Genomic DNA, 72,089 nt, shown 5'->3' with positions numbered 1-72,089 from the left:
AATTTAGAAACAGCTTTAAATCATACAGATTCTGTTGTATGATGTTAAATGCTCTGGGCATTTTCAAAAGCTAAAGATAAACTATTACCACTTGAATAAATAACAGTATCATCTGCATAAAAATGAACATCTGCTGTTTCAATAAGATCCCCAATGTTGTTGTTATACAAAATGAACAACAGTGGACCCAAAATAGAACCCTGCACCTCTATGGACTCAGATTTACATCCATTCGCCATTACACATTGTGTACGATTTTATAAGTAATTTATAAACCAATCTAGAGCATGACCAGTAATTCCACAACATTTAAACCTTTGTACTAATACAGCATGGTCCACGGTGTCAACAGCCTTCGACAAATCAATAAAGACATTATCAAGAGCACAGTGGATGTAATTTAAAACCTTCAATGTTGCTGAAAAAGTGCTGTGTCCAGACCTAAAACCTGATTGCATTCCATTTAAGATGTTGTTTTCTTGGAAGTAGGCCTTTAGCTGCCTACTAACTAAGAACTCCAGCACCTTTGACAGTACTGACAATTTTTATATGGGTCGATAGTTGTCAAGTAGCGAAGGATCTCTACCTTTCAGGAGTGGCAGTACAAAAGCAGATTTCCATAACTTGGGAATTTCCTTAACATCAAGCGTGAGGTTAAAAATACATGTTAATGAGGGAGCAATGATGTCTGCAGCTAGGTGTAGGAAGCAGGGGTCTAGTTCATCAGGGCCAGGGGATTTTTTTCCCATCAATTTCTTTCAGGGCTTTACACATTTCCGAAACAGAGAATGATGAAAAGGAGAACCTGGTGAAGGAGTGCACAGGGGTATCAGGTAAATTCATAAGGGGCTCAATTATACCTTTGATCTTTTCAAATAAACTGCCTGCATCTAAAAATATGCTGATTCAAAGCTTTCAGAATGGAGGTTCTCTCAGTTACAGTATGTGTGTCTACCAATTGTTTGGGAAGCTGTGTATCTTTTTTGCACTCCAAACCTTTCACTACTTGTTAAAATTTGGATGGATTATTTAAATTATATGAAGTAGATTTCAGGTAGTGTGATCACTTATGTCATTTGCAAAAATACCAGAAGCATTAAAACAATGAGTATTGGTTAAGATCTAATCAATCATAGAGGATTTCAGAGGATATTTTATATTCGACCTAGTTACACTGTTGACAATCTGAGTGAGATTATAGGTATTGCATAGAATTTTGAGTTGATCAGAGCTAGATGTTAACCAGTCCTGATTCAGAAGGTTGATATAGGTCTTGCCCATCAGGACAAACTCAGAATTGACATTCTGTGATAACAATTCGAAAATACAATCCAGAGAGCCAACAGTAGCAGATGGAGGTCTATAACAACAAGATACAACAATATTTAAAGATGAGCCAAGGTTTAGGTTCAGACAGATATTCAAATTGCTTAGGTTTAGTAACAGAAGTCAGAACGACCACCGAGAACTTTTCTTTCACGTATACAGCAACCCCACCACCCTTAGATTTATGATCTGTATGAAAAACATTGTAACCATTTATGCCAATATTTCTGTCTGTAATAGATTTTTTTGAGACAGGTTTCAGAAAGCATAAATACATCAGGGTCGGCAGTTTTTATATTTTTATTCACAAATCAAGACTTCTTACATTCATATGCAAAAACTTCAGGCCATTCTGACTACTTAATTTGGCAGGGGTAAGAATGTCAGGACCTGGGTTAGACTGCACATTTCCAGACAAAAGAAGCAGCAAGATAATGGCAAGTCTAGATCGAGGGTTACAACATTTGGAGTTACAGACAGCACTTGAATGAGAATCCATAGTCAACAGAGTCTTTAACGCCACATATTTCAGGAGATATGTAAAGTCCAGAGACATAGTTAAATACCAAGAGAACAGTCCTGACATGAAAGCACAGGAGTCCAATTTCTCCCATATTGTTTGGGAGAAATGTGCATAGTTCTCATCTGCATTTCCGGAGCAAGCGAGGGGTTTCTCACAATACTCGAAGGAGAAACAATAATACATATTTCCTCATTCACAGTGCATCGGGCTCTAAAAGTATCGCCAACATTGTAAAAGCCCAGGGTAGACACCAGCAAAAGGAACAACAGCATCATGTTTGTTTATTGCCCTAAAAGTCACTATTCAAATAGTCCAACCAGAAGCACCGATGTATGCTAGGATGTAGGCGAGCAAAGCTCCAGGGAGAGAGAGAGTGGTGAGGGCACCTGTCCAGAATGGGAGAGATAGACCAGGGTAGGCGAGGAGCAAGCAGGCAGGGAGGCAGACAGGCAGAGAGATCAGTTCTCTGGCCAACAGCGCACATGGATCGGACAGTATAGACGTGAAATGGAACCGGTCCAGCAAGGACAAGTAGATAGATAAATCTAAGTCCTCGCACAAGTGAAAGGTATAGCATTATCCATTTTGAGGAAGTAACATTCATTATCTGGGCTTGGGAACTGAGAGATAATTTGTTGATATATTTCACTTATGGTAATCAAAGTACTCCTCAGTAGATATACTGAAAAAAAAGAGGTCTTGCCCATTTAATATACTGAATTATTTGATAAATTAATCTCTGTGCTCTTGGACACATCAGCAGTGATGTTTCCTAGGATCATGTTTTGGGTCTTTCAACATTATACAGCTTCACCCATCGATTAGCTTGTGTCATAAGTGACATTATGCTAGTTCCCATGGATTTGCTGATTCCCCACCATTCCAAGGCGTGACTAACCGGCCAACTCCCTATCACAAAAATAATGATATGCACTTGTTTCTATCTTTCGGCACAATCGTGGAAAGATGGGGCCAATGTGGAGAAGGCAGGGTTGTGTGTTTGGGATGATGAGGGTCAAACAACAGACGGCACCCAGTTAAAATGGTGGAAACCGTTCACAGGAAGCCTTAATCCCCATCATCAGACGACATGTGCGACGAAGTTACACCATTCTGAGTGACTGCTGGAGAGCGTAATACAGGTCTCTGAATAGGCTGGGTTACAATCTCCAGACAGTCAACCACAAACAACTTTGTGGAGCCTCACACAGGATGTCACAAATTGAAAGACCGTGGCAGACAAAAAAGGGGCAGGTCTGGAAGCTAAGGAGCAATCGGAAAATTTTAAAGAAGCATTTAATTTAATTGAGTGGATGTACTGGTTTGGGTAAAGAAAATAATAAAGAAGTACTCTTAGCATGCACCCTGTAGAGGAAATGGAACCGGGAGTACCCGGTGCTGGGTGCTTTGCCACATCAATTTAAAAAGGTCAATACTGACCCTTTAAATGCAAGCAACCCCTGCAAGCTCTATTTTGCTGAAAACAACAGAATCTCAACTTTTCATTTATATCAACCAATACGATACCTTTGGAACTACGATCCTACAGCAAAGGAATGTGTTTCATTCTTTTGACAGGGTTTCACATGAAACGGAAGACTCTGGATTCCATTGCTTCCAAACATATCACTGTCCAATCAACAGACTATAAACCACACCCTCAAGAAACTTCAACTACTACTATCAAAAATAGGTTGTAACACAGTAACTACATATTAATTGCATTAGTAAATAAAATGTTTCACTTTACATTAAGTTGCTTGTTCATGCGTAGAAACATTGTATTTACAATACTTTTCTTTATAACGACATTGTAAAAACAAAACGTTTGATATACCCTGCAAAATATTTAATAATATTGAAGGTACATAGTAATTACGATTAAATGTGCTGTAACAGTTTTTCCTCGATTGAGATGGATTCCCATTGATCACAATTACAAGCACTGTATTGGGTGTCTGCCATCATTGTAACATAGTAACTACATTAGTAATTAATGATGTGTTTCACTTTACATTAAGTTGCTTGTTCCTGTGTAGAAACATTTCAGTTACAATACTTTTCTTTATAACGACATTTTGATACATCCTGTGAAGTAGCATTGAAAGTTCATTGTAATTACACTTATAGGTGCTATAACATCAGCTAATCTACATTGAAGTGTATTTCCCCCAATGATTGCAATAAAAAAGTTTACCCTAATGTGTTTCACTTTACTTGAAGCTGCTTGCTCATTAACATTATACATTATATGATATTCTTTTTAATAACATTTCACACACCTTTGAAGCCATGTACATTATAGTTACATGCATATCCATTGTTTATTTTATTTTATTTTTTTATTTAACTTTATTTAACCAGGCAAGTCAGTTAAGAACAAATTCTTATTTTCAATGAACTGAACAGATTTGTCAGCTCGGGGGTTTGAACTCGCAACCTTCCGGTTATTAGTCCAACGCTCTAACCACTAGGCCACCCTGCCGCCCCGCCGCCCCATTGTAAATACATTGCTCTTACATTTAATTCAATACATCCTTCAAGCCAAATAATAATGAAATAAGATAACTGAGGCTGTAGTTAATTATAGGGTATGTATTGTTACAAAAGCTGACGGAGTCCTAGCCTAGCTTATTTTGGTGGTAGTGACTTATGTAGTTACATGTTACATAATAGGTTACATAATAGGACAAGGTTACATAATAGGATGCATTGTTAATATGGGGCTATACAGTGGACTGCAAAAGAGTAATTATAGAACATGTTAGTTACATTTGGAACAAGACATCTTGTAATTATATATCCTTGTTCCACTTATGTAACAACCTAAAGCGCTAAACCCTTATTAAAGTGTAACTATATGGTATTTACATATTAACTAAATGTAACTTATGTTGTAAATACATGCATTAATATTTAGTTAGATATTTATATACACTTAAGGTAAAGCACTACCTGCTCCCATAACATATATGTTAAACAACTTCTTTGGGACTGGGGGGCAGTATTGAGTAGCTTAGATAATAAGGTGCCCAGAGTAAACTGCCTGCTACTCAGGCCCAAAAGCTAGAATATGCATATATGTAGATTTGGATAGAAAACATTCTGAAGTTTCTAAAACGGTTTGAATAATGTCTGTGAGTATAACAGTCAAAAACAGGCAAAAACCCGAGAAAAGATCCAACCAGGAAGTGGGAAATCTCAGGTTTGTAGTTATTGCCTATCGACTGTACAGTGTCTGGGGTCATATTTGAGGCTTCTACTGTGAAGGAGGAGAGAATGAGAGCTGTTTACACCAGAAGTCTGACTGAGGCCATGAGCTGATCACGCATGCGCCTCTGAGAGGTAGCTGCGTTCCATTGCATTTTTCAAGACAAAGGAATTCTCCAGTTGGAACATTATTGAAGATTTATGATAAAAAAATCCTAAAGATTGATTCAATACATCATTTGACATGTTTATAAAGGACTGTAACGGAACTTGCGATAGGGGGCAGCATTTTCACTTTTGGATGAATAGCGTGCCCAGAGTGCACTGCCTCCTACTCTGTCCCAGATGCTTACATATGCATATTATTATTAGTATTGGATAAAACAACACTCAAGTTTCTAAAACTGTTTGAATGATGTCTGTGAGTATAACAGAACTAATATGGCATGCGAAAACCTGAGAAACATCCAACCAGGAAGTGGAACATCTGAGGTTTGTAGTTGTTCAAAGCTTGGGCTACCGAATACACATTGAGATATGGATGAGGTTGCACTTCCTACGGCTTCCACTAGATGTCAACCGTCTTTTGAAACTTGAACGAGGATTCTACTATAAAGGACGGGCTCATGAGACCTCTTTGAGTCGGTGGTCTGGCAGAGAGCCTTGGTCTCATGATGCGCGCTCCCGACAGAGTTATCTCTCGTTCCAGTGCTTTTCTGAAGCAAAGGAATTCTCCGGTTGGAACATTTTTAATGTTTTATGTTAAACCTGTTGACGCCATGGATTCCCAAGCGGGAAATACACCCCCCCCCCCCCCCCCCCCCCCCGTTCAACTCAAACAGTGGCGCAGGGAATGCAAAAATATTCTTAGAAATATTTAACCTCCACACATTAACAAGTCCAATACCTCAAATGAAAGATAAACACCTTGTTCATCTACCCAGCGTGTCAGATTCTTTTAATGTTTTACAGCGAAAACACAGCATATATTTATGTTAGACCACCACCAAAACAAAGAAAAAACGTAGCCATTTTGTCCAACAAAAGATAAAATGACAAAAGCAGAATTAAAAGAAAAATCATTCACTAACCTTTTGAAAATCTTTATCAGATGACAGTAATATGACATGTTACACAGTACATTTATGTTTTGTTCGATAATATGCATTTTATATCCATAAATCTCGGTTTACATTGACGCCATGTTCAGAAAATTCTCCAAAATGTCCGGAGAAATTATAGAAAGCTACGCCAGATAACAGAAATACTCATCATAAACTTTGACTAAAGATACATATAGTTAGAAAGATGCACTTGTTCTTAATGCAACCGCTGTGTCACATTTTTTTACGTTACGGAATTAGTTTACTATGCAATAATCTGAGACGGCGCTCAGACGTAACAATATTTCTCCGCTATGTTGGAGTCAACAGAAATACAAAATTACAACATAAATATTCCCTTACCTTTGATGGTCTTCGATCAGAATGTAGTGGAAGGAGTCATACTTACCCAATACATTGTTTTGTTTCATAATGTTCAATTCTAGTGTCCATGTAGTAGCACATGCTACCACTTTCAGCTCAAATGCCCAAAAAATGACTTCTGGTCCAGAATAATATTACAGGTCGACGAAACTGGTCAAACTAAGTGCAGAATCAAGCTTCAGGATGTTATAAACGTACAAAACGAATGGCATTCCAACCGGACAATCGTAGTTCATCTGGGCTGACTGGAACAAAGGAAGCTCTCTGTCCAAAGCGCGCCTTCACGCACACGAAAATCCTCGCGACACCTACAGTTTTTCACCCCATTGGGTCAAAGTTCACAGCATTATGCACAATTAAACGCTCTACTGAATGAGGATATCTAGTGGAAGACATAGGAAGTGTTTCCAGATCCATAACTGGTTGGGAAGGGAGGGAGCGATGACATCAAAGTTGCCCCAACTTTCACAGGATTCCAAAACTAGTTTGGAAGATTGCCTGCCCTGTGAGTTCTGTTATACTCACACCTAATTCAAACGGTTTTAGAAGCTTCAGAGTGTTTTCTATCCAATAATAATAATAACATGCATATATTAGCAATTTAGGACAGATTTTTATGCAGTTTACTATGGGCACGCAATTCATCCAAAGGGGAAATACCGCCCCCTAACCTGAACACGTTAAAAACATCCTAACGATTGATTCCATACATCGTTTGACATGTTTGTAAAGGATTGTAAGGGAACTTTTTGAGTTTGTCTGGATGAAATGCTCACCCCTCATGAAGATGGATTACTGGGCTGACCACGCTAACAACAAGTGGGTTTTTGTACAAAAATGATGGAACTTTATGGAACAAATCAGTCATTTATTGTCGAACTGGGATTCCTGGGAGTGCCTTCTGATGAAGATCATCAAAGTTAAGTGAATATTTATGGTGTTGTTTCTAACTTTGTTGACTCCAAAATGGCGGACATTCCCCTGGCTGTTTTGGGCTCTGAGCGCCGTTCTCAGATTATGCTTTTTCCGTAAAGAATATTTTGAAATCTGACACAGCGGTTGCATTAAGGAGAAGTCTATCTTTAATTCTGTGAATAACACTAGTATCTTTTATCAATGTTTATTATGAGTATTTCTGCAAAATCACTGGATGTTTTGGAATCAAAACATTACTGCACGTAACACGCCAATGGAAACTGAGATTTTTGGATATAAATATGCACATTATCGAACAAAACATACATGTATTGTGTAACATGATGTCCTATGAGTGTCATCTGATGAAGATCATCAAAGGTTAGTGATTCGTTTTATATATATTTCCTCTTTTTGTGACTCCTATCTTTGGCTGGAGAAATGTGTTTTTTCGACTTGGCGGTGATCCAAAATAATCATATCATATGCATTTTTGAAATTGGACACGATGGGTAAATTAACAAGATGTTTATCTTTCATTTGCTATATTGGACTTGTTAATGTGTGAAAGTTCTATATTTCAAAAAATTATTTTTGAATATCGCTCGCTGCCTTTTCAGAGGAATGTTGTTGAGGGGTTCCGCTAGAAAGGATAACACTTGTATCTTTTATCAATGTTTATTATGAGTATTTCTGTCATTTGATGTGGCTCTCTGCACTTTCACCAGATGTTTGCATGAGACGATGCATTTCTGATCATAACACACCAATTTCAAATGAGGTTTTTGGACATATAGATTAACTTTATCGAACAAAACACACATTTATTGTGTAACATGATGTCCTGTGAGTGCCATCTGATGAAGATCAAAGGGTAGTGATTAATTTAATCGCTATATCTGATTTTTGTGAGCCCTCTCCTTGGCTGGAAAATGGCTGTATGGTTTTCTGTGACTAGGTGCTGACCTAACATAATCGTTGGGTGTGCTTTCGCCGTAAAGCCTATTTGAAATCGGACACTGTGGCTGGATTTACAAGAAGTGTATCTTTAAAATTGTGTAAAATACTTGTATGTTTGAGGAATTTTAATTATGGGATTTCTGTTTTGAATTTGGCGCCATGCAATTTCACTGGCTGTTGGCGAAGTGGGACGTTACCGTCCCACATATCCCAGAGAGGTTTTAACACATATTGTTATCATTTATTGTGTCATAAAGGACATACACACTACCAGTCAAAAGTCTGGACACACCTAATCATTCAAGGGTTTTTCTTTATTATACTATTTTCTACATTGTAAAATAATTGTGACTACATCAGAACTATGAAATAACACATATGGAATAATGTAGTAACCAGAAAAGTGTTACATCTAAATGTATTTTATATTCTTCAAAGTAGCCACCATTTGCCTTGACAACAGCTTTGCACACTCTTGGCATTTTCTAAACCAGCTTCATGTGGTAGTCACCAAGAATGCATTTCAATGTGTGCATTGTTAACTGTGAACTTATGGAATTTCTTTCCTTCTTAATGCATTTTAGTCAATCAGTTGTGTTGTGACAAAGTAGGGGTGGTATACAGAAGATAGCCCTATTTGGTAAAAGGCGAAGTTCATATTATAGCAAGAACAACTCAAATAAGCAAAGAGAAATGAGAAACCTCGGGCGGTGCTCGGCGGTCGACGTCACCGGTCTTCTAGCCATCATTGATCCATTTTTAATTTTCCATTGGTTTTGTCTTGTCTTCCTACACACCTGGTTTCAAATCCCATTCATCACCTGTTGTGTATTTAACCCTCTGTTTCCCCTCATGTCTTTGTCAGAGATTGTTTGTTATTCAGTGTTGTATTGTTTTGTATTGGTGCGCGACGTGTCCTCGTACCCACATTGTTTATTGTTACATTTAGTGTTTGGAGTATGTTTCGTTTATTGAAATTAAATAACTCCATTATACTCAGTTTGATTCTCCTGTGCCTGACTTCCCTGCCACCTATACAAACGACTGTAACAGAATCTCTGACCAAGAAATGAAGTCAGCAGGAGAAGGTACCCTGGCCATAGAGGTGGAGGAACACACGGAGATGATTGACAATCTGAGCGCCGCCATGGATCGCGTTGTCCAGAATATAGACCGCTGGAAGAGAAAGGGAGTTTTTCCAGCGCCTCCACCAGCACAACCGGGGGCTCATCTGAGCGCCTTTTCCCCAACTGAACCCAGCAGGATCCATTTATCCCTGCCTAAGGAGTACGACGGAAATACTGCCGGCTGCCAGGGTTTTCTCCTCAAACTAAGCTTGTATCTGGCCACGGTCCACCCAGCTCCATCAGACCGTGAGAAGAGTTACGTCCTCACCGGGAAAGCCCTGGAGTGGGACAGCGCTGTGTGTGGAGAAGACGATGCGGCGTTGGACCATTTTGAGGAGTTCCCCCACCATTTCAGGACAGTATTCGACCACCCACCCGAAGGCAGAGCGGCTGGTGAGCGCCTCTACCATCTGAGGCAGGAGATGAGGAGCACACAGGAGTTTGCTCTGGAGTTTAGAACCCTGGCTGCCAGCGCTGGATGGAGAGACAGGGCCCTGATCGACCATTACTGCTGTAGTCTACACGAGGACGTCTGTCGGGAGCTGGCCTGTAGAGACACCACCCTCACCTTCGACCAGCTGGTGGACATGTCCATCAGGCTGGACAACATGCTGGCTACTCTAGATCGGGGTCTGGTTGTTCCATCCTCCCGCACCCTCTCTCTGGTACCCATGGAGTTGGGAGGGATGGTGCGCAGGGAGACCGGAGGCGGTTCCCGCTCGAGCACCATATGTGGTCGCAGAGGTCACACTGCTGGTCGGTGCCAGGTTGGTTCCTCTCGGAATCAAGGCAGCAGGCAGGGCACTCTGGCATCACCCCAGGTGAGTAGGCACCATTATCATCCAGAGCCCTCTGAGCACATATGTTTGTCTCTGTTACTTTTCCTGAATATTCCCCGCGTTCCCAGTATAAAGCACTAGTAGATTCAGGCGCGGCTGGGAATTTCATTAATAAAAGTTTAGCTCATAGTTTAGGGATCCCCATTGTTCCTGTGGATATGTCTTTCCCCGTTCATGCCTTAGATAGATAGTCGACCATTAGGGTCAGGGTTTATCAGGGAGGCCACAGCTCTTTTGTGTATGGTAACGCAGGGGGGGTCACAAGGAAAATATTAGTATTTTCCTTATTGATTCTCCTGCGTATTCTGTGGTGCTAGGCCTACCCTGGTTAGCTTGTCATAACCCCACTGTTTCTTGACCACAGAGGGCTCTCACGGGGTGGTCGCTAGAGTGCTCAGGTAGTTTTTTAGGGGTTTCCGTTGGTGCTACTATGGTGGAAAGTCCAGACCAGGTCTCCACTGTGAGCATTCCCCCAGAATATGCCGATTTGGCTCTCGCCTCCTGTAAAAAGAAGGGACTCAATTACCATCCCATCGACGAGGAGATTGTGCGATAGATCTCCTGGTAGACGCTGCATTTCCCAGGAGTCACGTGTATCCCCTGTCGCAAGCGGAGACGGTAGCTATGGAGACATATGTCTCCGAATCCCTGCGTCAGGGGTACATTCAGCCCTCCATTTCACCCGTCTCCTCGAGTTTCGTTTTTGTGAAGAAGAAGGGTGGAGGTTTGCATCCGTGCATTGATTATCGAGGTCTCAATCAAATTACGGTGAGATACAGTGGGGCAAAAATGTATTTAGTCAGCCACCAATTGTGCACGTTCTCCCACTTAAAAAGATGAGAGAGGCCTGTACATTTTCATCATAGGTACACTTCAACTATGACAGACAAAATGAGAAACAAAAAAATCCAGAAAAACACATTGTAGCATTTTTAATGAATTTATTTGCAAATTATGGTGGAAAATAAGTATTTGGTCAATAACAAAAGTTTATCTCAATACTTTGTTATATACCCTTTGTTGGCAATGACAGAGGTCAAACGTTTTCACACACTGTTGCTGGTATTTTGACCCATTCCCCCATGCAGATCTCCTCTAGAGCAGTGATATTTTGGGGCTGTTGCTGGGCAACACAGAATTTCAACTCCCTCCAAAGATTTTCTATGGGGTTGAGATCTGGAGACTGGCTAGGCCACTCCAGGACCTTGAAATGCTTCTTACGAAGCCACTCCTTCGTTGCCCGGGCGGTGTGTTTGGGATCATTGTCATGCTGAAAGACCCAGCCACGTTTTATCTTCAATGCCCTTGCTGATGGAAGGAGGTTTTCACTCAAAATCTCACGATACATGGCCCCATTCATTCTTTCCTTTACACGGATCAGTCGTCCTGGTCCCTTTGCAGAAAAACAGCCCCAAAGCATGAGGTTTCCAACCCCATGCTTCACAGTAGGTATGGTTCTTTGGATGCAACTCAGCATTCTTTGTCCTCCAAACACGAGTTGAGTTTTTACCAAAAAGTACTATTTTGGTTTCATCTGACCATATGACATTCTCCCAATCTTCTTCTGGATCATCCAAATGCTCTCTAGCAAACTTCAGACGGGCCTGGACATGTACTGGCTTAAGCAGGGGGACACGTCTGGCACTGCAGGATTTGAGTCCCTGGCGACGTAGTGTGTTACTGATGGTAGGCTTTGTTACTTTGGTCCCAGCTCTCTGCAGGTCATTCACTAGGTCCCCCCGTGTGGTTCTGGGATTTTTGCTCACCGTCCTTGTGATCATTTTGACCCCACGGGGTGAGATCTTGCGTGGAGCCCCAGATCGAGGGAGATTATCAGTGGTCTTATGTCTTCCATTCCCTAATAATTGCTCCCACAGTTGATTTCTTCAAACCAAGCTGCTTACCTATTGCAGATTCAGTCTTCCCAGCCTGGTGCAGGTCTACAATTGTGTTTCTGGTGTCCTTGGACAGCTCTTTGGTCTTGGCCATAGTGGAGTTTGGAGTGTGAGTGTTTGAGGTTGTGGACAGGTGTCTTTTATACTGATAACAAGTTCAAAACAGTTGCCATTAATACAGGTAACGAGTGGAGGACAGAGGTGTCACGTTCTGACCTTTATTTCGTATTTATTTAGTATGGTCAGGGCGTGAGTTGGGTGGGCAGTCTATGTTTGTTTTTCTATGATTTGGGTATTTCTATGTTTCGGCCTAGTATGGTTCTCAATCAGAGGCAGGTGTCATTAGTTGTCTCTGATTGAGAATCATACTTAGGTAGCCTGGGTTTCACTGTGTGTTTGTGGGTGATTGTTCCTGTCTTTGTGTTTGCACCAGATAGGGCTGTTTTGAGTTCTCACGTTTCTTGTTTTCGTTAGTTTATTCATGTATAGTGTCTTCATTAAAATACAATGAATAACCACCACGCTGCGTTTTGGTCCGCCTCTACTTCACAACAAGAGAACCGTTACAAGAGGAGCCTCTTAAAGAAGAGGTTACAGGTCTGTCAGAGCCAGATATCTTGTTTGTTTTTAGGTGACCAAATACTTATTTTGCAAATAAATTAATAAAAAATCCTTCAATGTTATTTTCTGGATTTTTTTTCTCATTTTGTCTGTTGAAGTGTACCTATGATGAAAATTACAGGCCTCTCTCATCTTTTTAAGTGGGAGAACTTGCACAATTGGTGGCTGACTAAATACTTTTTTGCCCCACTGTATAGTTACCCGCTACCTCTTATCGCTACAGCGATTGAGTCAATGCACGGGGCGCGCTTCTTCACTAAACTGGATCTCAGTATTCGGAAGGGAGACGAGTGGAAGACGGCATTTAGCACTACCTCAGGTCATTATGAGTACCTCGTCATGCCATATGGGTTGTTGAATACTCCATCAGTCTTCCAAACATTTGTAGACAAGATTTTCAGAGACCTGCATGGGCAGGGTGTAGTGGTGTATATCGATGATATCCTGATATACTCCGCTACACGCGCCGAGCATGTGTCCCTGGTGCGCAAAGTGCTTGGTCGCCTGTTGGAGCATGATCTATATGTCATAGCTGAGAAATGCTTGTTCTTCCAACAATCCATCTCCTTCCTAGGGCATTTGATTTCCACGTCAGGAGTGGAGATGGAGAGCGACCATATTGCAGCCGTGTGTAATTGGCCGACTCCCACCAAGTTAATGGAGGTGCAGCGATTCTTAGGGTTTGCCAACTACTACCGGAGGTTTATCCGGGGTTTTGGTCAGGTTGCTGCTCCCATTACCTCACTGCTAAAGGGGGGCCAGGTGCGCTTGCAGTGTTCGGCTGAGGCGAACAGGGCTTTTAGGCACCTGAAGGCTCTGTTTACCTTGGTTCCTGTGTTGGCACATCCGGATCCCTCTTTTCCATTCATAGTGGAGGTGGACGCATCCAAAGCTGGGATAGGAGCAGTGCTCTCTCAGCGCTCGGGTACGCCACTGAGGCTCCGCCCCCTGTGCCTTCTTTTCGAAGAAGCTCAGCCCGGCGCAGCGAAACTATGATGTGGGAGACCGGGAGCTGTTGGCTGTCGTAAAAGCTTTGAAGGCATGGAGACATTGGCTTGAGGTGGCTAAACACCCTTTTCTCATCTGGACTGACCATCGCAATCTGGAGTACATCCGGGAGGCGAGGAGACTGAATCCTCGTCAGGCAAGTTGGGCCATGTTTTTCACTCGTTTTGTGTTTACCCTCTCTTACAGACCAGGCTCCCAGAACGTTAAGGCAGACTCACTGTCCCGGCTGTATGACACAGAGTGGTCCATGGATCCCACTCCCATACTCCCAGCTTCTTGCTTGGTGGTGCTGGTAGTGTGGGAGTTGGACGCGGACATTAAATAGGCGTCACGTACAGAGCCCTCTCCCCCTCAATGTCCAGCTGGGCGTCTGTTGTCCGCGACCGACTGATCTATTGGGCCCACACGTCACCCTCCTCTGGTCATCCTGGGATAGGTCGGACGGTGCGCTGTCTTGATGGGAGGTACTGGTGGCCCACTTTAGCTAAGGATGTGAGGATTTATGTTTCCTCCTGCTCAGTGTGCGCCCAGTGCAAGGCTCCTAGACACCTGCCCAGAGGTAAGTTACAACCCTTACTCGTTCCACAACGGCCCCGTCGGTGGATTTTTTAACTGATCTTCCACCTTCACAGGGTAACACCCCGATCCTGGTCGTTGTGGATAGTTTTTCTAAGTCCTGTCGTCTCCTCCCTTTGCCCGGTCTCCCCATGGCCTTACAAACTGCGGAGGCCCTGTTTACACACATTTTCCGGCATTATGGGGTGCCTGAGGATATAGTGTCTGATCGGGGTCCCCAGTTCACATCAAGGGTCTGGAAGGCGTTCATGGAACGTCTGGGGGTCTCGGTCAGCCTTACCTCAGGTTTTCACCCCGAGAGTTATGGGCAGGTGGAGAGGGTTAACCAGGATGTGGGTAGGTTTCTGCGATCTTATTGCCAGGACCGGCCGGAGGAGTGGGCTAAGTTCATGCCCTGGGCAGAGATGGCCCAGAACTCGCTACGCCACTCCTCCACTAACCTTTCTCCCTTTCAATGTGTATTAGGGTATCAGCCGGTTCTGGTGGACAATTGGTTCCGGTGCGCGGAGGAAACCTGGGAGGCTGTCCACGTCCACCTTCAGCGCGCCATACTGCGGCAGAAAGTTTGGCGCAGACCGTCACCGCAGAGAGGCCCCGGTGTTCGCACCAGGGGACAGGGCCTGACTCTCAACCCGAAACCTGACCATCCGCCTGCCCTGCCGGAAGCTGGGTCCACGGTTTGTGGGGCCGTTTAAAGTCCTGAGGAGAGTGAACGAGGCATGTTATAGGTTACAGCTACCCTACTGATTAACCCCTCGTTCCATGTGTCTCTCCTCATGCCGGTGGTGGCTGGCCCGCTCCAGGTGGCTGAAGTGCGGGATGTTACTCCGTTCGATCCATCTAAGATTCGAGACGTCGGGCGAGGGGCCTTCAGTACCTTGTGGACTGGGAGGGGTACGGTCGGGAGGAGAGATACTGGGTTCCGGTGGAGGACAGAACCCAGTTTTTTTTTCATTTTCCATTGGTTTCGTCTTGTCTTCCTACACACCTTGTTTCAATCCCATTCATTACCTGTTGTGCATTTAACCCTCTGTTTCCCCTCATGTCTTTGTCAGAGATTGCTTGTTATTCAGAGTTGTTTTGTAATGGTGCGCGACGTGTCCTCGTACCCACTTTGTTTATTGTTACATTTAGTGTTTGAAGTATGTTTCATTTATTGGTATTAAATAACACCATGATTCTCCTGTGCCTGACTTCCCTGCCACCTATACACACGACTCAGACATACATACACCACTGTTCAAAAGTTTGGGGTCACTAAGAAATGTTCTTGTTTTTGAAAGAAAAGCACATATTTTGTTAATTAAAATAACATCAAATTGATCAGAAATACAGTGTAGACATTGTTAATGTTGTAAATGACTATTGTAGCTAGGAACGGCTAATTTTTAATGGAATATCTACATGGGCAAACAGCCGATTATCAGCAACCATCACTCCTGTGTTTCAATGGCACATTGTGTTAGCTAATCCAAGTTTATCCTTTTAAAAGGCTAATTGATCATTAAAAAAACCTTTTACAATTATGTTAGCACAGCTGAAAACTGTTCTGATGATTAAAGAAGCAATAAAACTGGCCTTCTTTAGACTAGTTGAGTATCTGGAGCATCAGCATTTTGCTGGTTCGATTACAGGCCAAAAATTGGCAGAAACAAAGCATTTTCTTTTGAAACTCATCAGTCTATTCTTGTTCTGATAAATGAAGGCTATTCCATGCGAGAAATTGCCAAGAAGATCTCGTACAACGCTGTTTATTACTGCCTTCACAGAACAGCGCAAACTGGCTCTAACCAGAATAGAAAGAGGAGTGGGAGGCCCCGGTTTATCTCACTCGGGATCCCCTTAATGGTAGTGGCCAGATGGAAGCCACTCCTCAGGAAAAGGCACATGACAACCCTCTTGGAGTTTGCCAAAAAGCACCTAAAGAACTCTCAGACCAACTGAAACAATATTCTCTGGTCTGAGGAAACCAAGATTGAACTCTTTGGCCTGAATGCTAAGTGTCACATCTAGAGGAAAACTGGCACCATCCCTACGGTGAAGCATGGTGGTGGCAGCATCACACTGTGGTGATATTTTTTCAGAGGCATAAACTGAGACACTAGTAAGGGTCAATGGATAGATGAAAAAAGGGTCAATAAATAAATACAATTAAGACACCATAGCAACAAGTACACTTCCTCAAAATAGTCAGAATTAATCTAAGAGAACTCAAGAAATCAGTAATACATTCTGAAGTCGCTCAATTTTACATCTTACTAAGATGTTTGGTGTAGTATTTCTCAAATGAAAAACTCCATGAAAACTAGTCATCTGTAATTAAATAACAACAAACACTTAATTGAGGAAGCCCTATTGTTGACCAATCACCGATGTGTACACCTTGGCTACCAAACTTCGACAAGTCTCAAGAAAAAATGTTGTGTGGATAGTCTGGATAGTCCATCTGTAGATGCTCTACAAATGGTCATGCCAATAACAAACTATCTGCTGATAAGCGACTGCTTGTTGAGGTTAAGTTAGGGTTTGGGTTAGGTTTAGAATAAGGGTTAGGGTAATGGTTAGGGTAGGGTTAGTAAATAGTTGAAATGTTAATGATACTGTGTAGATAGTATGTAGAGCATCTATAGATGGACTATCCAAATAAAGTATTACTAAATATTTTTGTTTGAGGAAAATGCATCTTCTATATTTGTGTAGGCTATATCTATAGAGCAAAAGTTTTTCTGTCTGGTCTTTACTTACTACCACACACCACAAACACCACTTCCCCACCAGTGGCCCCCGTCCCTAGGGGTCGCTTTATGTTTATTTTTGAAATTGTGCAAAGGGGAGTGAGTTTTCTTATGGTCCGTACTGGACAACGAGTTGAGTTGAATGTTGACTAGACTACTCTCACCACCTCAACCTACAGAACCTCAAGCTGAGATTGTTGTCATCAGAGAGAAGAACTGCAGCTCATATTGGACAACTATATAACATTAGGAAAATAAATAAACTTCTCAGTGACGCTTTGAGCATTGCTAGGGATGGACAAACAAAAAGGTAAGCTGAAGGAACATCAGTGGGATAGCAAGGCAAGACTACTTTCAAGCAAAATAATGTTTCAGCAATATCTAGACATGGTCATTTGCTGCTCCGATTTTTTTGTAAGATCACTAGGCTCCAAGCCTAGTCTCACGTCATAATTAATTTTATGTGACTTAAACTTTCTAGTAAATTCTCTACAAGTTTTATCCATTTTTACTAACATCTAGCCTGCCTTACATGATGTTTAGGCTTTAAATAAATGTATAATATTTTGTGTTAATTAATCAATTAGGCTAACTAATTGGGATATAATGTATTAGCCTATTATGTATTATTGACATATCACTTATATCAGATATTAGATAAATGTTGAAATATTTTCCAGGTTGTGCATTTTCGGTTGTGCGCGAACGGTACAACTGCAAAGCTACAAAATGTTGCAAATAGTAATGTGATAGAGCTCCTTTCTTCTTGTTCAACATCAGTGCGCAGCACTGGGCCTGTTTTACTAGGCCATCAGTTAATAATCTATCAGTCCATCAATCTATCTATTTTGTCTTCTATCAATTTAGTGCCACTTTACTCACTGGCTAATGCAGGAAGTTTTATTGACACCATGGAAGTAAAAAAGAAAGACCTCCTGCAAGTTCCCCTGAATCGATGTGTTTTTTCCGTGAGGCTTTATGACTTTGTGGCTTTTATCATGCAATGTAGCCTATTTAATAGCGGAAGAAAATCAGTAGGAAATAATACCCTCCTCTTTTTTCCCACCACTATGAAATCTACAGAGATTTTAAGGTTAAAGTCTGTCCCATTTCACTTCTCAGCGAGTTCCTGAGAAGTATTAAAGCAATTTGTTTTAATAGTCCTTTTCTTTAGCTTCCAATGCTCCAAAACGTGATTGGAAATAAAATGACACCATGGATAATATTACATACCGACCAGGCACATGGCCTGCCTCTCTTTCACCACTCACCCAATGCTATTAGAGCAGATTTTTCTTCCACACTTTCCTTCTTCCATCTCATTGCTGCCATTATCTGGTCACCACTGGATAAAAAGGAAAACAAGCCTCTCCACGACTGACAGACTGACTGACTGACTGACTGACTTACTTGGTCACCACTGGATAAAAAGGAAAACAAGCCTCTCCACAACAGACTTTCCTTCAAGAGCACACACAACCCCAACACAGAGGAGAGCCATTTACATACTAGGCACAACAGATCAGGAACTCTTGTCACCAGTTAAGTCTTTTGATAGCTTTACATCAACAACATGTTCAGTACCCTACCATAGCTTTAGCCACTTCCTTCACATTTTGGAGTGGGTGTCTCAGGCATTTTTGAAATGTGGAAAATGCTACTGGTTTAAGCAAATTTAGTTTTGCTAATAAATAGTTGAAAAGCTCCCTCTTGAAAAACTTTACTTCTGTATAATGAGTCCACTGATTTAGCACATCTGATTTAACATACAGTGCCTGGCGAAAGTATTCGGCCCCCTTGAACTTTGCGACCTTTTGCCACATTTCAGGCTTCAAACATAAAGATATAAAACTGTATTTTTTTGAGAAGAATCAACAAGAAGTGGGACACAATCATGAAGTGGAACGACATTTATTGGATATTTCAAACTTTTTTAACAAATCAAAAACTGAAAAATTGGGCGTGCAAAATTATTCAGCCCCTTTACTTTCAGTGCAGCAAACTCTCTCCAGAAGTTCAGTGAGGATCTCTGAATGATCCAATGTTGACCTAAATGACTAATGATGATAAATACAATCCACCTGTGTGTAATCAAGTCTCCGTATAAATGCACCTGCACTGTGATAGTCTCAGAGGTCCGTTAAAAGCGCAGAGAGCATCATGAAGAACAAGGAACACACCAGGCAGGTCCGAGATACTGTTGTGAAGAAGTTTAAAGCCGGATTTGGATACAAAAAGATTTCCCAAGCTTTAAACATCCCAAGGAGCACTGTGCAAGCGATAATATTGAAATGGAAGGAGTATCAGACCACTGCAAATCTACCAAGACCTGGCCGTCCCTCTAAACTTTCAGCTCATACAAGGAGAATACTGATCAGAGATGCAGCCAAGAGGCCCATGATCACTCTGGATGAACTGCAGAGATCTACAGCTGAGGTGGGAGACTCTGTCCATAGGACAACAATCAGTCGTATATTGCACAAATCTGGCCTTTATGGAAGAGTGGCAAGAAGAAAGCCATTTCTTAAAGATATCCATAAAAAGTGTTGTTTAAAGTTTGCCACAAGCCACCTGGGAGACACACCAAACATGTGGAAGAAGGTGCTCTGGTCAGATGAAACCAAAATTGAACTTTTTGGCAACAATGCAAAACGTTATGTTTGGCGTAAAAGCAACACAGCTGAACACACCATCCCCACTGTCAAACATGGTGGTGGCAGCATCATGGTTTGGGCCTGCTTTTCTTCAGCAGGGACAGGGAAGATGGTTAAAATTGATGGGAAGATGGATGGAGCCAAATACAGGACCATTCTGGAAGAAAACCTGATGGAGTCTGCAAAAGACCTGAGACTGGGACGGAGATTTGTCTTCCAACAAGACAATGATCCAAAACATAAAGCAAAATCTACAATGGAATGGTTCAAAAATAAACATATCCAGGTGTTAGAATGGCCAAGTCAAAGTCCAGACCTGAATCCAATCGAGAATCTGTGGAAAGAACTGAAAACTGCTGTTCACAAATGCTCTCCATCCAACCGCACTGAGCTCGAGCTGTTTTGCAAGGAGGAATGGGAAGAAATATCAGTCTCTCAATGTGCAAAACTGATAGAGACATAACCCAAGCGACTTACAGCTGTAATCGCAGCAAAAGGTGGCGCTACAAAGTATTAACTGAAGGGGGCTGAATAACTTTGCACGCCCAATTTTTCAGTTTTTGATTTGTTGAAAAAGTTTGAAATATCCAATAAATGTCGTTCCACTTCATGATTGTGTCCCACTTGTTGTTGATTCTTCACAAAAAAATACAGTTTTATATCTTTATGTTTGAAGCCTGAAATGTGGCAAAAGGTCGCAAAGTTCAAGGGGGCCGAATACTTTCGCAAGGCACTGTATCTGTCAATGGTCTCTCTGTTTGGTTAGAAACTAATGGTCACCTACTTTGAACATTCTTTGTTTGCCATCACAGCTTAACATTGCCATCAGTTTAACAGACAGTATTTGTTTAGTGACTAGGCTTTAGCGCTTTCTTGTCAAATCTGTCGAGTCTGAAGGTTGCTATGTGCAGTTCAAACAAGTGAGGTAACAATAGAAGTCCTTTATCTCAAAGGGTTAGTAGTAATACCACATTGAAGGGTCAATTTGTCTCCTTTTAATTAAAGACTATTACTATATTATGCAGGTATATTCTTTCAATAACAATGTTTTTTGACTAAAGGGCTGCTGGCAAAGTTGGGAGACATGAAGTGAAGCATCATTGTAAATAATTTATTCCTAAAAGAAGACAAGCACATAGAAGAGGTGAAGAGAGTGAGCGAGTGAGTAAACAGGGGGGAAATGCTGATTGCCCTGCATGTCTTTGGTCTCTATGTAATTCCCACTATGTTTCTCTGTGTACCTGACTGGAGTGATGAATTAATAAAAAACAACTGAGCTCGTGAGTGAGAGGGCTTCATTCAAGACAAGTCCTCAATGCCGCCCAGGCACTAAAGAGTTATTTTCATGGCGCCATTTAGAGACCATTGAGGACATCACATGTTTTATGTGGTCAATGTTGCAGTGGCATTACAGAGTAGAAAGGCCCCGAGTCCCTCCCATCATTTTCTCTTTTTGGTAACAAGTAGAGATAATGGGACTACTGCAGGCTGCAGAACTGGGCCCTCACTGTGGGGCTAGAACAGTAGCACTGATCTATTCCCTTTTACGCTCTTCTACACATAAAAAAAGTAATCATCACACATACATGATTATCGCATATTCACATAGCTCTTATATTGACATCTTATTGAGTCTATTTGTGTTTGGCCACATACGGTATGCCTATACTATGAGGGTCAGTTTCCCCAGTCACAGAATAAGCCTAGTCCTTGACTAAAAAGCATTTTCAATGTAGTCTACTGTCTGTACTGAAAGGTATTTTGTTGAATGTCATAAGAGGTTAATTGGTTAAGCTTTGCTTCTCTATTTGGAATCTTGAATCTGCACTAACCTCATTAAGGGAGTCATTCCTTCTCTAGTAAAGGATGTTTAGCAAATTAGGAGGGAACATGAAATTCAGTGGAATGCCAAAACAACTCTTCAAATCAAACCACTTTCTGTGTAGACACATTCACAAGCTTTGACCTTGACGTAACAGAAGCGAGGATATGAGAAAAAAAATTCTCTGTTCATATGGATTTTGGTTTTCCAGGATCCATATTCATAAAACAGAGAGCTGATCTAGGACCACTTTTTCCTTTTTGATTGATCATAATAAATAAGATTATATGGACAGGAAAGACCTGATCCTAGATCAGCACTGCTACTCTGAGGCTTTATGAATACGGCCCTGGCTTTCAGAAGGTTTAGAAGGTTCTAGTCCTTGTTGACGTCCAGGGGTGTAGAACACTTGGAACCAAAAAAAAGCATACGGCCGAAATGGGCAGGGACTAACCAACAAAAAAGGCTAGTTTTAATTTACCAGGCAACTACTTTTTTCTAGTTACAACTTACGTCAGCTATGTTGCACTACGGATCCCTTGGGAAATGCAACTACCAATCCAGCCAATTATGGAATTTATAAATAAATTATCTGGGCTCCCGAAAAGACTGATCTGAACAAAAAATTTAAATGCAGCATGTAGTGTTGGTCCCATGTTTCATGAGCTGAAATAAAAGATTACAGAAATTTTACATAAGCACAAAAACTGTGTTTATCTCTAATTTTGTCCACAAATTTGTTTGCATCCCAGTTAGTGAGCATTTCTCATTTTCCAAGATAATCCATCCACTTGAAAGGTGTGACATATCAAGAAGCCGATTAAACAGCATGATCATTACACAGGTGCACTTTGTGCTGGGGACAATAAAAGACCAGTCTAAAATGTGCAGTTTTGTCACACAACGCAATACCACAGATGTGTATTACCAGTCGTGAAATCCAATGATTTTTTTTCAATTGACTGATTTCCTTATATGTGATACGTTTCAGGAAACTAGGGTCACCATTTCACAGAAGAGCCTTTTGAACATAAACTTTTTTAAATAAATTTTTTTGAGGGGCAGAAATGTTTTCTCGAACATGTGAATTTCATGTGCCTTCATAACAAACGTGTATGCCATCTGTAAATACGAATAAAATCGTTAAATTACGATCAACAGAAAAAGCCAGCAACCTTCCCTCTAGCCATGATTGGCTGAGAAAATGAGTGGGCTGGAGATGAGTTTGGATTGGTCTGCCATATAGCACACTTCTGTCTATTTGAGCTGGTCACTATGTCTAGTAATCATGTCTAATGCAGCTTTTTTTGAAAGGATATCGAAAGGTGTCGTGGAGTAAAACGGCATAAGTGTTTCTCTCCACTTTCTGGAGGACCGAGTTTTGAAATCAGTGGAATTTGAGTATGATAGCTTTTTTGTATTTTTTATTTAACTAGGCAAGTCAGTTAAGAACAAATTCTTATTGACAATGACGGCCTACCCCAGCCAACACTGGGCCAATTGTGTGTCACCCTAGAACCAGAGACTGCAGTGACACATATTGCAATGAGATGCAGTGCCTTAGACCGCTGCCCCACTCGGGAGCCCTAATTATGGACTAGGATGGACGTGTCTCCGAATTACATCTTCAAACTAAGGGAAACCATGGCATCCGTCCATGATGTATACGGGTATTACACATTTCTAATTTTGACAGAAAGTGGTTTCATTTCAAGTTAAAGTGTACTGCTGGCTCACTAGCTAACGTTATGTGTATGATCTTATTATTCGTATCTCAGAGCCATTTACTTGGCTAGTTGTAGCTTATTGTTGCCATCAGCACAGTTACATTCACCAACACTCTTGATAACATGAAAACAGCCTAACCAGCTCTGCTTTGGCAAGTAAAATGGTGGGGTGTTTTCTCAATTCTAACTGTAAGTAGCTAACGGTAGCTACAGAAGTTTTGTACTTCACACTGTTCCATACAATTGACCTTATTTTAGCGGCCAGGTCAACTGTAATATGAATACAATTATAAAGCACTTTCTCCCATTTCCAGCAAAATCAATGATGAGACCTGCATGCTGCTTGTCTCTGCATGATTTAAGAAGGTAATGAAGAAGGCTCCGTTGGGTCTTTTTAAAAATTGAGTGTGGGGAAGCGAAACCTACTGCGTGATAGTGAAAGGGAGAGATATGCTGTGTGGGGAAACGGCTTTTTTCACCCGACCTGTCCAACTTATTGCCTCTAAAATGTAAATAAAACACTACAGTGTTTATATAATGTGTCATTCCATACCTATTTGACGGTGTGTGTCGAATTTGAATTAGGTTTTTAGGGTGGCGCTAAAGTTATCTTCAGAAGTAAACAGCGGCTGTCACGGCTTTTGAGAGGCATGATGGCTTGCGGTGATGACGCAAAAAATGAATGCATTCAATTGTACAATTGACTATAGGTATCCCCCTTACCCTGTCCCTATCCCTTTCTTATTTTTAATTTGTGAGAGAAGTGCTAAACCTGGTGGAGAGAATCTGAATGACACATAATGAGTTGCATGACGTTACCTCATGACACGTCACAATTTAACGTACAGCGTCAGAGATAACATAACAGCCTAACCAGCTCTGCGTGGGCAAGTAATGTTCAGTGAGCTGTTCTCTCATTTGTGTCCGGATGTAGCTAGCAAGTTAGCTTGGGTGCTTAACTGATGTTAGTACGGAATGCTCGGATCAACCCATAAAGAGATGGGTGGGGATATAGCTTAAGAGGGTGTGAAAGATCCTGAATGGGTGTAGACAAAGAAGGGCTCTCCAGTAGTAGTACCAAAACATTCAAAGGCCATTTTATCAAAAGTAAGTTTCCAAGTTAATCAGCTTTCAAATCATAATTACTTTCCCATTGTTCCTCAACTGTAGTGTGTGATATAACATTTTCTAGCTTTGAGTCTCTACTTTTATCCAATGTAAAAAACATAATTTAAAATGTTGCTACATAAGACCGATTTGAGCCAGGCAGTCACATATGAACTGCAACTCAGCAGAATCTTTGAAATTGTTGCATGTTTTGTATTTTTATTCAGTATATATAAACAACTTTTGGGAAGCTCATATTCTGAGCTAGCCATTAAAAAATAAGTCCATAGATCTACTTGAATCTAAAAAAAAATATGCTTGTTGTTGCAAAATGCTTACTAATGAGTAATGAATGTTGTGTCAACAGTGCTGAACCGGCTGATTACAGCCATGCATTCATTCCTGGTGGTGCTGGACAGTGAGAACCTCAGCTATATCGCTCAAGCCCAGAAGATGTCCATCTCAGAACTGCTGTCAAAGCTGAAAAACACCCCTGGTAGGTCACTGTTGTTACTTACTTACTTCGGCACATTTCCCAATGAAGAGGATTGGCCATCAAAAATGCCTGTAATGATGTACGCAGAGATTCGGGAAGCAAGTTCAGGGAGTAAATAGATTTAAAAAATAAATTAACAAAACAGGAACACAAACAGCGCACCGACATGAAACAGCAACAATGACGACTGGGGAAGAATCCAAAGGGAGTGACATATAAAGGGTAGGTAAATCAGAGAAGTGATGGAGTCCAGGTGAGTGTCATTATGCGCGTAACGCTGGTGACAGGTGTGCGCCCTAACGAGCAGCGTGATGACCTAGAGGCTGAGAGCACACGTGACAATGCCTCTCCAGCAAACTTGGCAAAAGATGTGGAATTGCAGGAAATTAGCTTTAAAACAAACATTTTCTCTCAGGCTCATGGCAAAATGTGTAGAATAGCAGGATATTTGCATTAATACTGCAAAATGTTATATCATCCTCATAGCAAAATGTGAAGAATAGCATGAGAAGAGCTACAGGGGGAAATAGGATTTCCCCCCCCCCCCCCCCCCCCCCCCATTCTCATTTGGTCAGAGAGCTGTTTATCTGGTTTAGATTGTGTTGGCTGTAATAATTGTTTGGGCTGCTCCATCGAGTTTAACAAGATGAAAATGGTGCTGCCACTGGAGCTGACATGGGACCCCTGGCAACCTGAAACGAACACACCAAAACAGTACTCCGTCGTTGTCTGTGTTTCTGTCATTGGAACAAAAACATTCAAAAACACAAGTGTCAGTCTTTGTCCATGGTAGGTTCACACTCTATATATATATGTATATAGTATGTGGACACTTGCTCATTGAACATCTCATTCCAAAATCATGGGTTTAATATGGAGTTGGTACCCCCTTTGCTGCTATAACAGCCTCCACTCTTCTGGGAAGGCTTTCCACTAGATGTTGAAACATTGCTGTGAGGACTTGCTTCCATTCAGCCACAAGAGCGTTAGTGAATTCTGGCCCTTTTTTTTAAAGCTTTTTTTTGTACATTTAAACACAATCTACTTGTAGTGAAGCCGTTCAACATTTAAATGACACCCATGCAGAGCGACACACAGAAGCAACCAGGGTGAATGCCCTGCTAAAGGGCACTTCGACAAATCTCCCACAAGGTCAAAAATGGAGACCCGAACCAATGACTTATCCGTCACTGGCCCAAGCTCCCAACTGCCAGGCCACTAGCCCTCCAAGACCACGTTTCCCTCAGAGCTGCTGCTCAATCATCCAAATTAGTTCATTTTTTTACCTTTATCTTTGACCGTCATTCTATCCCCCGCCCAGCAACTCCACTCCCTCTTGTCTCCATTTCCACATCCCCACCCTCAGTTTATCTCAGCCCATCCCATCTACTGTATCTCTGCTGGCCACATTCTTCGGGTTTCTTCGCCCCATATATCTTTCAACTATGCTGTGATGTTTAACAAACATTTTGAATCTATCTAATCGAATAGAATCCACAGATTGCGAGTTGAATATAAATAATTTTACTAAGAGTATTAGTAATTGACTTACCAGGTCTCTCTAGATCGCTGAACAATGCTATTTCTAGGGTAAATTTTAGATTAATGTTATGCTTTTTCAGCCATTCCTGAACCTGAGACCAGAAACATACTACCTGAGGGCAATACCAAAACAATTGGTCTATTGATTCTGTATGCTCACAACAAAATGTGCAGAGCTGTGTCATGACTCTCCTGACAGTGGATCAAAAGACCCATCAGCTAGGCAAATGTTTGAAGAGATTGCCAGACCTCCTCTCTCCAACAGAAGAGGAGCAGGGGGCTGTTCCTGTCTTGACACCTTAACACTGGGTCATAAATCTCTTTCTTGCCCTGCAGTATTGGGAAAGGAATCCCTTTGTCTACTTAAGACCTTTGCAGCCAAAAACTCTAACGGCCAAAGAATGAAGGTTGGAACAATATTCATGAGATAGGAATATTAAGAATGGTCCATGGGGATCTAAAGAATAATGATGTCATATTTATTATTTTGTGATGTCATTAACCTGTTGCGACTCTAGGGGCAGTATTTTCATTTTTGGATAAAAAATGTTCCCGTTTTAAACGGGATATTTTGTCACGACAAGATGCTCGACTATGCATATAATTGTATAATTGACAGCTTTGGATAGAAAACACTCTGACGTTTCCAAAACTACAAAGATATTGTCTGTGAGTGCAACAGAACTGATGTTACAGGCGAAACCCAGATAAAAATCCAATCAGGAAGTGCCGCATTTTTTTAAAGCGCTTCATGCCAATGACTCCTTATATGGCTGTGAATGGGCTACGAATGAATTTACGCTTTCTACGCATTCCCCAATGTGTCTACAGCATTGTGACGTCTTTTTACGCATTTATGTTGAAGAATAGCCGTAAGGGACCACATTGAGCAAGTGGTCACATGATCGCTCCCGCAGAAAATCTTGCGTAGAGTACTGAGGTAGACATTATTCCAATCGCTTCTAATGAGAAACCAATTGTCCCGACGGATATATTATCGAATAGATATGTGAAAAACACCTTGAGGATTGATTCTAAACAACGTTTGCCATGTTTCTGTCGATATTATGGAGCTAATTTGGAAAAAAAGTTTGGCGTTGTAGTGACCGCATTTTCCGGTCCATTTTTCAGCCAAACGTGAAGAACAAACGGGAGCTATTTCGCCAACAAAAATAATATTTTTGGAAAAAAGGAACATTTGCTATCTAACTGGGAGTCTCCTGAGTGAAAACATCTGAAGTTCTTCAAAGGTAAATTATTTAATTGGATTGCTTTTCTTATTTTCGTGAAAATGTTGCCTGCTGCTAGCAGAGACTAGCATAGCATTATGCCATGATAAACTTACACAAATGCTTGTCTAGCGTTGGCTGTAAAGCATATTTAGAAAATCTGAGATGACAGTGTGATTAACAAAAGGCTAAGCTGTGTCTCAATATATTTCATTTGTGATTTTCATGAATAGGAAGATTTTCTAGGAAGATTTATGTCCACTGCGTTATGCTAATTCGTTTGAGGCTATGATTACGCTCCCGGATCCGGGTTTGAGAGTCACAAGAAGATGGTATATCCAAGTAACCGTAACTCTGAAAGTGTAAGCAGCCTATGTATCAAGTTTACATCTAAATGTTGTATAAAATGTATAATTAAATATGAAAATACTTTGGTGAAGATGGCAATGTGATTTTAGCCTTCTAAATTAGATAATTGCTTTTCATATAAGTGTGCCCAGTTAGTTAGTAACCATGTCCAGGTGAGCACAGACATTGTGTTGCCCAGAGTGCTTAAAAGGACTCGGTAACAAAATTTACATTACACCAGCTTGACGGAAAAATTCTACAGACCAGCCGACGTGCATAGCATGAGCTAAACGTTACAAATGGATAAAACTACCAGACCTGAAAGGTGGCTACAAAGCTGAAAATGGTGAGACCTGTACATTGCCAGGTTACTGCTGGCGTGTAAAGTGGTTGGGAGCAGAACCCTGAATAATGAATCATTGAGACCACTACGAGACCAAAAGACTTGAGACCGTGGTCCACACGTTGAAATTGTTAGAAACTCTGAAGCTCTCAACCTCTACACGAGAAGATAACCTTACCTAGGAGACCCGAAACATTCACAGTCTGCAGCTGTGCATGTAAAAGTGGTCCTAGAATTTGACCAAAGACATGAGGGGAAAGAAAGATCCCTCTTAGACAACCATTGGTGATGTATCTATTCCAACAACCAACCCACTAACAAAGAAGTACATTGTGACCTATGGTGGACAACCAGAGCCTTACATCGAGCCACTACCCATAGATGGATCCATCGAGTTCAACAGACATAGACGACGATCAAGGACAGCTACGCGTTAGCAAGATGGCGTCGCTAGAGAGGGTCGCCTCGCTTCTAGTCCTTAGGAAACTATGCAGTATTTTGTTTATGTATTATTTCTTACACTGTTAGCCCAGAAAATCTGAAATGTTATTACACACAGCCGGGAAGAACTATTAGATATCAGAGCGATGTCAAATTACGCACTACGACCAGAAATAAGACTTTCCCAAAGCGGATCCTTTCTTCGAACTACCCGAGGCACTCAAACTGTTTCCAGAGGCTGACCCAAAACAACGTCGCCACAGGAGAGGTAGACCGAGCCGCCCTCTGGTCAGACTTCGGAGGCGCGCACACCATCTACAGCTTCAGAGTATTTTACTCGCTAATGTCCAGTCTCTAGATAACAAGGTAGAGACAATAAGGCTAAGGTTTCTTTCCAGAGAGGCATCCGGGATTGTAACATACTCTGTTTCACGGAAACATGGCTCTCTGAGGACATGCTGTCAGAGTCGATACCGCCACCGGGATTCTTTATGCGTCTTGCCAACAGGAATAAACATCTCTCAGGGAAGAATAAAGGCGGGGGTGTTTGTTTCATGATTAATGACTCATGGTGCAATTGTAACCACATACAGGAACTCAAGTCCTTTTGTTCACCGGACCTGGAATTCCTTCCAATCAAATGCCGTCCATATTATCTGCAAGAGAATTTTCGTCAGTTATTCTCACTGCTGTGTATATATATCCCACACCAAGCCAAAACCAAGAGAGGTCTCAAGGAACTCCACTGGACTTTATGTTAACTGGAAACCATATATCTGGAGGCGGCATTTATTGTAGATGGGGATTTTAACAAAGAAAATCTGAGAACAAGGCTACCTCAATTCTATCAGCATATCGATTGTAGTACGCGGGCTGGCAGAACTCTAGAGCACTGCTACTCTAACTTCCACGATGTATACAAGGCCGTCCCCTGTCCTCCATTCGGCAAATCGGACCACGACTCCATTTTGCTTCTCTTCTCCTATAGGCAGAAACTCAAACAGGAGGTACCTGTGACTAGGACCATTCAACTCTGGTCTGACCAATTGGAATCAACGCTGGATTGTTTTGATCACGCAGACTGGGGCATGTTCCGGGTAGCCTCAGAGGAAAATATAGATTTATATGATAATTCAGTTAGTGAGTTTATAAGTACAGTGCCTTGCGAAAGTATTCGGCCCCCTTGAACTTTGCGACCTTTTGCCACATTTCAGGCTTCAAACATAAAGACATAAAACTGTATTTTTTTGTGAAGAATCAACAACAAGTGGGACACAATCATGAAGTGGAACGACATTTATTGGATATTTCAAGCTTTTTTAACAAATCAAAAACTGAAAAATTGGGATCTCTGAATGATCCAATGTTGACCTAAATGAATAATGATGATAAATACACTCCACCAGTGTGTAATCAACTCTCCGTACAAATGCACCTGCACTGTGATAGTCTCAGAGGTCCGTTAAAAGCGCAGAGAGCATCATGAAGAACAAGGAACACACCAGGCAGGTCCGAGATACTGTTGTGAAGAAGTTTAAAGACGGATTTGGATACAAAAAGATTTCCCAAGCTTTAAACATCCCAAGGAGCACTGTGCAAGCGATAATATTGAAATGGAAGGAGTATCAGACCAAAATCAAATCAAATCAAATCAAATCAAATTTTATTTGTCACATACACATGGTTAGCAGATGTTAATGCGAGTGTAGCGAAATGCTTTTTCGCTACACTGCAAATCTACCAAGACCTGGCCGTCCCTCTAAACTTTCAGCTCAAACAAGGAGAAGACTGATCAGAGATGAAGCCAAGAGGCCCATGATCACTCTGGATGAACTGCAGAGATCTACAGCTGAGGTGGGAGACTCTGTCCATAGGACAACAATCAGTCGTATAGTGCACAAATCTGGCCTTTATGGAAGAGTGGCAAGAAGAAAGCCATTTCTTAAAGATATCCATAAAAAGTGTCGTTTAAAGTTTGCCACAAGCCACCTGGGAGACACACCAAACATGTGGAAGAAGGTGCTCTGGTCAGATGAAACCAAAATTGAACTTTTTGGCAACAATGCAAAACGTTATGTTTGCCGTAAAAGCAACACAGCTGAACACACCATCCCCACTGTCAAACATGGTGGTGGCAGCATCATGGTTTGGGCCTGCTTTTCTTCAGTAAGGACAGGGAAGATGGTTAAAATTGATGGGAAGATGGATGGAGCCAAATACAGGACCATTCTGGAAGAAAACCTGATGGAGTCTGCAAAAGACCTGAGACTGGGACGGAGATTTGTCTTCCAACAAGACAATGATCCAAAACATAAAGCAAAATCTACAATGGAATGGTTCAAAAATAAACATATCCAGGTGTTAGAATGGCCAAGTCAAAGTCCAGACCTGAATCCAATCGAGAATCTGTGGAAAGAACTGAAAACTGCAGTTCACAAATGCTCTCCATCCAACCTCACTGAGCTCGAGCTGTTTTGCAAGGAGGAATGGGAAAAAATGTCAGTCTCTCGATGTGCAAAACTGATAGAGACATACCCCAAGCGACTTACAGCTGTAATCGCAGCAAAAGGTGGCGCTACAAAGTATTAACTTAAGGGGGCTGAATAATTTTGCACGCCCCAGTTTTTGATTTGTTAAAAAAGTTTGAAATATCCAATAAATGTCGTTCCACTTCATGATTGTGTCCCACTTGTTGTTGATTCTTCACAAAAAAATACAGTTTTATATCTTTATGTTTGAAGCCTGAAATGTGGCAAAAGGTCGCAAAGTTCAAGGGGGCCGAATACTTTCGCAAGGCACTGTAAGTGCATAGGAGATGTTGTTCCCACTGTAACTATTAAAACCTACCCTAACCAGAAAAAGTGGATAGATGGCGGCATTTGTGCAAAACTGATAGCGCACTGCATCTAACCACGGAAACATAACCGGGAATATGGCTGAATACAAACAGTGTAGTTATTCCCTCCGCACTGCAATCGAACAAGCGAAATGTCAGCATAAGTAGAGTTGCAATTCAACCGCTCAGACATGTGAGAGAATAAGAGGAATGTGAGAATAAGAGGAATGTGGAAGGGTCTACAGGCAATCATGGACTACAAAAAGAAAACCAGCCACGTCATGGACACCACGTCTTTCTTCCAGACAAACTAAACAACTTCTTTGTCCACTTTGAGGATAATACACTGCCAACGATGCAGACTGCTACCAAGGACTATGCCCCCCCCCGCTCCTTCTCCATGGTCGAAGTGAATAAGGCATGTAAACGTGTTAACCTTCGCAAGGCTGCCGGCCCAGACTGCATCCCTAGCCACATCCTCAGAGCATGCGCAGACCAGTTGGCTGGTGTGTTTATGAAAATATTCAATCTCTAACAATCCCAGTTTGCTGTGCCCACATGCTTCAAGATGGCCACCATTGTTCCTGTACCCAAGAAGGCAAAGGTAACTGAACTGAATGACTATCACCCCATAGCACTCATGTCTGTCATCATGAACTGCTTTTAGAGACTAGTCAAGGATCATATCACCTCCACCTTACCTGTCACCCTAGACCCACTACAATTTTCATACCGCCCCAATAGGTCCACAGATTATGCAATCGCCATCACATTGCCCTATCCGATCTGGACAAGAGGAAAACAAGAGGAATGTAAGAATGCTGTTCATTGACTACAGTTCAGCATTCAACACCATAGTACCCTCCAAGCTCATCATTAAGTTTGAGGCCCTGGGTCTCAACCCTGCCTTGTGTGATTGAGTCCTGGACTTCCTGAAGGGCTGCCCCGAGATGTTGAAGGTAGGAAACAACATCTCCACTTCACTGATACTCAACACTTGGGGCCACACAAGAGTACGTGCTCAGTCCCCTCCTGTACTCCCTGTTCACCCATGACTGCATGGCCATGCACGCCTTGAATTCGATCATCAAGTTTGCAGATGACACAACAGTGGTAGTGTTACGTTCTGACCATCGTTCGTGTGTGTTTTCCTTGTTTTAGTGTTGGTCAGGACGTGAGCTGGGTGGGCATTCTATGTTGTGTGTCTGGTTTGTCTATTTCTATGTCTAGCCTGATATGGTTCTCAATCAGAGGCAGGTGTTAGTCATTGTCTCTGATTGGGAACCATATTTAGGTAGCCTGGGTTTCACTGTGTGTTTGTGGGTGATTGTTCCTGTCTCTGTGTTTGCACCAGGTAGGACTGTTTAGGTTTTCACATTTCATTGTTTTGTAGTTTATTCATGTATAGTTTTCCTTCATTAAAAAACCATGAATAACAACCACGCTGCATTTTGGTCCGACTCTACTTCGCCTAAAGAAAACCGTTACAGAATCACCCACCACAACAGAACCAAGCGGCGTGGTGAAAGGCAGCAGGAGCAGCTTAAAGAGGAATGGACATGGGAGAACGTTTTGGACGGCAAGGGTTGTTACACTTGGGAGGAGATACTGGCTGGAAGAGATCGCCTCCCATGGGAACAGGTGGAGGCACTTAGGAGAGCAGAGGCAGCCGGAGAGAGGAGCCGGCGATACGAGGGAACACGGTTGGCAAGGAAGCCCGGGAGTCAGCCCCAAAAATGTATTGGGGGGGGGGGCTCACAGGGAGTATGGCTACGCCAGGTAGGAGACCTGCGCAAACTCCCTGTGCTTACCGGGGGGCTAGAGAGACCGGGCAGGCACCGTGTTATGCTGTGGTGCGCACGGTGTCTCCAGTGCGGGTGCATAGCCCGGTGCGGTACATTCCAGCTCCGCGTATCGGCCGGGCTAGAGTGAGCATCGAGCCAAGTGCCATGAAGCCGGCTCTATGCATCTGGTCTCCAGTGCGTCTCCTTGGGCCGGCTTACATGGCACCAGCCTTGCGCTCGGTGTCTCCGGTTCGCCTGCATAGCCCAGTGCGGGCTATTCCACCTCGCCGCACTGGCAGGGCGACCGAGAGCATTCAACCAGGTAAGGTTGTGCAGGCTCGGTGCTCAAGAGCTCCAGTGCGCCGGCACGATCCGGTCTATCCAGTACCACCTCCACGCACCAGCCCTCCGGTGGCAGCTCCCCGCACCAGGCTTCCTGTGCGTGTTCTTGGCCCAGTACCACCAGTGCCAGCCCGCGCATCAGGCCTACAGTGCGCCTCGCCTGTCCAGCGCTGCCAGAGCCTTCCTCCTCTCCAGCGCTGCCGGAGTCTCCCGCCTATCTAGCGCTGCCAGAGCCTTCCTCCTCTACAGCTCTGCCAGAGTTTCCCGCCTGTTCAGCGCAGTCAGAGCCTTCCTCCTCTCCAGCGCTGTCGGAGTCTCCTGCCTGTTTAGCGCTGCCAGAGCCTTCCGCCTCTACAGCACTGCCGGAGTCTCCCGCCTGTTCAGAACTGCCAGTCTGCATAGAACTGCCAGTCTGCAAGGAGCTGCCAGTCTGCCTCTCAGTGCTGAGCTTCCTCTCAGTGCTGAGCTTCCTCTCAGTGCTGAGCTTCCTCTCAGTCCCGAGCTACCCCTCAGTCCCAAGCTACCCCTCAGTCCCGAGCTACCCCTCAGTCCCGAGCTACCTCAGTCCCGAGCTGCCCCTCAGTCCAGTGGGGCCCTTGGTGAGGACTACTAGGCCAAGGTCGGCGGCGAGGGTCGCCTATCTAGGGACGCTAAGGAGGTGGACTAAGACAATTATGGAGTGGGGTCCACGTCCAGCGCCAGAGCCGCCACCGCGGACAGATGCCCACCCACACCCTCCCCTATAGGTTTAGGTTGTGCGTTCGGAGTCCGCACCTTGGAGGGGGGGTACTCTCACGTTCTGACCATCGTTCGTGTGTGTTTTCCTTGTTTTAGTGTTGGTCAGGACGTGAGCTGGGTGGGCATTCTATGTTGTGTGTCTGGTTTGTCTATTTCTATGTCTGGCCTGATATGGTTCTCAATCAGAGGCAGGTGTTAGTCATTGTCTCTGATTGGGAACCATATTTAGGTAGCCTGGGTTTCACTGTGTGTTTGTGGGTGATTGTTCCTGTCTCTGTGTTTGCACCAGATAGGACTGTTTAGGTTTTCATATTTCATTGTTTTGTAGTTTATTCATGTATAGTTTTCCTTCATTAAAAAAACATGAATAACAACCACGCTGCATTTTGGTCCGACTCTACTTCGCCTAAAGAAAACCGTTACAGGTAGGCTTGATCACCAACGACGAGACAGTCTATAGGGAGAAGGTGAGGGCACTCTGAGTGTGGTGTCAGGAAAACAACCTCTCGCTCAATATCAATAAAACAAAGGAGATGATCGTGGACTTCAAGAAACAGCAGAGGGAGCACAGCCCTATCCACATCGATGGGACAGCAGTGGAGAAGGTGGAAAGTTTCAAGTTCCTCGGCGTACACATCACGGACAAACTGAAATGGTCACAGACGGTGTGGTGAAGAAGGTGCAACATCGCTTCTTCAACTTCAGGTGACTTGTCACCTAAAACCCTCACAAACTTCTATAAATGCACAATTGAGAGCATCCTGTTGGGCTGTATCACAGCCTGGTATGGCAACTGCACCGCCCACGAATGCAGGGATCTCCAGAGGGTGGTGTGGTCTGCACAATGCATCACAGAGGGCAAACTACCGGCCCTCCAGGACACATACAGCACCTGATGTCACAGGAAGACCAAAAAGATCATCAAGGACAACAATCACCCGAGACACTGCCTGTTCACCCCGCAACCGTCCAGAAGGCGAGGTCAGTACAGGTGCATCAAAGCTGGGACCTAGAGACTGAAAAATAGCTCCTATCGCAAGGCCATCAGACTGTTAAACAGCCATCACTAAGACAGAGGCTGCTTCCTACATATAGACTTGAAATCATTGGCCACTCTAACAAATGGATCACTAGTCACTTTATTAATGCCACTTTAATAATGATGTTTACATATCTTGCAATACTCATCCCAGATGTATATACCGTATTTGTGTGCATTAGGTAGTTGTTGTGGAATTGTTAGATTACTTGTTAAATATTTCTGCACATTAATATCTGCTAACCATGTGCATGTGACCAATACAGTTTGATTTGATAAATATATATTGCATTTCTAACCCGAATGAGCAGTGGTTAGGGTGCTGCGTATCAATATTTCCATGAGCGTAGCTTCCAAATATATGTACAATAAGTTGACTTTCTTTGTCTCTCCCTCTCTTTATCTTTCCCCACCCTCTTCCCATTGTGTAACAAGACGTCACATCATGTCAGACCACTAGGGACTTTTATCTCATGTAAGTGTGTTTATGTATTATGTGTTATTATTTAGTTAGTTAGTAAATAAAGATTTAAGCAAATTTGTGTATTGCTTATTCATCAATAAGGTTAGGGTTCTTGCAGATATCAAGAGGTCTACGACGTTCAGATTGAGATTGTCTATATATTTTCTCAGAGTTAGTTCTGAAATGGTAACTCGTTAAACAACTTTTTCTATGGTGCCCCAAATTCCTAATTAGTTGATTGGATAATTAGATAACAATAAACATAGTTTGTTTGATTGGATAAATAACAGTCATCAGATTAATGATAATCATGTCATGACATTTGCGATGATTGTATGTCCGAAATATTCAACATTTTGTTGGTGGCAAGAATTCTGTACAATAATTATAGTTGAAAAGCACAAAGTCTTGAATCTTCCGTCGTTTTATATATCAACTCATACAACCATGTACCATGAAATCGGTACATCAACAAGCTCTCACAACTATTTTGCAATCTGTATGGCACACCTGTCAACATCCTGGTCCTCAAATGAAGCGTTCCTATTTATGATATTTTTATTCCTCCACCAGTTTTGATCCTTATATTGGGCAGACAGACCTCCTCCTGCTGCCACCTGCCTCCTCCATTTTTGGGGTAATGCTGTAATCAATTGGTTGTAATATTGGATTGAGCAGACTTTCCCATAGAATTCTGAAGACTTTACTCTACCAATTCCAATTTAAAATATAATTTAAAAACAAAATACCATTTTGAAACATATTTTCCATAAAAACAGGTATTTTATCAAGCAGCACATTTGTGTTCAGCCACAATATTTGTCAAATTTCGTAATATTTGTTCTATCTTTTCAGAGGAATGAAATTGAAATTGTAACCAGCTCTGCTCAGCTCCGCTCGTTTGAAAAGATGTAGAAACTTTGAAAAAGGTTTCATTTTCAATTAATCAAAAATGAGACATGGCAATCTGCACGAAGGCATAAAAAGTAAAAGTTTTAACAATGAGGTTCAAGTTTTAACATTTAAGGTTCAAGTAAAACTTTTGTATAAGTGAAGCTTTAAGACAGAGGTTTAATGCTTTTATATTTAATAATCTCAACCCACCCAGTTCATATTGATTATATAGATAGGTGTCACGCCCTGATCTGTTTCACCTATCTTTGTGAATGTCTCCACCCCCCTGCAGGTGTCGCCCATCTTCCCCATTATCCCCTGTGTATTTATACCTGTGTTCTCTGGTTATCTGTTGCCAGTTTCTCTTGTTTGTCAAGTCAACCAACGGTTTTGTCTCAGCTCCTGCTTTTCCCTAGTCACTCTTTTCTCGCCCTCCTGGTTTTGACCCTTGCCTGTCCAGTCTCTGAGCTCGCCTGCCTAACCACTCTGCCTGCCCCTGAGCCTGCCTGCAGTTCTGTTACTTTGTCACACTACTCTGGATTATCAACCCCTGCCTGCCTTGACCTGCCGTTTGCCTGTCCCTGTTGCTGTAATTAAACATTGTTACTTCAACACAGTCTGTATCTGGGTCTTACCTTCAAACCTGATAGATATGCATTCTTTATCGTGGTTTAGCCTCCCAGATAAAGTGGAAAAAAGTTCTCATATCTTGTCTATTTTTACTAGTTTTCTATTGAAATCCTTTGTGGAGAGCTCATTTACAGTACCAGACAAAAGTTTGGACACACCTACTCATTCAAGGGTTTTTCATTATTTTTACTATTTTCTACATTGTAAAATAATAGCGAAGATATAAAAACTATGAGATAGCACATTTGGAATCATGCAGTAACTAAAAAAATGTGAAACAGATCAAAATATATTTTAGATTTTAGATTCTTCAAAGTAGCCATGATGATGGCAACTTTGCACACTCTTGGCATTCTCTCAACCAGCTTCACCTGGAATGCTTTTCCAACAGTCTTGAAGGAGTTCCTACATATGCTGAGCACTTGTTGGCTGCTTTCCTTCACTCTGCAGTCCAACTCATCCAAAACCATCTCAATTGGGACTATGTCGGGTGATTGTGGAGGGCAGCTCATATGATGCAGCACTCTCCTACTTGGTCAAATAGCCCTTACACAGCCTGGAAGAGTGTTAGGTCATTGTCCTGTTGAAAAACAAATGATAGTCCTGCTAAGCGCAAACCAGAGGGGATGGCGTATCGCTGCAGAATGCATTGGTAGCCATGCTGGTTAAGTCTGCCTTGACTAGCAAAGCACCCCACACCATCACACCTCCTCCTCCATGCTTCACGGTGGGAACCACACATGCAGATATCATCTGTTCACCTAATCAGGGTCTCACAAAGACACGGTGGTTGGAACCAAAAATCTCAAACTTGGACTCATCAGAACAAAGGACAGATCTACCGGTTTTGTCTCGATCGTCGTAAGGAACGGACCAAAATGCAGCGTGGTATGTGTTCATGATGATTTTTTAATTAAAGAAAGCACTGAACACTGAATACAAACTATACAAAACAATAAACGAATAACGACCGTGAAGCTATAATGAGAACTGTGCTGACACAAGCAACTAACATGGACAATCACCCACAAACAAACAGTGAAACCCAGGCTACCTAAGTATGATTCTCAATCAGAGACAACTAATGACACCTGTCTCTGATTGAGAACCATACTTGGCCGAAACATAGAAATCCCAAAATCATAGAAAAACAAACGTAGTCTGCCCACCCCAACCTCACGCCCTGACCATACTAAATAACGACAAAACAAAGGAAATAAAGGTCAGAACGTGACTGGTTTAATGTCCATTGCTCATGTTTCTTGGGCCAAGCAAGTCTCTTCTTATTATTGGTGTCCTTTAGTAGTGGTTTCTTTGCAGAAATTCGACCATGAAGGCCTGATTCACTCCTCTGAACAGTTGATGTTGAGATGTGTCTGTTACTTGAACTCTGTGAAGCATTTATTTGGGCTGCAATTTCTGAGGGTGGTAACTATAATGAACTTTCCTCTGCAGCAGAGGTAACTCTGGTTCTTCCTTTCCTGTGGCGGTACTCGTGAGAGCCAGTTTCATCATAGTGCTTGATGGTTTATGCGACTGCACTTGAAGAAACTTTCAAAGTTCTTGAAATGTTTCATATTTACTGACCTTCCTGTCTTAAAGTAATTATTGACTGTCATTTCTCTTTGCTTATTTGAGCTGTTCTTGCCATAATAATATGGACTTGGTCCATACCACCCCTACCTTGTCACAACACAACTGATTGGCTCAAACACATTAAGAAGGAAATAAATTACACAAATTAACTTTTAAGAAGGCACACCTGTTAATTTAAATGCATTCCAGGTGACTACCTCATGAAGCTGGTTGAGAGATTGCCAAGAGTGTGCAAAGCTGTCACCAAGGCAAAGGGTGGATATTTGAAGAATCTCAAATATAAAATATATTTTGATTTGTTTTACACTTTTTTGGTTCCTACATGATTCCATATGTGTTATTTCATAGTTTTGATTTCTTCACTACTATGTTACAATGTAGAAAATAGTAGAAATTAACAAAACCCCTTGAATGAGTAGGTGTTCGAAAACTTTAGACTGGTAGTGTATATATAGTCTTCTTAATAATAATAAATACATACGCATGTCGGCATCACTATAACACAACTCAGTCTTCATCGTTTGTGTATACTTAATATTTGCCTTGGAACAGTCTAAGCCGGGGCTGGGGGAGGGTACTACTAAGCTATATGGAATTGTTTTAAGAAGGTCATACCAAGGATCATTTAGCTACTTAATTTTGAATTGTCGAAGTTTCTTAAAAATATATTTAAACAAATGACTGCTATTAGCCCATTCAAACAAATGGAATAACAGACACAAGTCTTGTGAGACCTGTTGGCATCCTAGAGCAAATAAACCAATATGTATGTGTTTGTGATAGTCTCACCTTTACATAGAGGGGTGTATTGTGTGTTTTGTGCATAGAGTGTAGCCCAAACTGTTAGGATGCTACAAACATAAGTTGGCAGATTGGCTAGACCGACTTAAGACAAGTCCCAAGACAATTGTGGGATCTTAGAGAAAGAACACCATCGTGTTTGTGAGAGTTTCATCTTCCATAAAGGGTTGATGTCCCTTAATAGTTTGTAGGCCAAACAGTTCGGATGCTACAGACGATTTTGTGACAAGACCGATTTTCGGAATGTCTCATGGTCTGACCAACACCTTTCTGACAAACACCTCTCTGTCACCTTTCACCGCCTATGTGGAAGTGTCACATAGGCGGATGTGTTGGATTGAGACGCATCCAAAGCAAAAAACTGAGCAAATTTTATGGAGATTTCTTTTATTATTCTCATTATATTTCCACGGGTGCAGGGATATCGACCATAGGGGCTTAATGATGGTGACATCTTATCCTTCCACCTATCCTTCTACTTTATATTGTGTTTTCAAAATACCCTTCAAAAGAGGCATAATAAGTCATGTCAAACTGTGCAGAATTGCAGGAAATGAAATTTAAATCTATCAAAACAATTCCAGAGGGAAGACCCCGGGCCCCCCGTCTACATACATAAAAGAGCAAAATTGTGATGTGGTTATACAGGTGTTTGAACAGAGATAGGGAATTCATTGAGACATTTTGTTTGTCTGTGTTCTTGTGTTCCAGTTGAGGATGCTGAGTACATGTTCATGAGCTGTCCATCAGGGGCCCCAAACAATGATCTCAGGGAAACCCAGCTGTCAGGCACAGGTACATGACTGCATTTCTCTCATCAGTATCATGTACATTTGATTTTGTCACTAATGTATTGAGGTGGAGGTTATACAGGTGTTTTTTCCTGTAACCTCTGACATTTAACCTGTAACCTAGCTGTGACCTTTACCGCCAGATGGCCTTTTCCAGTCAGGACCAGACCCGGACTCAGCCAAGGAACCCTCGTCCTCTGCATCCCCCGAATGGCTACGGAAAGGGGTTAGTGCTTATCACAACACTTGCCATAGTTGTTGATAACTTTAGTTCAGGTCATTTGTTGTGCATTCCTCCACTTACACCCTGTATTGAACAATGTTAAACCCCATAGATTAAATTCTTAACCTATTTGGGTAACACTTTATTTTTAGGGGTTCTTATTACAGTGTAATTACATGTGTAATTACACGATAAGAAGTATTGTAGTTAATTGTAGTAACTCATAGTTACACTGTAATAACAACATAACTGGTGGTAATTGCAGTCTGTAATTATAGAGCTACTGCAAAAAATACTTGTTGCCATGCTTGTCATAAATGGGCAAGTTTCCACTAAATTCACCAATTTAGTGTTAAGTTTCTACTCAGCTGCATCAAATTCAATAAGAATTGTCATGAGTTTGTAAACTCTTGTGGACAGATGCGCAGGGTGTCTGGGATTACAAAGGTTGGTGGCTTAATAAGCTAACTAGTCTTTGTCGGGATGTTTTGGGTATATGTGATTCATTATAGCTGATGATGTGTATCTTTGGTTTCGTGATCTTTGTTCCCAGTGCCTATGAAATCAATTGAATATCTTACATTTGGGTTGTGTCCATTGACAGTAGTACTGTAAGCAAAATGTTCAACAGTGTTGGGACTTAATTGTGAAAAGGGATGTATTGTTGTTGGAGTCCTGAGATGTTTAAAATAGCAGCCTCAAGTCCAAGTTAGTGTGCTTTTATCACACAATAATGTGAGGTGAACATTCACAGGACTAATTTGGCCTGCATTATAAAATGTTCCAACTAAAAGGGAAACATATCTGAGTGATGTAAGAATAGGTTTGCTTTCTAAATTCAGAGCCGACTTTGTTATTGTGTCACAAAAAATATCTGCAGCACTTGTTACCCAACCTGTTTTAATTATGTGATGCAGCAGACATTTTGGAAGGTTGGGAGTACATTCTGGTGGGCTACAGAGTAAGTGGCCAGTGCTCCTCTTCAGATGACTGGGAGAGAAAGTTACAGCAAGGAGGTGAAGATTCAGTGACAGCATTTATTTTCAGGTCCTTCGCCAGAGCATGTGACTATAATGACAAGGAAAAGCGCTGGGCCGTGCAGCACCTGAGGGCCATTGGGGCAGCGAGGGGGAGGAGGGCAGGGGGTCTGTGATGTGGGCCGCTAATGAGAGGCCCTGCTGAGGTTTGTGGAGGTCTAACCACATGTCTCGCCAAGTGTTGAGGAGTGCAAGAGGTCAGAGGGCACTCTCCTGCCTCGAACACGGGCCTTTTCAAATGGCCAGTGGGAGAGACCCAAAATAAACAACATAAAGGGGGGTAGCCTAACTATTCATCTTCATAGATGATCAACTGCAACCACTGTAAACTAAGCCTCTTCTCTGCTGCATGGAACTCTGTTATTCCATCCTCCTCAAGGCTTTTGTCAGGGCCAGAGAGAATCCCAGCATGGGGATTCGTAATCAGGGTTTATGCTGAGAATCAAAGTGGGAATGAACGGTTGAGGGGAAAAAGAGGGTCAGTTTCAGCAAGAGAGGAAATGCTCTGTTTATGCGAGAGGCCATCTCCTCCTCTGATGACATTGGTGGAGATGGAGCCAAGGTAGAGGAAGTGGATGTTAATGCCACAATTACATCTGTCTATGTGATGGAGTGATAGAACACCCACACAGGAGGAGGAAGTCCAATGGCCAGAGTCAAAACTCCCTAGAGACCATGAGCTCAGTGGCAGCCTTCCGTTCTGTGGGCACACACACACACACACACACACACACACACACACACACACACACACACACACACACACACACACACACACACACACACACACACACACACACACACACACACACACTTAAATGGCAGGCTACATACACATTCATACACACACTCATGCAGGTATGCTCACATACACACACACAATAAGTAGGTCCAGAACCCCAAGAGAAGGAGCACTTTTGAAGACCACATAGGAGGCTGCTCTGTTTACCGTCTGATACTCAAGACTCACTCAAGACTCTCATCCAGTGCCGTAGTACTACTATGAATCTAAATGACCTTTATTAGCCAAGAACATTTACACATACTCAGAATTGTACTCTGTGATATGGTGCTGCCAGTGATAGACAACATTTAGAGACATACAATGAAGTTAAAACTAAGTTTACATACATTATATACACGTACAACTAGGTAAAGTGAACATAAAGCTACAGTACAAGAGAATGAGCAGCTATACCAATGTACAGTGGGTATACGGTTGATATACAGTGTATTTACACATTTACAGTATCAGTATGAATATATCTAAATGCAAAGAGATGGACAGAGTGCAATACAGTATAGTGCAGTTATTTTGTGTACAGTTCAGAGATGCCTGATGCAGTGTGCAGCATAGAGTGCATAGTCCTTTAGTCTCTGTGGGCCAGATGGTCAGTTGGTGTCATGGTCATGGGTGAAGAAACTTTTCAGGTGGAGGGAGGTTTTGGTCATGAGTGACCTGAACCACCTGTCAGAGGGGAATTTTTAGAGGAGGGGGTGACTGAGATGGGAGGGGTCGGGATGATCTTTCCTACTCGCTTCCTTGCCCTGAAATCGTGCAGGACCTCTCTGCAGACTGTACAATGCGTTGCAGACGCAGATCCAAACCAGACGGTGATGGAGGCGGTGAGGATGGACTCAACGATTGATGCGCAAAACTGGATCAGGATTGACTGGGAGATTTAGAGTTTTTTCAGCTGACTCAAGTAATACATGCTGTGACAAGAATGGAAGTACTGTATGTCTAGTCTCATTAAGATAGCATTACCAAAGATCTACATTGTGGAAGTAAAGTCAGCTCAGATGTTTGTAAGGCCATTGCAATTCTGTGTGTCTAAATGGAGACTGGTCTGAGTCCAAAATGGCACCGTATTCCTAGTCAGAAGTAGTGCACTATATAGGGAATAGGATGCCATTTCAGATGCAACTATAGTGAGAGAGAGTAAAAAGTCGACTTTGTTGGTGAAATACACGCACAGTAGGGCAGACTGACTGAGCCACAGTCAGTGAAGAGGGGGTGTCTCTGTGTTGTCCCTGTTCTAATTGTCAGTGGCTGTGGGGACTGGGCACTGGGCTTACACAGCTGCAATCACTCTCCACTTTACCACTAATTGCGCAAAACAAAGGCTGTGGCACGGTGATGGTGACCACTCACTATGATAAAGGAGCTAGCTTCTCCCAATAAAGTGTAAAGAATATGCAGTGTTTACAAGCCTCTCTCTCTCTCTCTCTCTCTCTCTCTCTCTCTCTCTCTCTCTCTCTCTCTCTCTCTCTCTCTCTCTCTCTCTCTCTCACTCTCTCTCTCTCTCTCTCTCTCTCTCTCTCTCTCTCTCTCTCTCTCTCTCTCTCTCTCTCTCTCTCTCTCTCTCTCTCTCTCTCTCTCTCTCTCTCTCTCTCTCTCTCTCTCTCTCTCTCTCTCTCTCTCTCTCTCGCTCTCTCTCTCTCTCTCTCTCTCTCTCTCTCTCTCTCTCTCTCTCTCTGGCCGTGGTAGGCCGTCATTGTAAATAAGAATTTGTTCTTAACTGACTTGCCTAGTTGAATAAAAAAAATTAAAATGAGGAGTTTACATGATTACATAAACAGACCCTGGACCAGAACATATCAACTCAGTTCAGCCACCAGTGTGGTCTCTCAGCTACTGTGCTCTCATCTCCTTCAAGTGTGTGGTTTTGGTTTAGTTCCCTGGGGTACAATACAAATGACTGACCTATGAGAAGGATTTACATTATTTATGCACTACATTCAAACAGTCTGGGCATTTTTCTCATTTTTGCTGTTGCACTGCCTGACCTCTGAATGCTTAAAAAATGTCCTCTTCCAGTAAAAATGTTTGTAGTTTGCACTGGATTTTGAACCCCGTATTTACATGTTGGCTCATTGCTTTCAACCTTTAAAAGTAGATGTTGCTTGCCATAATGGTTGTATTGTGCAGATGAATGTTACCATTCACCTGTTTGGGTGATGTTCCAAACAGTAGAAGCAATTATGTGAAGCAAGAAACATACGTATGTATTCCGTATGTATTCCGTTAGTTGGCAAAAGCATTGAAGCACAGATATATCTGGGTTATGTCTCAAATGGCACTACATAGTGCACTACCTTTGAGCATGGACCCTTGTCAAAAGGAGTGCAATATATACGGAGTAGGGTGTCATTTGGGCGTAGAAATAGATTGGGTCATGTCTCATGAAGATAAATAACAGACCGTTTTCCCAAACTAATCCAATCGATTGGATTTATTGCATACTGAGATGATTGTTCCAGTTTAGATGACTGAGGTAGTCTCAGTATTCAGTCATTCTGAATGCAGGTTGCCGGGGTGATTGACAATTCCACTTGTTGGATATCCTAACTCTGGTGGAATTCCAATAGGATTTACACATCACTTTGCAAGCCAGCATAATGTGATTTGCAAGTCTGATGTTACCTGTAAACCAGGATATTTCTTACACCACTGTGTTAGGGTATAACTAGACCCTCAAAGAAAGGCCTTGCGATATTTGTTTTGTTATAAATAATAACATAAGGCGGTTCTAGGAAAAACCTTTAGATAATAAAATGGTTATTGGTAGGCAAAACCCTTCATAGAGGGTTCTGGTAAGAACCATATGCACAGGGTTCTTTGAAGATCCTGACATAGAACCCTCTACACAGCACCATCAAAGGTTCCCCTATGGAGAAAACCTGAAGAACTTGTATTTATTTGTCTTACCTTTATTTAACTAGGCAAGTCAGTTAGTTTTTTTCGATTGATAAACGACAGTGGGCACAACTGGAGTCACATGTGCAAAACTCTAACTACAGTCTGCACTACCAACAGTCACCTGAGCTAAACAGTTCACATCACCTGCAAAACTTATTCCAAGCAACACAACTCTTAACACATGGCTCAAAACACGCTCAGTGCAGCCAAACACTATGCACAACCCTCACTGAGATAACACACACTGTCACTCAGAACACACTGAGAGTAAAAACACTAGCATCAAACACCAATACAGAAAATACAAACTTTTCATCTTTACAGTTTGAACAATTTCAGTGACTTCATACAAAGTAATATTTTCTTAAAAGAAAAGAGTGACATTCTTTCACAAGATTTATTAAAATTTTTAGAACATAACAATTCTTTAAGGTAAATGAAAATTAGCAGTTTGCTTCAATAGTCTGTAGTAATTTACGGAATTACAGTAATGAGAAAAAAAATCTAATGTTTTCTCTTGCCATGCACCTGGGGAAGAACCTTCTGGAGTGCCTTATCCATCCCTGGCAGTCCTCTGGACTCGTGTCCTCACATCCGGCACGCATGGCTTCCAAAAGAGACATTTGGTCATGTGGGTGGTGACCAAACACTTTCCACCTCCAGGCAGAGAAAAACTCCTCTATTGGGTTGAGGAAGGGTGTATATGCAGGCAGGTACAAAACCATAAATCTGTGATGTGCTGCAAACCAATCTGTGACAGCTGCAGAGTGGTGAAAAGCAACGTTATCGCAAACTATGACAAAAACTTGGGTTTTTTTTACTGGCTCCCCCTGTTCTGCTGGCACTAGCTGAGCATAGAGCTGTTCTAGGAAAGCTATAAGCCTTTCTGTGTTGTATGGGCCAATGAGTGGTGTGTTGAGAAGCAAACCATCATTGGCCATTGCAGCACACATGGTGATATTTCCCCTTTGGCCTGGAACCTCCACAGTGGCCCTTTGACCTATAACATTCCTTCCTCTGCACCGTGTTTTGGCAAGGTTAAATCCAGCTTCATCGATAAATACAAATGAATGTGGTCTTTCCAGTGCTTCCACCTCCATTACTCTCTGAAAAACAGTAAGTGCACAGTTTTACTGTAGAAATGCTAGTGTTTTTTTTTACTGTAAATATTTTGTATAGCTGTGTACGCAACCTCAGACGTCTTACCTGGACATATTGGTATCTTTGCTCTTTTACCCGTTCACTGTTTCTCTCAAACGGTACAGTGTATAACTGTTTCATTGTAACTTGGTGTTTCTTTAGGACTCGAGCAATAGTTGTTGTGCTGACAGAATTAACATTTTCAAATATATCATTATCAGCCAGCACTCTATCTTGAATCTCCCACAGTTTTATTGCATTGTTGACAACAACCATGTCAACAATAGCATTTTCCTGCGCATCTGAAAATATTTTTCCTCTTCCCCCTGTTGGGGGCAGCCTTTGGGTCCTGTTGTAAAAATATATTTTACAGTCAAACTTACTGTAATATACATCTGTGTAAATATTCTATAATTGCAATACAAAATAGATTCCTGTGATGTTTTCATTTACTGTAAGGATGTAACTCTCACCTGTTTGCATGATGGAAAATTCGCATTACAGATGCCACTGTGGATCTTTGCAGATTGGGTTGCACCCTCAACCCTGCCTCTCTCAATGAGAGACTATGGTTCACGACATGGTCTATAAGTGTAGCCCTTATTTCATCTGAAATAACAGCTCTTTGTCTTCTTTGTCTTTCTCCACGCATCCGCCCTCTCCCTGCCACCCTTCTCCCTCCACGAACCCATCTTCCTTGTTCCATTTCCAAAATGAGTCTTTCTGAGCTCTACCTATATATACTGTAATATGTGTGTGTGTTCACTAACAAGTCTAAAACAAGACACCTGCTTAGCCTTTCAGCTGAAATTGCAATCAGCAGTGAAAGGCACAAGGCTGAAAGGCACAAGGCTGAAATCTATTCCGTTTTGAATGTGTGGTTCACAGTTTTGACAGCAGTGTGTTAGCATTTGAACAAAGTGCTGTAAATCCACAGTGTTGTGCAGGTTGTGGTTAAAGTCATGGGATAAGTGGGTAGAGTTTTGAAAACTGTGTTCAAGCAATGAAAAACGAACTAGAGTTTGGTCCACATGAACTGCTGCTGTGCAGACTGTAGTTAGAGTTTTGCACATGTGACTCCAGTTGTGTCCACTGTCGTTTAGCAATCGAAAAAAACTGTAAGAACAAATTCTTATTTTCAATGACGGCCTAGGAACAGTGGGTTAACGGCCTGTTCAGGGGCAGAACGACAGATTTGTACCTTGTCAGCTCTGGGATTTGAACTTGCAACCTTTCGGTTACTAGTCCAACACTCTAACCACTAGGCTACCCTGCTGCCCCATGGTTCTACTTAGCACCTTTTTTCTAGGCGTGTATCCTACACATGTAAATATGGCATTGGGAGTGACCGTGTATATACAGTAGCTTGCTTACTTTCTCTGGTTCTTCTTATTTCTTTTTCTCAGGTGTTTTTGTTCTACCTACCTTTATAGTACTACTTATATTGATTACTGCAGTGTTGGGAAATAACTTGCATGAAAGATATTTAACTGTACTTTTGCATTTGATAATAAAACTTGAAACTTGAATACCCCCTCTCATGACCACTTCCTGTGTTCCCCCTCAGAGCCAGGGGCCGGCTGTACCCCTTCATCCGCCAAAAGGTTTAGATGAGGACTGCTACGAGGAGGCTGAGCCCTTTGTTTCAGTCAATCCCCCCACAGGTATGCTCAACAAGTCATTAAATACATCAGTCTCTCCTGCCCTCTCTTTCTCCCACTGTCTTTCTCTCTCTGTCAAGAGCCATTGCCAGCAACTTGAGTTACTTTCACAATGGGATACATGTGACTTTGTGCTGTTTCAACAGTCAAATAATTTACTTGAAAATTCCAGTCGTGTGATATTTATATGGCCAATATACCACGGCTAAGGGCGGAGTGCCTGGATACAGCCCTTAGTCGTGGTATATTGGCCACATACCACAAACCCCCAATGTGCCTTATTGCTATTATAAACTGGTTATCAACGTAATTAGAGTAGTAAAAACAAAGGTTTTGTCATACCCCTGATATACCACGGCTGTCAGCCAATCGTCATTCAGTGCTCGAACCACCCAGTTTATAATTGTGCTATATTTCATCCTCAAACCTTTGAACTTCCACAGTTTTATACTATGTATTTTAAAAACCCTGCATGTCTCACTTTTTACAGTAGTATCAAAAATAATACAGAAATGCATCCCCTGTGTGTGTGTGTGTGTGTGTGTGTGTGTGTGTGTGTGTGTGTTCATGCGTGCATGTCCTCCAGACAAAGGTGACTCAGACAGCAGTCACTACGAGTCATACGGGGAGGAAGATGAGGAGTTTGTGAAAGACCGGGCCCCCTACATCCAAAGGAGTGCCTCCCAGCCCTGTCTGCGGCCCACTCCCGAGTCACGCATCTGTGGCTACCTGTGGAGGAAGAAATGGCTGGGCCAATGGACCAAACAGCTCTTTCTCGTTCGCAACAATCTGCTCTTGGTAAGCACATCCCTAAGGACAGAATACACGGTGAAGTCACCTGTTGGGTGTCGGTGAACATGTTTCGAGCATTAACCTCTAAATAGCCCAGAAATGGTTAATCTTATTTGCCTGTTTCATGTAGCTTCTAGATCTACAAATGATAGACAAAGTCATATTGGCAAGAGCAGTTAGTGGGTTTTGCCTTTCTTTTAAGGTCAAATTATTCCCACGCACCTGCAACAAGCAAACTCAGATGTGATTTTCCTATTTTGAATAACAGTGCTACAAATGTGCCAAGGACCTCTACCCTCTGCTGGAGTTGAACCTGCAGGGCTGCCAAGTGGTGTACAAGTACAAGCATAACAAGAAGATGCAGCACGAGCTTAAGGTGGTGGCTGGCTTTGACATGGTGGTGATTGGTTTCCAGAGCTGCCAGCAGGCAGAGGAATGGAGGAAGGTTTGGTTGTGTTTATCATTACAACATAGTCCCACAGAGTGAGAAACAGGAAGAAAGATAAAACATTTTTTGTAATAGGCCTACTGTAACGAGTGTGCTGAGAGTTGGGAAGCAAGTTCAGGGAGTGAGTGTTTTAATAAATAAATGAAACACATAACACAAACAACGCACCTACATGAAAACCGAGTCAATAACACCTGAGGAAAGAGCCAACGAGAGTGACAGATATAGGGAAGGTAATCAGGTAGGTGATGGAGTCCAGGTGAGTCTGAGGATGCGCAAGTGCGCGCATGGTGACAGGTGTGCGCCTTAACAAGCAGCCTGGTGACCTGGAGGCTGGAGAGGGAGCACACGTGACAGTACCCCCTCCCCGACGCGCGGCCCCAGCCACAGGATGCCGACCAAAGAGACGATCCCTGGGATCAGGAGCTGACAGGAAACCTGTCAATCCGGCGGAGACGCAGGAGCATGGCGACCTAGAGCGCCGGAGAGAGAGCATACCGGACGGTACCCCATCCCCGGCACGTATTGACTCCTGTCCGCAGGACGATCTCGGGGATGATCCCGGGGATCAGGAGCAGACCGGGCACCTCCGCTGATGTGCGGGAACCTGTCGCTGGCTGGAACATGGGAACCTGACAGACCGTCTGAGGCAGGGGAACCTGGCAATCTGGCTGAGGCATGAAAACCTGTAAACGCTCCCGGAACCGACGTCATTCCACCTGACACAAAAAAACAAAAAAAACACTCCCTGATGATTCCCTTAGGTGTGGTGTTATTCTGTAACGAGTGCGCTGAGAGTCGGGAAGCAAGTTTAGGGAGTTAGTGTTTTGATAAATAAATGAAACACGTAACACAAACAACGCACTGACATGAAAACAGTGTCAATAACAACTGAGGAAAGAACTGAAGGGAGTGACAGATATAGGGAAGGTAATCAGGGAGGTGATGGAGTCCAGGTGAGTCTGAGGATGTGCAGGTGCAGGTGCGAGTAACGATGGTGACAGGTGTGTGCCATAACAAGCAGCCTGGTGACCTAGAAGCCGGAGTGACACCTACAGAAGAAGTAGCCAGCAATGTAGAGCAAAGGGAGGAGTCAAAGGAAATGGCTTTTTGGATGGGTAAGCCCATGATTGTCCGAACAGGCCTGTCTAGCCTATCTGAAATTAATTGCTGTATTATCAGGTTATTTTCAGACTGGGACAATTTGATAGTTATGACAGTATTTGGAACTTGGGAGATATAGGGCATGGCTGGATAAGTGTCAGCATTAAGGCAGATTCCTGGACACATATTAAGCCTGGTCCTTGACATAAAATCAAGATCAGTGAAGAATCTCCCCAGAAAATTCTGCCCCTAAAGATTTTGTGTGTGTTCTGTTATGAATTCGTACTTGATGTTTGGCTGGCACCTAGATCATTGAGGAGGTGAGTGGAACCTCCTACTATGAGCCAGAGTCCCAGAGTTCCTCATCGTTACTCAAGTGTGACAGACTAGACTCTTGCAGGGTAAGTAATCTGCCACAACAAGAATTAAAAATACTCCTGACCTTAGTTCACATTCAATTAACTTCCTCTCGACTTGAATGAATTAGGTAGCTCAGATTTTATCTAAATGCAGCACTTTCATGTGTTGTTTTCCTCACAGTCAAACACAGTCATACACACTTCCGACTCTGATGAAGAGAAACTGTCCAAGCTGCCCTCTGCTCTCAGCAGTGGGGAAATGAAGGATAAAGGTAAGCACGAGCAGGCAATAATTCTGTCCCTCTCAGCCTATTCCCGTGTTTTGTCAACCTAAACAAATGCATCAGGTCGGAACAGGACTGGAGCAACCTCTGTTTCAGAGGCTAAATATACAGTTGGTCGGCAGTTTACATTCACTTAGGTTGGAGTCATTAAAACTAGTTTTTCAACCACTCCACACATTTCTTGTTAACAAACTATAGTTTTGGCAAGTCGGTTAGGACATCTACTTCGTGCATGACACAACTAATTTTTACAACAATTGTTTACAGACAGATTATTTCACTTATTATTCACTGTATCACAATTCCAGTGGGTCAGAAGTTTACATACACTAAGTTGACTGTGCCTTTAAACAGCTTGGACAATTCCAGAACATTATGTAATGGCTTTAGAAGCTTCTGATAGGCTAATTGACATCATTTGAGTCAATTGGAGGTGTACCTATGAATGTATTTCAAGGCCTACCTTCAAACTCAGTCCCTCTTTGCTTGACATCATGGGAAAATCAAAAGAAATTAGCCAAGACCTCAGAAAAAATTGTAAGATGTCCACCAGTCTGGTTCATCCTTGGGAGCAATTTCCAAATGCCTGAAGGTACCATGTTCATCTGTACAAACAATAGTACGCAAGTATAAACACCATGGAACCATGCAGCCATCATACTGTTCTGGATGGATACGCCTTTTGTCTCCTAGAGATGAACGTACTTTGGTGTGAAAAGTGCAAATCAATCCCAGAACAATAGCAAAGGAACTTGTGAAGATGCTGGCGGAACAAACATATTTATATCCACAGTAAAACGAGTCCTATGTCAACATAACCTGAAAGGCCGCTCAGCAAGGAAGAAGCCACTGCTCCAAAACCGGCAGAAAAAAGCCAGACTACGGTTTGCAACTGCACATGGGGACGAGATGCACAAGATGATACTTTTTGGAGTAATGCCGTTGTGTTTGGAGGAAAAAGGGGGAGGCTTACCAGCCGTCGAACACCATCATGTTATGGGGGTGTTTTGCTGCAGGAGGGACTGGTGCACTTCACAAAATAGATGGCATCATGAGGACGGGAAATTATGTGGATATATTGAAGCAACATCTCAAGACATCAGTCAGGAAATTAAAGCTTGGTTGCAAATGGGTCTTCCAAATGGACAATGACCCCAAGGATACTTCCAAAGTTGTTGCAAAATGGCTTAAGGACAACAAATTCAAGGTATTGGATTGGCCATCACAAAGCCCTGACCTCAATCCCACATACATTTTGTGGGCAGAAAAACTGAAAAAGCGTGTGCAAGCAAGGAGGCCTACAAACCTGACTCAGTTACACCAGCTCTGTCAGGAGGAAGGGACAAAATTCACCCAACTTATTGTGGGAAACTTGTGGAAGGCTACCCGAAAAGTTTGATCCAAGTTAAACAATTTAAAGGCAGTGCTACCAAATACTAATTGAGTGTATGTAAACTTCTGACCCACTGGGAATGGGATGAAAAAATAAAAGCTGAAATAATTTTCTCTCCTATTATTCTGACATCTCACGTTCTTAAAAGAAAGTGGTGATCCTAACTGCTCTTAGACAGATAGTTTTTACTCTGATTAAATGTCAGGAATTGTGAAAAACTGAGTTTAAATGTATTTGGCTAAGGTGTATGTAAACTTCCGACTTCAACTGTAGTTCCGTCTTAAATTGGTCCGTAGGGACTGATTGCATCACTGAGGACTCTGTGAAGACAGTGTGGTATTGTTTGCCTCGTTTGATTGTTAATAGAAGTCTACCTTTAAGTAAAAACAGGCACGTTGTTGGTGTAATACTGGCTCATTATGAACAGGAGATTCCTGGGGAATTGATTTGTCACCATTAGAGTCTGGAGAGAGACATGAATGTCCAAAGTAGCATACTTTTGACCAGGCCCCATAGGGCTACACTGTATATATAGGGACCAGGGACTGTATACAGTGCCTTGCGAAAGTATTCGGCCCCCTTGAACTTTGCGACCTTTTGCCACATTTCAGGCTTCAAACATAAAGATATAAAACTGTATTTTTTTGTGAAGAATCAACAACAAGTGGGAAACAATCATGAAGTGGAATGACATTTATTGGATATTTCAAACTTTTTTAACAAATCAAAAACTGAAAAATTGGGCGTGCAAAATTATTCAGCCCCTTTACTTTCAGTGCAGCAAACTCTCTCCAGAAGTTCAGTGAGGATATCTGAATGATCCAATGTTGACCTAATTGACTAATGATGATAAATACAATCCACCTGTGTGTAATCAAGTCTCCGTATAAATGCACCTGCACTGTGATAGTCTCAGAGGTCCGTTAAAAGCGCAGAGAGCATCATGAAGAACAAGGAACACACCAGGCAGGTCCGAGATACTGTTGTGAAGAAGTTTAAAGCCGGATTTGGATACAAAAAGATTTCCCAAGCTTTAAACATCCCAAGGAGCACTGTGCAAGCGATAATATTGAAATGGAAGGAGTATCAGACCACTGCAAATCTACCAAGACCTGGCCGTCCCTCTAAACTTTCAGCTCATACAAGGAGAAGACTGATCAGAGATGCAGCCAAGAGGCCCATGATCACTCTGGATGAACTGCAGAGATCTACAGCTGTGGGAGACTCTGTCCATAGGACAACAATCAGTCGTATATAGCACAAATCTGGCCTTTATGGAAGAGTGGCAAGAAGAAAGCCATTTCTTAAAGATATCCATAAAAAGTGTCGTTTAAAGTTTGCCACAAGCCACCTGGGAGACACACCAAACATGTGGAAGAAGGTGCTCTGGTCAGATGAAACCAAAATTGAACTCTTTGGCAACAATGCAAAACGTTATGTTTGGCGTAAAAGCAACACAGCTGATCACTCTGAACACACCATGCCCACTGTCAAACATGGTGGTGGCAGCATCATGGTTTGGTCCTGCTTTTCTTCAGCAGGGACAGGGAAGATGGTTAAAATTGATGGGAAGATGGATGGAGCCAAATACAGGACCATTCTGGAAGAAAACCTGATGGAGTCTGCAAAAGACCTTAGACTGGGACGGAGATTTGTCTTCCAACAAGACAATGATCCAAAACATAAAGCAAAATCTACAATGGAATGGTTCAAAAATAAACATATCCAGGTGTTAGAATGGCCAAGTCAAAGTCCAGACCTGAATCCAATCGAGAATCTGTGGAAAGAACTGAAAACTGCTGTTCACAAATGCTCTCCATCCAACCTCACTGAGCTCGAGCTGTTTTGCAAGGAGGAATGGGAAAAAATGTCAGTCTCTCGATGTGCAAAACTGATAGAGACATACCCCAAGCGACTTACAGCTGTAATCGCAGCAAAAGGTGGCGCTACAAAGTATTAACTTAAGGGGGCTGAACAATTTTGCACGCCCAATTTTTCAGTTTTTGATTTGTTAAAAAAGTTTGAAATATCCAATAAATGTCGTTCCACTTCACGATTGTGTCCCACTTGTTGCTGATTCTTCACAAAAAAATACAGTTTTATATCTTTATGTTTGAAGCCTGAAATCTGGCAAAAGGTCGCAAAGTTCAAGGGGGCCGAATACTTTCGCAAGGCACTGTATATAGGGACCAGGGTCCCATTTCAGACGGCTTTCAGACAGCTTCTTTGTAGCCCTGATTGTGTAATTAGTGTTGTAGCGTGACTCTCATTAATGAATGTTATTTATTGAATAATGACCTACTATGTTTAATTGTTACTGAATTAATTAATCATGTAACAATTAACTCTTTAGGAATTTGGGGCACCACGGGACAAGTTTTTTTACCGAGATACTGTCACCCGATTTAACTTAAGAATATATGTATTGATAACAGTCACTAATTAATCATTTCCTCATATCAGTCTCATTCTGAACATCACAGACTTCATGAATCTGCATAAACTCGAGTCTTACTAATCATTCCATACCACACAAATTGATATGATTACTAACAAACTAAATGATAACACAGGATACACACACATATAGGTTATTGATTTAAAACTTAATATGGCGACAACAGGTCCCTAGCGGACAGCATAATATTACACTTGTTACACAAGATGTTAACCTCTCTGGGATATGTGGACTAGCATCCCAACTGGCCAAAAGCCAGTGAAAATGCAGAGTGCCAAATTCAAATAAATTACTATAAAATCAAACTTTCATGAAGTCACATATGTAAGATGCCAAATTAAAGCTACACTTGTTGTAAATCCAGCCAACATGTCAGATTTCAAAAACGCTTTTTGCCGAAAGCAAACGATGCTATTATCTGAGGATAGCACCTCCGTAAACAAAGAGAGAAAAGCATATTTCAACCCTGCAGGCACGACACAAAACGTAGAAATAAAAATTGAATTCATGCCTTACCTATGACGAGCTTCTTCTGTTGGCACTCCAATATGTCCCATAAACATCACAAATGGTCCTTTTGTTCGATTAATTCTGTCGACATATATCCAAAATGTCCATTTATTTGGAGCGTTTGATCCAGAAAAACACTGGTTCCAACTTGCGCAACGTGATTACAAAATATCTCAAAAGTTACCTATAAACTTTGCCAAAACATTTCAAACTACTTTTGTAATACAACTTTAGGTATTTTTTTATTGTAAATAATAGATCAAATTGAAGACGTGATGATCTGTGTTCAATACAGGAGGAAAACAAACTGTAGCATGCTTTCTGGTCACGCGCCTCTAACAAACAGTACATTACAAGTTATCCTCGTTCTGAACAGGGCTATTTCTTCATTTCTCAAAGGAAAAACCTCAACCAATTTCTAAAGACTGTTGACATCCAGTGGAAGCGGTAGGAACTGCAAGAAGGCCCCTTAGAAATCTGGATTCCCAATGAAAAACCATTGAAAAGAGAGTGACCTCAAAACAAAAATCTGAATGGTTTGTCCTCTGGGTTTTGCCTGCTAAATAAGTTCTGTTATACTCACAGACATGATTCAAACAGTTTTAGAAAATGCAGAGTGTTCTCTATCCAAATCTACTAATAATATGCATATCTTATCTTCTGGGGATGAGTAGCAGGTAGTTGAATTTGGGCATACATTTCATCTGGATGTGAAAATATTGCCCCCTATCACCAAGAAGTTAAAGAGAGAGAAAGTGAGAGAGAAATAGAGGCAACACTTGGATACATTTGGGAACGACGCTCACAGTAACCCTAATACCTTTCCCCAAACTGCCACTTTTTGGGGTAAAAAGTAATGCATGTATTTACGTGTTGAAGGTCTTCATCTGGTATCTCTGTTGGGCCCAGACCTTTGTGGAAAGGGTTCCACTTTGTGAGAAGTGTTCGATTGGGCCTTCTTCTTCGGATAACCTTCCCCTTTGTTCTCAGGTGTAAGTCTCTGATTTTCCACAAGAGGTCACAATGTCCTTCTTCTTAGTTGCCTGTTTACTTGCACTGGTTCTGGAAGAGAGGTCTTCTGAGGACAGCTAATCAGCCATGTCGATGATCCCCAGAGTGATGATGAGAGCAGTGTAGCCGACGATGAATTGAAGAGAATAAACTACTTAAATTCACTTGCTTAGATAAAGTACTTAGAACAGCTACTCAACTGCAGCATTGATTGTTAGAGGTTCCTTTGTCTTCTTCCAGGGTCATGACTAATATAGACCAAGCCGTAGCTTGTGGTCCTTTTAGTCTGGTATGTTAATTCTTAACTCAATCTTTTTTACACCCGGGTTAAAAGGGGGCATTTTTGTCATGCTGACACGCTCTCTGTGCTCCCTGGGTTGTGGCTAGTTACGAGGCAAAGTATTCTAATTACTATGATCTCATTAGAGAACTAAAATCACAGTCCTATCATCACAAAAACATTATCTTCATCATTGATATTTTCTACAACACGTAATGGATGTAAACCTGATATACACCGTGTAAAAGCTCCTCAAGTTACAATGTTTTGTTCTAATTTCTTTATACAATTTTTAATGACATCACAAAATAGACAATCATTTTATATATTCCATCTCTCATCATTCCCAACATTCGGATGTTGAAATATATTGTCCCACGTTCATTGTTTGATGTTGAAGTTTTGGGAGGCACACTCTTCTGTAACAAAAAGACATTCCATTCACCCATACTAAAGACCAGAAAGGAATCATCTGCTGCATTAGAATTAACGATCGAGGTGAGGTGTTTTAAACCCCCACATCAATCCCCCACCCCCTCTATTTCACACAGAAAGTAGTATGTTCAATATGAAAGGCAAATTCATAAGCCCGCGTCCTCTCCTTCTCGAGCCGAAAGACCGATTTGCTTCAGGTGGTAACCTAACAAACGCACCAAATACGTTTGTTTTTCAAAAAAGAAGCCTGAAACCTTGAATAAAGACTGTTGACATCTAGTGGGAGCCATAGGAATTGCAATCTGGGTGACGGACATGCATAGAAATAATAGGTTTACATAATAAGAGCCTGGGAGCTCAAAAGCAAAATAATATTCTTCCGCCTGCCATATCAATTATTTTATAGTCTCAGACATTATTTTAACAGTTTTAGAAACGTCAAAGTGTTTTATATCCACTGCTACCAATTATATGCATATCCTGGCTTCTGGGCCTGAGTAACAGGCAGTTTCTATTTTATTTATTTTATTTCACCTTTATTTAACCAGGTAAGCTAGTTGAGAACAAGTTCTCATTTACAACTGCGACCTTGCCAAGATAAAGCAAAGCAGTACGACACAAACAACAACACATAGTTACACATGGAATAAACAAGCGTAAAGTCAATAACACTATAGAAAAAAAGAAAGTCTATATACAGTGTGTGCAAAGGGCGTGAGGAGGTAGGCAATAAATAGGCCATAGTAGTGAAGTAATTACAATTTAGCAGATTAACTTCATATGGCTGCAGGGGCAGTATTGAGTAGCTTGGATGAAAAGGTGCCCATTGTAAACGGCCAGCTCCTCAGTCTCAGTTGCTAATATATGCATATATTATTGGATAGAAAACACTAAAGTTTCCAAAACTGTCAAAATATTGTCTATGAGTATAACAGAACTGATATTGCTGGCGAAAAACCCTGAGGAAAATCAAAACAGGAAGTGGCCTCTATTTTGAAAACTCCATGTTCCATAGCCTCCCTTTGCTCGATTTAAAGAGATATGAACCAGATTCCTTTTCCCATCGCGTCCTCAAGGTGTCAACAGTCTTCAGACATAGTTTCAGGCTTTTATTTTGAAAAATAACATTGCGTCAAGTGGTCACATGAGTTTTGATTGCGCAACAGAATTTGGACAGCCATTGTTTTCCCCTCTCCTACTGTAAAAGACATTTGCGGTTGATATATTATCGATTATATATATATTGTTAAACCTGAGGATTGATTATAAAAAACGTTTGACATGTTTCTGTGGACATAATGGAAACTATTTGGAATTTTCGTCTGCGTTGTCGTGACCGCTCTTTCCTGTGGATTTCTGAACATAAAGCGACAAACAAACAGGTATTTTGGATATAAAAATCATCTTTATGGAACAAACGGAACATTTGTTGTGTAACTGGGAGTCTTGTGAGTGAAATCATCCGAAGATCATCAAAGGTAAAGAATTAATTTGATTGCTTTTCAGATTTTCATGACCGAGCTACCTGATGCTAAGTGTACTTAATGTTTATGGTGCGATCGATAAACTTACACAAACGCTTGGATTGCTTTCGCTGTAAAGCATCATTTCAAAATCTGACAAGCAATGAGCCTGACGCAACAGATAAGAACGTTTAGCTTAAATTATTTATAAACTATTCGGCTATTTCTTCACATTAAATGCGCAGTAATGCACACACAGCAGTAGGCTATAAGCGTGAACGTTCCATTAGCCGGAAAACACCATTCTCAAAAGTGACCACAAATGCGATTATGCATGTAATGCTTTTATTAAAGAGGTGTATTGTTATGGTGAAAATGTTCTACCCCAAGCTTGAAACTCACAAGCTGCATATATATGCGAGTTAGGCTCTACACCTGTTGTAAAGCAGATGAATGTGCTTTAGTTGTGATACAACTCTTATAAAAACATATAGGCCTATGGTCTAGGCTACATGAGGTGTATGACTATGATTTTAAAAAGTCACAAAAGTATGCGCTGTTTGCATTAAACTGGGCATCATTCACAAGTGATAATATATAATTCACAAGTGATAGGCTAACATTGTCACCCATCAGATTATTCCTGATTTAATCTTGTCTTTACATATACTAAATAATATATGTGTGACATTTGGTTTGATTTAGAATGGAGCATGATTATGCACCTGTCTCGAAATAGGGGCAGCGGAAAAAAATACATTTCATCTATGCAATTATATAGCGAATCAAGGACACTTTTCCTGTGGTTCATTTTCATGCCAGCCAGGTAGGCTATACGCCTGCTTTAAAGAGAAGCAATGTGCTTAATATTAGGAAAGTTGAGAAATAAATATAGTAGGCCTAGCCTACAGAAAGTTGATGGGATTATACCATTTTTAATAGAGGCCATCACTGTTTTCTCACGCAATTGCACAGCCTATAGCAAAGTTGTGCAACATGAGCTCATGTGCTCTCATGAAGTGTTTGATTTGATTTTTGATTACGTTTGTATTGATGTTGGAGTGATTAGAGGGACAATAGAGAGCGGAGCACTTGGCAGTTAGCAAGTTTGTTAGGCTACCAATGAGCATCAGCAGCATCAGAGCTTGGAGAAGCCTAATTACCGTGACTAAACGGTCACGTGGAATTTGACTGTCTTCATGACTCGTGACCGCCGATATGGTGGTATTACGGTCACCCGAACAGCCCTAATCATAACCACAGCCTGGTCTTGCACTAACTCCTATCTCATCTACCCTAAGGCTCTCGTGCCCTTTGACCCTGTTTCCTGTTTGGGCTGCAGGGTTTCTAAATGTGCTGATGAACTGCCAGTGGCAGAGCCTGTGGTGTCAGGTTGAGGGCGGGGTCCTGAAGATGTACCGAGACAGGGGCTGTGAAAAGAGCCCCCAGTATATGGTGCCATTGAGAGGCTGCCAGGTTCGACCAGACCCCGACATGCCTCAGGCCTACCGCATCACTGTGGTCCAACACGGAGACCAGGTGGCAGTACTGGAGGTAAGAGCTCTGGGGTGAAGTTCCCCTTAGGTACATATCTAGGATCAGCTTCCCCTCCCCCAATCTTAATTATTGGGGGGAATGCAAAACTGACCCAAGATCAGCATCTAGGGGGAACTTCACCCTTCTCCCTGGTAAAAAATATGTTGAAAAGGTTGGATATTCATCCAGGGCTTTTGGTGTTGTAAAGGGGGCCAGAGTTCATTGGATCACTGAGTCACTTATCATTGTGGTTCAATTTGATCATTCTGGACAGTCATTTCACACTCTTACATTTTTTTTTAAAGAGAAACTTATGTACATGATCACTACCAAACGCAACCCAGCTATTTCCTTATATAAAATAATTCAAAAACCCCAAAAATTAGCTGTGCAGGATAAAATAGGACCAAATTATTCCTGGAACAGTGCATGGAGTGTTGTTGAACCTCTCCTTCTTCCCTCTCTGTCTTCCTCGTTCTCTTTATCACTCTCTCACACAACCCTCCCTTGCTCTGTTCATCCATGTCTCTGTTCCAGGCCAGCTGTGCAGATGAGAAAGAACAGTGGGTGCAGCTCCTGCAGGATGGGAGTGTAAGTCACGGTCAGGCTGACTCTCACCATGACATCACCTCAAAGCCTGCTGGAACACTGAGGTAATACATTTTCACAGTGGTCACTAGATCCTTTACTATGTCTTGATTTATCTTCTCGGGTCCAAAAAGTTGGCCTGGACCCAAACGGATACAATGTTTTTTATTAAAGGGTGACCCAGACCTGAATGGACTGAGAATAATCCGACCTGAACAGGGATGGACCCGACAATAACCAGACCTAGACCTGACCCATACCCTTATGGGTCCGGGTCTAGACCAGACCCGATTGGACCCGAGTGAACAAAAAAAAGTTTATCGACCAAGTTGCTCTTCTGGTTAACAAATAGGTCTTTATATGTTGGCTAGGCCTTCTATAAGTCAATAAATTCCCCTTAGTACCGTAAAATAAATATGCTGCATGCTATGCAGACCGTGGTCGGGTCCATTCAGGTCCACTCGGGTCTATCAGCCGTAGTTGCATAGACCAGATGACAATCAGGATCCAACACAGACCCGAGGGAAAAGTTCAAATTTTGGACCCGGATCAGGTCTCTGGTATTTCTTGTTCAGTCGGACCCGTGACGACCTCTAGTGTGATGATCTACAATGATAATCTACAGAACAGGGTCAATATCCACAAAGTGTGTCTGAGTAGGATTGCTGATCTAAAATCAGATTTGCTAGATTTAATATACAAATCCTAGATCAGTACGCCTACTCTAAGACAAGTTGTGAACACAGGCCCTGAACTATGTATATAAATGCATACTTGATTAACATTTTTTTCTTACTATCAGTGGTTTAAAGGAACTAAGGTTCCCAACCTCAAACATGTACATTGACGACCCCTTTCACCAGCTCTGTGGAAGTGGCAAATCGCAACCCATCTACTCCAACACAGCCATACTGGAGCACATGGTACGTCCATTCTGGGGGGGAGAAACAGGAGCTGTAAATTAGTTGTATAGGGAGATATTATAGAGGGATATTCCGATTTCACTCCTTTGCTACTATTTTCTTGGGTTCTGTGAGACAAAGACAGGGATTCAAACCAATGCACATGGACTTCTAAAGGCAACTCATGTTTGAGCTGACATCCATGTCGTGTACGGTGAATACAATCTCCAGGAATGTCTGTAAAATTGCCTTTAAAAGTAGTTAATATGAGTTGGTTTGAATCACTGCCTAAAACACTGTACAGCGTTGTGTGTCCAGGGTTCCGAGAGACTTTGACTTCAGAGACTTTGACTTCAGGCTTGAATAAGGGCACAGTCAGGTGATAGTCAGAGGCGTACATACATTTATTTAATTAACAGCAAAAAACTGTAAACAGAAAACAGTACAAAGAAGTCAGTGTGATATTTCAATAGATTTCCTTTGTTTTGCTCTCATCAGTTCCAGAATTCCCAAAATGTTGCCAGGGGAGAGTTGGTGTCATCCAAGGATTCAGTTGACTACAGCAACACTGAAATCTTTAACAACCACAGTGAGTCGGATTCGACTTTGAAGTAAAACAATTCTTTTACATTTAGCTTGAATTAGAAAAATGTCTACATAATTGTATGTTATAACAAATTCTCTGCACAGAATTTTCCATCATCATCCCATAGTTTATGTTGAAGTTGCATTCTGTTGCATCAATGTAAAACACTACAGACACAAAGGCATAGTGCTTTATAGTGGTGGGAACCTGTTTACGCTGGTCTCTACCCCACTGTTTTTGAGGAGATTAGATCAAATATAAACGTCTGGGACTACTTCATATAATGCCCCCAAGCTTTGGGTTATTTAAGCGCTAAGGGCTGAATATAGAGTCTGATCCCAGACCGGTTTGTGCTATCATGCCAAACATGAAAATGAGTGACAAGGTAGCGCAAACACATCTGGGACCAGGCTACTGAACACAGCTAAAAAAAATAGTGTGCAGGCCATGAGGGCATGTAAGGCCACGGTTCCTCCAGGTCTTTACTCACCATTAAGCAGTGAGCTAGGATTCCTTCTCAAAATTGTGGAGGGATGTCAATGTTCTAGGTGAATGGAATAATGCGTAGTCAGGCGCAGGACACCGGTATGAGTAAAAGCCACGATATTTACTCAAATTCAACAATAAACATAAACAATCCAGATCACGTACAAGTAACCACTTGACAAAAACAATCACACACAAAACAACAGGGGAAGCCAGAGGGTTAAATAAGGAACACTGATTATGGAATGGAAACCAGGTGAGTATAATGAAGACAAAACCAAATGAAAATGAAACATGGATCGGTGGTGACTAGAAAGCCGGTGAGGCGGAAGTCCTGACAAGGGAAATGCGCCTATGTGCTCTGATTTTGGAAAGCACTGGTTAGCTGTCGTTTCTGGTGTTTTGGTATTTTTTCTCTGCCTTTTTGCAGAATGTTTTCCTGTCAACAAAACTCATTTGAGTCTTTAGAATAGAGTTGAGTTCCATCTTTAAATGTCAATTTGGTGCTATTGCTATTACAATATTACTTAGTGTTAATTTATTTTGTACACGTATTTCATGTAAGTATTTACTGCACATTTGTGACAGTTTACGGCTCTTTAACAGGTAGAAAATTGTGTGAGGTGGAGCTGGGGGTTCAGGAACTGGACTTGACCGGGAAGAGGTGGTTGCATCTAAGAGCTGGATCAAAGATTAACCTCATCACTGCACGGAAGACAACCAAACGCACCTCTTTCAGGCAGTCTCTGGCCTTCTGTACAGAACGGGCACAGGTACGCTGCCACCCACAACCCTGTTATGCCACCCATAGAATTCTCATCCCTGAAAATATCCAGGGCCCGTATACATAAAGTGTTTCAGAGCAGAAGTGCTGATCTAGGATCCGGTCCCCCATGTCCATATAATCATATTCATAATGCTCTAAAATGCAACACTGATCTTAGAGCAGCACTCCTTCCCTGAGAAGCCTTATAAATATGGGTTCAGATAGCCTACAGTGATGTTTTGTGGCACAATACTGTCACTTGGTGTTTTGAATACTCAACACAACCACTAGTGTGTTATACTGAAAAAACAAATGGATTCATAGTGTGACATGGGTTGACCAAACAGAATTGGTCAAATTCCTAAGGTGACTCATTAATAAATCAGGGACAAAACATCATGGGCCGACCAAAGTTGCTTGACACATTATAAACTCTCCTTACCAGTACGTCACTGTATTGGAGTTTGTGTTTTATCTACTCTTGGCAGGGTCATTGTGACATTGTGATAAAGTTGGAGCGCCTTTAAAAAAACATGAGCTGGCGCACACCCAGAAAAATATATTTTATGTGGAGGTGCTGACTAAAGCACACTCCATATTTAAACTCCCAGTAATTTATTGGGTAAATCAATTGGAGCTCCTGACAGCATGGGGTCTACTCTAAGGTCTGTGCTCATTTTAATGGCCTTGTCTCCACAGGGTGGGTTATTCAATCCGCTAATGCGACGAACAACCTCCGCTAAAAACTCACTGAAAAGAGCCCCTTCCACCCTATTTATTGAGCATGGCAAGGTGTTTCAGAGAAATAAGGTACGTTTTGGCCTAAATATGGTCTGATAATCTGATGAGTAATATATTCTGAACATCACTCTGCCCCATTGAGACAACCATATCAAGACAATTAAATGGAGGAATGTAAGTCAAATTGCTAAATATAATTGTTACATTTAATGTACCGTGTGTTTGTATTTTTTAGGAGTGGGAGACAAAGGCCTTTACTTGATACTGGTCATTCTGGTAACAATTACCTTGTACTGTACACATTCCCTGACTTATATGAAGAGTTTAATTTGCAAATGTTGTACTGTATATCCATTTTCAGAAATGTTAGTAAATTAGCTTTTATTGTTTAAAGAAATTATGAAAGCGACTGGCTTGTTTTTTCACTATCTAATCGTGGCGTTGGGTGACAGAAATGGATTTGTTTCAAATCTAACACTTCATGGTTTCATTTCAGAGAGACAACTAATCGTATTATTTAGCTAAATGTTATATATCCACCTTACTCTCAGAGAAATAAGTAGTATTGCTAGGTGACAGTAGTATTGCTTTGTGACGGGATCCCAATCCAAGATGGCAGCATGTCAAGTCATTTGTCTGTGACTAATAGTTTTTAACCTACTAATAACCTATTAATTTATGGTGGAGCAAATCTACACTTTCCTTGTTGTGTAGTGCAAATTATTAGTTTTGCTGGTGTAAAGATCACAGGTCTCCCTCAACTCGGATAATTTTTTATTGCTATTGGCACCTCCCTACTCAAAGTTTACCAAAGTAAACCTCTCTCTGCCTGGCCTGGGTTCTATCCTCTGCTTTCCCACTGCGGAGTGTCTCGTCCAAGCTGCTCCTATTTGCTCTCCACCTGGCTGTCAGCGGCAGCTCAACAATCCCCAACCCGTTCTCTCAATCGACCCCCACACCCAATCTACTCACACGAGCACACACTCACATACAGACTCATATATACACACAGTCCTTTTCTCCCTTTACCTTTCCTTGGTCTCTATTTCTTAAATTTCTCAGAAAAAATTTACATTTTTGTGGTATTGCTTTGTGCACTGGCTTTACTAAACTCTGGAGAAAACGAACATTGTCGCTGGGTGAGTACATCTGATAATGTGCTCTCCCGTCCATTTGACATTTTGTCTGCGGGAACTCGCTCTTTTTTACTCGGTCCACTCATCCAAATGCCGATGCATTTGTGGCATGATGTGAACAGTACGAACTTGTGTCACTACCAAAGTCTAATGGTTTAAAATTACTGTTTTGTATTGTCTGGAATCTCACTTGTAGAATTCACTTGTAGTAGGTCTCTAAAGAGAAGCCGTGAAAGGTTATTAAACAGAGGTGCCTAGTTATTCTTCTTTGTTAATATCAGGTAACGTGCAACCTAACCCTGGCCCTGATATGCAATGTCTCCAAATCCCCTCTGATTTTATGTTTCAAACTGGTTTTGGTATTTTTCATTTAAATGAAACATTTTAATATTGTTGTCTAAAATTGATGGGGATAGGATTTGGGCTAAATCAAATGATGCTGATGTAATTGTGTTTTCTGGAACCTGGTTCAGCAAGTCTGTTCCTGATAGGGATATTTGTATAAATGGTTACAATGTATATCACACTGATTGAGTTAAGAAAGGTGGGGTGTGGCTATATATGTAATGACTAAGTGTGGCAAAGTCTGAAACTATTTGTAAACAGTTGGAATTTCTTGCTTTGAATGTTGAGTTTTCAAAGGGTCTCTCTATAACTGTGATTGGCTGTTATAGACCCCCCTCTGCTCTCTGTGATGCATTTTCCTCTCTGATGAACCTTATGTCTAAACTTATTTACAGTTAAATGATCTTGATTGGTGATCTCAACTGGTGTTGGTTAAAGCCGGTGTCTGATGATTTTAAAATGTATTGTAATTCTATGAATCTTACCCAGTTGATTAACTCACCCACCCATCGAAATCTCAAATGTCCACCGAAATCTACCCTGATTGATTTGATATTGACAAATGTTCCACATAAATATTCTGTGGTTGGTGTTTTCTGTAATGATTTAAGTTACCATTGTGCTGTTGTTGCTGTTAGAAATACTAAGGTTCATAAGACAAACCCGTGCTTTATTTGTAAGATCAATTTTAAGAGTTTTAATGAGCAGGATTTCTTTCATGATTTGTTTTATTTTGACTGGAGCTTATTCCTGATGTGAAAACTGCCTGAATATTCTTTCATTATGTTTTTTTCCAAATAGTAAACAAGTATGCCCCATTCCGCAGGTTCAGAGTTAAAGGGCGAAATAATCCATGGTTTTCTTCTGAGCTGTCTTGTATTATTCGCAAACATAATCTAGTCTGGGCTAAAGCAAGGAAATCATGTTCTGATGCTGATTGGCCTCTTTTTAGGCAGCTATGAAACAAGTGTTCTTCTCTTCTCAAGAAGGCCAAGTCTGAATATTTTATGTCTGTTACTACTGATAACCTGAATGACTGTCACGCCCTGACCTTAGAGATCCTTTTTATGTCTCTGTTTTGGTTTGGTCAGGGCGTGAGTTGGGGTGGGCATTCTATGTTTTGTGTTCTATGTTTTCTATTTCTTTGTGTTTGGCCGGGTATGGTTCTCAATCAGGGACAGCTGTCTATCGTTGTCTCTGATTGGGAACCATACTTAGGTACCCTTTTCCCACTTGTGTGTGTGGGAGGTTGTCTCTGTTTAGAGCACTTTGCTTGTGAGCGTCATGGTTTGTTTTTGTAGTGTTTATTGGTTTGTTTGGTGTCATTTTGCTTAAAATAAAGAAAATGTACGTTCATCGCGCTGCACCTTGGTCCTCAAAAGTTTTGGAAGGCTATTAGGTGTATGTCTGGTAATGTTAATAAATTACTGTCATGTGTATTGAAGAACTCTGTTGCTGTATTTGAGACAATTGAAATGCTGAATCGTTTCAATGAGCACTTTGTGTAATCTGGTAGGCTGTTTGATTTAGTATCCTCTTTCTCTGCACAAACCTATGTGGATGAAACGGTGAGAGCTGGTCAAACCTTTAGCTTTTTGCTATTCTCAGTGCAGTAGGTACATAAAGACCTCAAATCCTTAGATCAGAGAAAGCCTGCAGGTCCTGATCTTCTTGATCCCTGCTTTTTAAAACTGGCAGCTGATTTCTGAACCACTTACATATCTGTTAAATTTAACCCTGGAATATAATGAAATTCCAAAAAACTGGAAATCAGAATTTGTCCTACCACTTCTAAAAAGGGGAGATCAAACTCTTTTATATAATTATAGGCCAATCTCAAAGCTGTCACCCCTGGCGAAAATACTTGAAACCCTTGTTAGTAAACAGCTAAACTAGCTTTTATATACTAACTCTATTTTATAAATGTATCTATGCACAATTACAGCAGCCATGAAGGTTAAATAATATCACTGAAGCCCTTGACAAAAAACAGTACTGTGTTTAACTTTTTATTGATCTCTCTAAGGCTTTTGATACAGTTGATCATGCTATACCGAGGCAGAGATTGTCGAACGTAGATCTTTCGGAGCATGCAGTTGCATGGTTTGCTAACTATCTGTCTCAGCACTCAGTGCACTCAAGTTGATGGGCTTATTTCTGTTAACTTGTCTGTCTGCAATGGTTAGCCCCAGGGCTCTGTACTTGGTCCCCTTTTATTAACTTTTTATATAAATAATTTAGACAAAAATTAGCAACTTCACTTTTATGCTGATTATTATGTGTTGTACATAAGTCTCTCACAACTTTCCAGAACTTGCAAACTGATTTTTACACTGTTCAACAGACTTTGTGTTAATTGAAGCTTATCCTCAATGCTGACAAAACTAAACTGTTTTCTAAAGCAAGAAATATACTTCTGAACCTTTTACCTATTACTACCTGTCAGGGCAATGAGATTGAAGCTATAACCTCATATACATATACTATTGTTCAAACCTTTGGGGTCACTTAAAAAGGTCCTTGTTTTTGAAAGAAAAAAACAATTTTTGGTCCATTAAAATAACATCAAATTGATCAGAAATACAGTGTAGACTTTGTTAATGTTGTAAATGACTATTGTAGCTGAAAACAGCCGATTGGGAGGACTATTTAACCTGTTAAGCCTATAGGGGCGCTATTTCATTATTGGATAAAAAAACGTGCCCGTTTTAAGCGCAATATTTTGTCACGAAAAGATGCTCGACTATGCAATTGACAGCTTTGGAAAGAACACAGTCTAACGTTTCCAAAACTGCAAAGATATTATCTGTGAGTGCCACAGAACTCATTCTACAGTCGAAACCAAGATGAAACGTCAAACAGGAAATGAGCAGAATCTCTTAAGCTCTGTTTTCAAATGTCTCCTTATATGGCTGTGAATGCAGCAGGAACGACCATGTGCTTTCTGTGGTTTCTTCAAGATGTCTGCAGCATTGTGACGTATTTGTAGGCATATCATTGGAAGATTGGCCATAAGAGACTACATTTTCCAGGGGTCCGCCCGGTGGCCTTTGTCTAAATTTGTGCGTAATCTCCAGTTGCGGTCATTTTGTCCTGGGATTCAGAACGGAACGCACACTTCCACAAAGGATATATCATCGAAGAGATATGTGAAAAACACCTTGAGGATTGGTTCTAAACAACGTTTGCCATGTTTCAGTCGATATTATGGAGTTAATTTGGAAAAAAGTTTGGCATAATTGATGACTGGATTTTCGTTTTTTTTTGGTAGCCAAACGTGACGCACCAAACGGAGCGATTTCTCCTAAACAAATAATCTTTCAGGAAAAACTGAACATTTGCTATCTAACAGAGTCTCCTCATTGAAAACATCTGAAGTTCTTCAAAGGTAAATTATTTTATTTGAATGCTTTTCTGGTTTTTGTGAAAGTGTTGCCTGCTAAATGCTAACGATAATGCTAACGCTAAATGCTACGCTAGCTAGCTACTGTTACACAAATGATTGTGTTCCTATGGTTGAGAAGCATATTTTGAAAATCTGAGATGACAGTGTTGTTAACAAAAGGCTAAGCTTGAGAGCTAGCATATTTATTTCATTTCATTTGCGATTTTCATGAATAGTTAACGTTGCGTAATGGTAATGAGCTTGAGTCTGTATTCACGATCCCGGATCCGGGATGGGTAGATAAGAGAGGTTAATGAAGCTGCCAGTTGAGGACTTATGAGGCGGCTGTTTCTCAAACTAGACACTCTAATGTACTTGTCCTCTTGCTCAGTTGTGCACCGGGGCCTCCAACTCCACTTTCTATTCTGGTTAGGGCCAGTTTGCGCTGGCCTGTAAAAGGGCAGCATTGTACAAGATCTTCAGTTTCTTGGCAATTTCTCGCATGTAATAGCCTTCATTTCTCAGAACAAGAATAGACTGATGAGTTTCAGAAGAAAATTATTTGCTTCTGGCCATTTTGAGCCTGTAATCGAACCCACAAATGCTGAAGCTCCAGATACTCAACTAGTCTAAAGAAGACCAGTTTTATTGCTTCTTTAATCAGGATAATTGCAAAAGGGTATTCTAATGATCAATTAGCCTTTTAAAATGATAAACTTGGATTAACTAACCCAATGTGCCATTGGAACACAGGAGTGATGGTTGCTGATAATGGACCTCTGAACGCCTATGTAGATATTCCATTAAAAATCAGGAGTTTCCAGTCAATGACAACATTAACAATGCCTACGCTGTATTTCTGATCAATTTGATTATTTTTTTAATGGACAAAAAAATGTGCTTTTCTTTCAAAAACAAGGACATTTCTAAGTGACACCACATTTTTGAATGGTAGTGTATATTGGAATTTTAATTGATGACAGCCTCTCTTTTAAATTGTATATTAAACAACTTCCAAAATTGAAGCTGAAGTTGGGATATTATTTTAGGAATAAGGCCTGTTTTTCTTTTGAAACCAGAAGGAGGCTAGTATCAGCTATATTTAGGCCTGTACTAGACTATGGTAATATTCTATATATGAATGCTTCTGCTCAGTGTTTGAGATCAGTTGGCCATCGGAGCATTGAGATTTATTTTAACCTGCAAAACCCTTACGCACCATTGCACTTTATGTTCCAGTGTTGTCTGGCCTTCTCTAGTTAATCGTAGGCTCAGTCACTGGTATAGTTTATTTACAAAGCCATTTTTGGGGTTACTACCATTTTATGAGGGCATTTTTATTGATCAAAAATGGGATGGGTACTCTCTTCGTTCGCAGGATTAACTGTTCCAAATGTCTGAACTGAATTTGGTAAAAGGGCTTTTATGTACTCTGCGCCATCGACTTGGAATGCCTTTACAAAATCATTTTAAACTGGAAGAACCGATTGGTGTTTTTAAATCATAGATAAATAAGGTTGATTGAGGTTGTTTCCTTGACTTGTCAATGTTTTTAATTTGCTGTTTTATGATTTTGTTAGACTCCTGTGAATTCTGTTTTTTTTACTAGATTACTTTTAGTTTTTCATGTTGTCTGTCTGTAATTGTGTAATGACTTGGTGCTGCCTATCTTGGCCAGGTCGCTCTTGAAAAAGAGATTTCAAATCTCAATGAGCCCTTCCTGGTTAAATAAAGGTTAAATAAAAAAAATAAAAAAATAGTATTTTTTGTTTACAAATAATAATTCAATACAGTAATATGCAATCTGTGTGTAAATCACTTACATTTTAGTCATTTAGCAGATGTTCTTATCCAGAGTGACTTACAGTAAGTACAATCATCTTAAGATACAGTAGCTAGGTGAGACAACCACATATCACAGAGAAATATGCAGGATATGAATGTTCCATTCCAGCTAAATCATGGATATATAGCTTCTAATTCTAAAATCTATGAACAAATAATCTGAGAACAGTAATATTTTACACACAGATGAAGGTATCCATAAGGAATCATTTCTGATAAAAAAACACAAATGTGAAAAATGTGTGGATATAGCATTTTGGAAATAAACTCTTCATACAGTATATTGCACTGAACATATTATTTATGTGCATGTGGATCATACACCAGGTTTAGTCTTTTATAAAAAAAAAAATGTTTTGGGGGGAGGGGGTACTTTTTAATTGAATACATTGCTTGTTTGGGGTCTTTCCCTATTTTCCTCGTTTCTATCAAGCATGTTTGTCATCAGAAATGTCATCTCTCCTGATGATAATAAAATAACATTATATCTGCCAAATCCCAAATGGAACCATATTCCCTATTTAGTGCACTACTTTTAAACCATGGCCCTTAGAGCTCTAGTAAAAAGTGGTACACTATATATATGGAATATGGTGCCATTTGGGACAAGCCCTAAGATAAACAGGT

The 72,089-nt window shown here is 41.5% G+C and overlaps 1 protein-coding gene across 3 annotated transcripts; it reads left to right on the top strand.

Annotated features, from left to right (window-relative positions):
- Positions 1-17,340: 17,340 nt before the first annotated feature.
- On the top strand, positions 17,341-65,151 carry LOC110508302 (actin filament-associated protein 1-like 2). 3 transcript variants are annotated; one of them, XM_036966897.1, is made up of 16 exons: positions 17,343-17,532; positions 24,900-25,028; positions 40,766-40,849; positions 40,989-41,071; positions 48,516-48,612; positions 49,196-49,407; positions 49,670-49,846; positions 51,262-51,354; positions 51,494-51,584; positions 60,489-60,700; positions 61,220-61,335; positions 62,073-62,193; positions 62,671-62,761; positions 63,851-64,017; positions 64,710-64,820; positions 64,987-65,151. In XM_036966897.1, the coding sequence occupies exons 1-16, from the start codon at positions 17,517-17,519 to the stop codon at positions 65,011-65,013; spliced, it is 1,827 nt and encodes a 608-aa protein (XP_036822792.1). In that variant the 5' UTR covers positions 17,343-17,516; the 3' UTR covers positions 65,014-65,151. The 3 variants fall into 3 exon arrangements, 2 of the variants coding, with proteins under 2 accessions (XP_036822792.1, XP_036822793.1); XM_036966898.1 differs by lacking the exon at positions 17,343-17,532 and adding an exon at positions 20,955-21,037; XR_005040271.1 differs by lacking the exon at positions 64,987-65,151 and having other exon boundaries at positions 17,341-17,532; positions 62,134-62,193.
- The last annotated feature ends 6,938 nt before the right edge of the window (positions 65,152-72,089 follow it).

The sequence above is a fragment of the Oncorhynchus mykiss genome, chromosome 28, assembly GCF_013265735.2.
Source record: "Oncorhynchus mykiss isolate Arlee chromosome 28, USDA_OmykA_1.1, whole genome shotgun sequence".
In the NCBI taxonomy this organism is placed as follows: domain Eukaryota; kingdom Metazoa; phylum Chordata; class Actinopteri; order Salmoniformes; family Salmonidae; genus Oncorhynchus; species Oncorhynchus mykiss.
Note: the sequence above shows the minus strand (reverse complement) of the source record. Positions and strands in the feature narration are given on the sequence as shown.

Coding starts and splice junctions, on each gene's coding strand:
- LOC110508302 (XM_036966897.1), top strand. Junction 49,847..51,261: donor AGGCAGAGGAATGGAGGAAG/GTTTGGTTGTGT, acceptor GCTGGCACCTAG/ATCATTGAGGAGGTGAGTGG. Junction 64,821..64,986: donor AGGTGTTTCAGAGAAATAAG/GTACGTTTTGGC, acceptor TGTATTTTTTAG/GAGTGGGAGACAAAGGCCTT.